The following is a 56,220-nucleotide window of genomic DNA, read 5'->3' as shown; positions in this document are numbered from 1 at the left end:
GCTGGAAACATGGGGCTGCCTCCCCTGAGGAAAATGGTCTTGATGCTTTACATGTTTGCAGCTTTATATAAGTCTTACTGCCGCAGAGCACTGAGGTGCCCTGCTCCTAGAGGGCAGAAACTGCTGGAGAAAGAGCCCTAGCAGGGAATAGGAGCCCACCTGTGGGTTGCCAGGGCAACTGGAGGGAGCAAATGACCCACACCTGCCAGCGGTCAGCTGCCTGGAGGAGGCAGAGCCTGGCTCTTATAAAGCCCAGGGCTGAGGCCAGGTTGGCACTTCCCTGCTAGCAGCCAGAGAGGCAAGAGCTTCCTCAGCCATGATGCGAGAAGCAGTGGGAACCGCAGGTGCTGCCTAAGCTAGATAACAGAAGGCAGCTCTAAGATGTCGGAGCAATGTGGTTACAGCCAGGCGGCTTATAGTTCTGTTGTAGCCTAGGGGCTTGTGTTTTGTTTTATCATGCCGGTGGTTTGGGTGAGGCTATGAGGGGTTGGAGGAGGCCTCATCGGGGACTCATAACGGAGTGTGAGGACCCTGGCGACAGTGGGGGCGTAGTGTCCTCGGGGAACCCACAGCAGCATGGGGACCCCAGCACCAGTGAGGGCGCAGCTTATGGGGTGCTTTGACCCCAGCCCCAGAGAGGGGGCATTTTGAGAAGCCCCAGTGCGGGCATAGCAAGCCCCAGAGAAGGGGGGCAGCACGCTTTAGAAGCCCAGGTGTAGGCACAGTGAGCCCCAGAGAGGGGCACGCACTTTTGAGAAGCCCTAGCGTGGGCATGGCAAGCCCCAGGGAGGGGAGCGCAACATTGAGAAGCCCTAGCGTGGGCGCAGAGAGCCCCCAGGAGAAGGGCAGCATTTTAAGAAGCCCAAGGTGGGCAGGGCAAGCCCCAAAGAGGGGAGCGTGTTATTGAGAAGCCCTAGTGTGGGCGTGGTAAGCCCCAGAGAGGGGGCACGATTGAGAAGGCCCAGCGTGGCCACAGAGAGCCCCAGAGGAGGGGCCATATTATTGAGAAGGCCCCAGAGAGAGGGCAACAGTACGGAGAAGGCCCGAGAATCGGGCATGAATGCAGACAGAGTGACAGACCAATGTCCATTACATCTGCGAGGCTTGGGGCATGGTATCAGGGGTGGCTGGAGCCACGCATAGCCCATAAGGCTAGGGTGCCTGGGAAGCACCCATCATGCAGGGAGACCCCCGGTGAGTCTGGGAAAACACGGGGACGGAGGTCCCAACTAACCGTGCCCAAGGAGACATGAGGCAGCCTCCGAACTTTACCTAAACATCAAAGACGTGGCGGGCGAGAATCAGAGGGTGCCCTTGGGCCGACTTGGCACGGAAGAGGGGGCCTTAAGGAGATCACGGCCCTCCTGTACGACCCCACCGTGACACTTACATAAATATGTAAGGGTTGTGCAGCAGCCTTATATAAGTACGTAAGGCAGGGGCGGGCAATTATTTTGGGTGGAAGGCCACTTACTGAGTTGTGGCAAGCTATCGAGGGCCGCATGACAGGCAGCCCAGGGCAGATAAATATTAATTTTCTAAATTTTTTTAGGGGCCCCGCAGGCCAGAGAGAATGGCCTGGTGGGCCGCATCCGGCCCCCAAGCCACATTTTGCCCACCCCTGACATGAGGGTTGTGCATCAGGATCTGGGGGAAAGCCTGTTCACCAGAGCGCCCCAAGGTATAACAAGGACCAATTTATACCGTTTTAGGCCGGACATAAGGAAAAACTTATTTACTGTCCAGTCCCCCAAGGCCTGGAATAGGCTCCCTCCAGAGGTGGTGCAAGCACCTACTCTGGACTCTTTCAAGAAACGTTTGGACGCTGATCTTGCTGGGACCCTTTGACCCCCACTGACTCCCTGTCCCTGGGGCGGGGGGCTGGACTTGATGATCTTCTGAGGTCCCTTCCAGCCCTAACGTCAATGAAATCTACGTCTGTGCCCTGTCTTGCAAGGGGGTGCAGGTGTGTGGCAGCAGCAACTGTTTCCCCAAAAGTATCTCAGTTTAATGGGAGGGTAGGTACAAACAAGTGTGATATATTATTTACGCACAGAAGCATTCACACAGCAAAGCATGGAAACCTGATCACCAAAAGACCCCTCTCAAAAGAACAACTTAAAACACCAACACCAGTCTCACAAGGACCCTTCAGGAAGGACTCTTCACCCTGTGCACAGCCCCAGCTGTTCCTGATGGCATGAGGACTTTCACTGCTCGGCAATTACACTGACTGCATCACTTCTGCAGCCTTTTCAACGCAACTGGCTCAGGCCCTGCTGTGTTGCGGCAGCCAGCCCCTCTCTCTGCTGGGGTCTCTTCAGTGGGAAAGCCAATCCTTCTCCCAGCTGAACTCAGACCACGCTCCTCCACAATCTACTCGGGGCCTCTTTCAATGGTGCATGCAACATATCAAGGAGCAAGGCCTCCTCCCTTCTCTGGGCAAAATGGCTCACCCTTGCAGCTCCTCTTTCCCACATTCCTGCCTAGCAACCTTCAAAGCTCTCTGGGCATATCTACACATGTGCAATAGCTTACTTTAATGCACATTGAAGCAGCACTATAAAAATGTGCTCTTTAGTTAATGCACATTACAATAAGCTAATGTGCATTAAAGTGTCACTAAAAACCCTGCTCTTTAGTTAATGATCGTTATGATAAGCTAATGCACATTTTTCTAGAACTTCACAATGGAGGTACTAAATTTAATGCACACTAACTAAAGCACATAAATGCACGTAATCTGCCCCTACAACAGGGCCTGGGGGTTCGCAGGTGACTTGATTCTAGGGCAGATCCACTGAGCATGATCATAACCCAGAGGTGTTATAGCTCAGTCCCTGATCCTGTAGCAGACTGATTCAGAATCAAAAAAGGGTTCCCTCAGAGCCAGGCCTTGTGTTTAGCAAAAGGTTGTCAAGCTCCAGTTGTTTTGAAACAAACAGTTCCAGGATTTGTTTTTTAAGTAACTTAATAAAGGCAGAAGTTTTCTGACTAGCTCTAAGTGCTGCGGTTGCACAAGCAATGAATTTCATCCAGAGGCAGCTCCAGCTGTGTCTGGATAGTGAAGTACATTTGGATCTTTTGAAATGGAAGGCAGCACATACCATCACAAAACAAATTACTCTAACTAAATGGTATTTTAAAGGAATATTCCATATCATTTTGATCCATCCCTGAGAACCACAGTCAGCAGCAGCAACCAAGTCCACAAATAAACTAAACTGGTAAACATCAGATCCTTGCTGATGTGATTGCAGGGCCTCTAGCCATCATTTCTGAAAACTCATAGCAAGTGGGAGAGGTCCTGGACAATTGGAAAAGGACAAACATAGTGCCCATCTTTAAGGGAAGGAAGGGGATCCAGGGAACTGCAGACAGGTCAGCCTCACCTCAGTCCCTGGAAAAATCATGACGCAGGTCCTCAAGGAGTCTGTTCATAAGCACTTGAAGGAGAAGGTGATTAGAAACAGTCAGCATGGGTTCACCAAAGGCAGATTATGCCTGACCAATCTGATTACCTTCTACAATAAGAGGACTGGCTCTGGCTCTGCAGGAAGAGCTGTGAACATGATATAACTTGACTTCAGCAAGGCTTTTGATATGGTCTTCCACAACACTCTTGTAAGCAAGCTAAGGAAATAAGGGTTGGATAAATGGACTCTGAGGTGGATAGAAAACTGGCTGAATCGTCGGGCTCACAAGGTAGTAATCCATGGCTCAATGTCTAGCTGGCTGCCAGTATCAAGTGGAGTGCCCCAGGGGTCAGTCCTGGGGCTGGTTTTGTTCAATGTCTTCATCAACAACCTGGAAGATGGGATGTAGTGCATCCTCAGCAAGTTTGCAGATGACCCCAAGCTGGGGGGGTGGGGGAAAGAGAGTAGTGTATATGCTGGAGGGTAGGGCTAGGATTCAGAGAGACCTCAGCAAATTGGAGGATTGAACCAAAAGAAATCTCAATGAGGTTCAGTAAGGACAAATGCAAAATCCTGCACTTAGGATAGAACAATCCCATGCACCGGTACCAGCTTGGCACTGACTGACTGGCTGAGCAACAACTCCGCAGAAAAGGACCTGAGATTACAGTCAACAATAAGATGAATCTGAGCCAACAGCGTGGTCTTGTTGCAAAGAAGGCTAATGGTATCTTGGGTTGCATTAGGAACATTACCAGCAGATCAAGGGAAGTGATTATTCCCCTCTATTCCATTTGGCACTGGAGTCCTGTGTCCAGTTTTGGGTCCCCTACTACAGAAAGGATGTAGACAAATTGGAGAGAGTCCAGTGGAGAGCAACAAAAATGATTAGGGAACTGAGGCACATGACTTCTGAAGAGCGGCCAAGGGAACTGGGCTTATTTAGCCTGGAGAAGAGAAGATTGAGGGGGAATTAATAGCAAACTTCAGCTACTGGAAGGGGGTCCAAAGAGGATGGAGCTAAACACTTCACAGTGGTGGCAGATGACAGAACAAGGAGCTATGGTTTCTTGCATCCAACTTCAGGGGCACATATTCAGAGGGGAAAATCTCTTTATAACAAGCCAACACAAAATTGGGATGTAGAAAGAAAGAGGCCCTTTATCCATGTAGGTGTATAAATAGCAACATTTTGCTCTAGATATGTCCTGCTCTAGTCTCAGAGGATGTGACCTTGATAATTGACTTAGGTATTTTTGGCCAGAAAAACAACCCCTTTACACCTCAGAATCTAATGCTACAATGAGAAAGGCAAACCTGCAGAACTTAACCTTCTGAATATGGCGCACTTCCCATACCAGCACCACGTGAAAGGCCAAATATGTTAACAGCCTGCGTTCTTCATGGACTAATGAGATCTTTTAGACTACTTAGCTACCTTCGTGTGATCCACGCAGCAATTCCTAAATTACATCGGGTCACAGAATTTCAATGTCAATGTAGAATACAAAGGATATTTATTATATACTGGCCTAGACTCAAAAGGATTCAAGGCTAAGGAACTAGAGCCTACAATTCCCTATTTTATTAAATATTCAAATTCACATATCACTGTGTCATTCCCGGGAAGATTAGGGCATGCTTCATCATTCCCTAGAAATACCAGTGTATCACATATCAGACAATTTAACTTAGCCCTGTGAAATGGCTCCTTAGTGCAGTGCTGCTGCTTGTTTTAAACTAATGCTATTCCAGTACATTCGTTATTCTTAACTGCACCAAGAATGTGAAAAGATACGTACTGGAGAGACAATAAAATGGCATCTGTAAATACAAAGTATTTAACACAGTGTGTACGCTATACCAACCAAGTCATCCATATAGCTCATCCCCTTGCTGCAAATTCTCACAATCCCATCAGCAAATTCACAAGAGCAGCAGGAGGCTAGAAAAGTGGCACCTCCCCATCCAAAAAAAACACAGTAGCTATGGGGGTGGGGAAGGGGTGAGGCCATTTTTGTGGTATGTCCACAAAACAACAAATGCCAGCAGGACCTAGACCAACCCCTTGAGAAAAGTGTTGAATGGATCATACTTTTCAGGACAGGCATTATCACTTGACCTTTTCTGGCTGAAAAATCATGTTGCTAAGTCATCCAGTGAGAGGTGGAGCTGAGAACTCATCCAGCTGCCTCACAGGTCCAGATCGCCAACCCGCCTCTCGGGACCTTGAACAGGAGGAAAACTGAGATCCAAACATCGAAGTGCAACGCCAGCTCTAGTAAATGCCAGGCTGGACTACTCAACTCAGGCAAGAAATCAAGTTCTGTTTTCAGCTCATTGGCAACCGAGGAAATGAGGATCTTACTTCTGGCCAACGCCCTAGTCTGGCACAAGAGAGCAGTATATTGCCAAGTTCCACGAAGCAGAGGAAACCCCATGTAGGTCCTGATGATGGTAGGTCCTGACATTGTGTAACTCAGCAATTCCCATACAAGACCAATAATCTGAATGCAATGCTCCTTACCTTTGTCCATACTTCCTTGGAAGTCCCTAAGGGCCGTCTGTGTCCAAGAAAGCAGTTTCCTCTACCTCAGACTCCTGGTACAGGCAGCTTCCCCTTCCACTTCAGCTGCTGAGAAGAACTTAAAAAATTAATGCCTTTGGTTCCTGCCCTTTTATAAATGTATCAGTCCCCTCTGCAATGCAAGTCCCTGATCAGCCTCATCAGACCCTTCCCAAGCAATTGCACCACTGACAACCCACTCCTTTGTTGGAACTAGCTCATTGAAGATATCTATATTTGAATAGAGAACCATAAATCCATATAGCAGCCATCTATCGTTAGGTCTCTGATCCGCTACCACTCCTTGGAACTTCAGCACGTGGAAATGAAGGGAGAGAAGGTAAAGTACTATACAAGCAACAGGGAGTTGGCAGCTTGGTAAGGACTTGGACAATTCAAAAGACAACACAGAATTCACACATTTTACGAATTCCTCAAATCATCATAGGAACACACTATTGCCGGTGAAATATTACGGTTTACACTGTGGCTTACTTTGTTCTTTACCATTCCAGTCTTAATGCATCCTAGAATTTCTCTGAAGAACAGGCAGATGTTTGCAAGTTGCCTGTATCATCCCCGAAACCACCCCCCGCAAGCAATCATAACATGGAAGTCAGCAATCTTCATGTCTACTCCCATTTACACCTTCCTGTGTGCTTTCCCATTTTCATAGATGCTAGGGTCAGAAGGGACCTCAACAGATTTCATAAGCATTTAGACAATAGGGCTGGAAGGGACCTTGAAGATCATCAAGTCCAGCCCCCAGCCCCAGGGGCAGGAAGTCAGATTTCATAGATTTCATAGACATTAGGGCTGGAAGGGACCTCGGAAGATCATTGAGTCCAGCCCCCCGCCCAAAGGGCAGGAAGTCAGCTGGGTTCATAGGATCCCAGCAAGATAAGCATCCAGTTTCATCTTGAAGGTGTTCAATGAAGGCGCTTGAACAACCTCCGGCGGCAGGCTGTTCCAGACCTTGGGGGCTCGGACAGTAAAGAAATTCTTCCTTATGTCCAGCCTGAAACGATCTTGTAGTAGTTTGTGACCATTCGACCTCGTCATCCCTTGGGGTGCTCTGGTGAACAAACGTTCCCCCAGATACTGGTGGTCACCCTGGATAAACTTGTAGGTGGCCACCAGATCACCCCTGAGCCTGCGCTTTTCCAGGCTAAAGAGCCCCAGGGCTCTCAGCCTGTCATCGTAGGGTCTGCTTCCCTGACCTCTGATCATGCGCGTGGCTCTTCTCTGGACTCTCTCAAGCTTCTCCACATCCTTTTTGAATTGTGGAGCCCAAAACTGGAAGCAGTACTCCAGCTGCGGCCTCACTAAGGCCGAGTACAAGGGGAGAATGACGTCCCGGGATTTGCTTGAGAAGCATCTATGGATGCAAGCCAGCGTTTTGGTCACTTTACTAGCCGCAGCATCGCATTGCAGGCTCATGTTCATCTTGTGGTCAATGATGACCCCCAAGTCTCTTTCTTCCATAGTGCTAGCCAACATAGCAGTGCCGAGCCTATAAGGATGCTGCAGGTTTTTTTTCCCCAAGGTGGAGAACCTTGCATTTATCGGCGTTGAACACCATCAGATTCTCGTCCACCCACTTGCTGAGCCTGTCCAGGTCAGCCTGGATCACCCGCCTGTCTTCTGGTGTGGATGCTTTGCCCCAAAGTTTGGTGTCATCTGCGAACTTGGCCAGTCCGCTTCTGACTCCAGTGTCCACATCATTAATGAAGATGTTGAACAGTATGGATCCAAGGACAGAGCCCTGGGGGACCCCACTGGTCACAGGACACCACGATGAGTGACTTCCATCAATTACTACCCTCTGGGTCCGACCCCGGAGCCAGTTTTCCAACCAGTGGATTGTGGAGGACCCAAGGCGACAATTGGCCAGTTTCTCCAAGAGGCGATCATGGGACACCAGATCGAAGGCTTTTTTGAAGTCAAGATATATGACATCAATCTCATCTCCCTTGTCCAGGTGATGTCACCTGGTCGTAGAAGGAAATGAGACTGGTCAAGCAAGACCTACCCGCAACAAACCCGTGCTGGCTATCCCTTAAGATGTTGGCGTCGGCCAGTCCATTAAGGATGGCCTCCTTAATAAACTTTTCTAAGATCTTCCCCGGGATAGAAGTCAGGCTGATGGGCCTATAGTTAGCCGGATCCACTTTCCTCCTTTTCTTGAAGATAGGCACCACATTGGCCTTCTTCCAGTCTTTGGGCACTACACCAGAGCGCCAAGAGTTTTCAAAAATCCACGCTAGAGGCTGGGCTATGATGCTCGCCAGCTCCTTGAGTACCCTGGGGTGAAGATTGTCAGGGCCGGCTGACTTGAAGGTATCCAGCTTCTCAAGATGTTCCTTCACAAAGTCAGCTTTAATGGAGGGCAGGGGATCACCCTCACCCGGACTTCCCGGCCCTGTAGCGGGCACGGGCGTCCCATGGGGCTGATGAAAGACCGACGCAAAGTACCTATTTAATAGGTTGGCTTTTTCCTGGGCGTCAGTTGTCAGTTGCCCCATCTGGTTCAGCAGGGGTCCAAGGTTGCCCCTGCTTTTCCTCCGGCTCCCCACGTATTTGAAAAAGGACTTTTTATTGTCCTTGATGCTCAAAGCTAGCTGGAGTTCAGTTGCAGCGGGTCTGACCCGCTGCCTAGGCAGGAACAAGTGCTGGGGTCAGATGAACCCAGCCAGATGCTTTTCCAGATTTCTCTTAAAGACCCCCAAGGTAGGGGAGAGCACCACCTCCCTTGGAAGCCCATTCCAAATTTTGGACACCCTTACCATGAAGAAGTTTTTCCTGATATCTAGCCTAAATCTGCTCTCTGTCAGTTTGTGACCATCGTTCCTTGTTACCCCAAGAAACGCCCTGGCAAACAGAGCATCTCCGATCCTTTGCTGCGTTCCCCTAATTAATTTGTAGGCTGCCACAAGATCGCCTCTCATCTCATAGGGCTTGTGCTGTAAGCCCCTAACCATACAAGTGGCCCTCCTCTGGACCCTCTTAAGTCTATCAGCATCCTTCTTGAAGTACAGCACCCAAAACTGAACACAATACTCCAACTGCAGTCTGACCAGTGCCGCATAGCATCACCTCCTTGGATCTATTTCTCATGCATCTGCTGGTGCATGATAAAGTGCGGTTAGCTTTGCATTTCGTCACACTGACGACTCATGTTCATCTTGGAGTCCACTATGACTCCAAGATCCCTTTCCGCTTCTGTGATGCTGAGAGGGTCGTTCCCCAATCAGGAGGTGTGCTAGATAGTTTTGTGCCCTAGGTGCAGCACTCTGCACTTGCCCTTGTTGTACTGCACCCTATTGTGTACTGCCCACTTTTCTAACCTATCCAGGTCTGCCTGCAATTGTTCCCTACCCTCCGGAGTGTGTACTTCACCCCACAATTTAGTATCATCTGCAAATTTGGACAGAATATACTTCACACCCACATCCAAGTCACCGATGAAGATATTGAAGAGTACAGGTCCAAGGACCGAACCCTGTGGGACCCTACTGCCCACATCCTTCCAGGTTGATACCGACCCATCTACTACCACTCTCTGAGTGAGACCTCCAAGCCAATTTGCCACCCACTGGACTGTGTAAACATCTGTCACAGCCTCTTAATTTATGAGAATGGGATGAGATACCATATTGAAGGCCTTGCTAAAGTCCAAGAAAACAACATCCACCTCTACTCCTGCATCTAAGCATTTTGTGACCTTGTCATAAAATGAAGCCAGATTGGTCAGGCATGATCTACCTACTACAAATCCATGCTGGCTTCCCTGCTGGACTCCCACAAATATGATCCTTTCTAATCTTTTCAAAGACCTTTCCAAGGATAGAGGTGAGACTGACTGGCCTACAATACTCAGATCCTCCTTCCTCCTCTTCTTGAAAATAGGGACCATATTGGCCCTTTTCCAGTCCTCTGGGACCTAACCCGAGTGCTCAAACAGCTATGCCAGTGGTTTGTCAGCCACTATGCTGTGCAGTGAAGATGGACCTGTATTATCAAGAATGTCAAGCTGCCAATTCCAGGGGGGGTTTCCCCACCCTGGATTTTTCCTTTTAAAGAAAAGTTTTGTTTTGTTTTTTTTCCCTCTTATAAGTACTCTGCAGCAATGTGCTGGGCTACAACAGTGTAAAGAGTGCAGCCCCTGGATGCATGGAGGTGATCCCTCTTGGGAAAACCCAGGTATGTATGGAGTATTACAAATTTTTAAAAGTGTCTTGAACCAAAAGTATCGAGAAGGAAAATCAGCCACATACTAAGGCAAACCAAACTCACTTAACCTGTTTAAGCAAGTTTGTCCAAGAAAAGAAAGCTATTTTGAATCCAAGCAGTCCAAGCGTGTTAGCCTGGGAAGGCAAGCAAGCATGGAAGCAACCACAATACCAATTCCCAACAGTCTAGGATATACTATTCTCACGACTTGGAGAAAAGATTAGTCAAACAAGTCCATGCTGGATTTAAAATGGTAGAGCAAGTCAGACCTTTATGTTGATGCCAACCAGGCCTACAAAGTGGCCTTCAGTTACAGGTTATTACAACATGTTGCAAGCTTGAACTTTATTATTCTTATTCCAGGTCAAAATGGGCTAATAAAGTAGTAAAAGAGGTTAACCAGTTTCCCCCACTGCCACACAGGAGAAACAACTGTTGGAATACCTTGTTATTCTAGGCATTCAAGTGGACAAGTGAAGCACAGTGATGGGGTTGCTCAATCAGTGTAAAAGGGAACAGTGAAACAGCTTGAAGCCAGCATCTGAACAAATTGTTATAGTAAGGTTTACTACCACCTACTATAAATTGCAAACCACTCTGCTGTTATGCACCAACAGAAGCTGCAGAAGGACAGCTTTCATCTACAGTTCAATAGCTGGCAATATTCAGTATAATGGCATACAATATGAAAGAAAAGATTGGAAATGAATGAACAGGATAGGACCGCACAACTCCACAACAGCAAGCGATAATGAGAAAAGTAAAGGTAAAGGGGTTACCTGTGGGTAGCACAAGCTCATTATTGGTGACACTTGGTTCCCTACTGCTCAAGGTTACAAAGTATTCAACCAGATGGTCCAACAGGGTAGAAACAGATATTGCCAAACCAAAGTGGATCAGCTGTGGCCTCCATGCTAGGACCCATGCTTCACATGGAGTCACAAGTCAGGAGTGCTGCGGAGGCCAGGGACCCACATGACCCTGTGCCTCTATGACGGGACCTGCTCTGATAAATGCTGCACATGGAGGGAGAGGTCAGCGTGGATCCTAGCACAGAGTGCCAAGAACTTCCTGTCTCCCACAGCTCCCAGGAGTGCATCTCCATAAACAGAAAACCTTGTGCTTTCCCTGATTAGGGGGACATCCCTGGAAGATCCCAGAGGTGGATCTCCATAAGCATGGAAACCCCAGCTTTTCCTGTTTACTGAGATACATCCTAAGATTCCTTGAGGAGCATCTCTAAGCAGGGAAAGCTGGGCAGATGCTCCAGGGGGCTGGATCCTGCCAGGGAATTCCAGGGGCGGAGAGGATAGGGCCCTTCAAGCCTCTGGTGCTCTTGCACAGGGGTAATGGACAACATAGGCAACTTCAGCTACCCATGCTCTCCTGCCACAAGGCAGCACAATCTATTACCATTTTTGGGGTACCTACAAATTTTGGGCCTTTGTGGCACACCAATGGATATCGATGTCTGTTTGCTTGGCCTTTGTGCCACTATAGCTTTTATGGCGGCACAAAGGCAAGGAAAGACAATACATTTCCACCCACAAAGACTAAACATATCACTAGCAGAAGACATGGACAATCACCGTTGAATGTTAGTTTAGGGAATTTCCAAGGTTGGCAGTGAATACAAATTACTTATGGGGAAGAACATGAAATTAGTCAAGATGGGTACCCTGAGCCAGATTGATTTTGGTAAGTTAACAGGATAGCTCTGTGAAAGTAGCATTCAGAGTAACACATGAAGGCCATCTCTAGGTATTCATTTGTGATGAAGAAATCATAATGGATGGGAAATAAGGAGTGACAGGCAACACGTAAGGGAAGAAAGTTCAAACTGGATAAGCAATCAAATATATCTATAGAAAGGTTTGGCCAAACCCAACTCCTTTTAACCTGAAATACTGCATAGAAGCTGATATTTTATGGACTCAAGCATTGTGTTAGTTTGGATGTTTATCAAGCCAGGTTATACTAACAGTTTATTCTAAGCACCAGAAAAAATAAAAGATTACCATGGTAATTAAGAGATGACCAACACCCCCCAACACCCAAAACCCCCTAGAAGAAACTCATGTGAAAAACTAATCAAGATCAGCCTGGCCTGTAGGGTCTACCGCAACTACATGGCAGGACATTCTACTCTGACACAATTAGGCTAAACTCAATGGAAGAAACATGCCCTGGACAGGAGTGATTGACAGTGCTCTGCTGTTCCCCACCTATGCAAACATGCACTGGGATTAAAAAAAAAACAACACCTTAACCAAGAAACATTTCACTTGCTACTAACTAGAAATGCATTGTCTCCCCGAGTGTGAAGTGCCCCATAATTCTTTACTCTTAGCTATATATTATTAATGGTGAATGAGGTACAGCTGATAAGAATCAGCTTGCAGTGGGTCAAATGTAACATCTTACTTCCATTTATAAAAAGGACTGAGGAACTTATGTGAGTTCTTTCAATTGATTTTATTGAGTAGCCAAATCTGATAAATTAGCACAGATAAAATAAGCATTTGCATGTGTTACAAATGACTTTTTACAGGAATAAAACAGTGAAAATTACAAACTGTAAAAAGGAGGACAAGTAAATCCTGTCTCAGATTCATAAGGGGCAAGATTTGTAACTTCACGCAAGATCAATGTCTGAGTTGCAGAAAACAAAGGTTTAATATTACAATATTATACACTACTTACAAAATTAAATTTACTAAGTATTACATCCGTAATAGTAAACAGAATATTAGAATCACATTAAATGGTCCCTTATGTCACAGCTGTTCTGCATCTTTGATTAGATTCTGTTAAGAAATTAACTCTAAATAAAAGATGTAAATCTTATTCTAGTTATTGCAAAACAGTCTATTTTGACTCAGACTCCAATATATTAAATTAAAAAGGTAACATATGCAAATTATAATGGATGGTACTGATGTGGACTGAATTTAACATTATGTCAAATACAGAAATAGTTAAAAAAATCTGAGAAACTAGAAAAATAGAGTACATTTGCCATAGTAGGATTGTAATGCTAAGTATCAGGGCCACCTTTGCCTGTTTAAAGCAGTGGAAAGTCTTATATTATCCTTGTCATTTGGAACTAGTGACAATATTTTACACACTGGTCTGCTTTGTGATGCTGTAAAAATGTAATCGACAGACCAGGTTGTTGCCCACTGCAAGAGATACAACTAACAATGTTCAATAGTGCAGAATCTCCCAGGTTGAACGAAAGCACTCTACTCCAAAAGGGTTCATTGGCTTAGTGTTCATAAATTATACAGGGAAAAAAACCCAAACATTAGGGAACCCAGTTCAAAATTGTTAGTATGCCACTAATTGATTTATTTATTCAGCCATTATCCTTGTGTACATAAAGCAAGTGAAACCTTCTCAGAAGCAGGCACCATACTTAAAACTCAAACGATGGGATATAACAATAAACCACATGGTGACAAAGATGCACGGGCTTTTGGCGTGTTCAGCACAAGGATAATTTCCAGCATCCAAGCGCATACAACTCATGATCATACGCCTTGAAGCAGTTTGCCATTTTAAATAAAGATATAGCTGCATAAATGAATTTCTCATTTAAGAAAAGCTAAAATATTAGACACGACTGGACCAGAACTAACCAAAATCATTTAACTGAATGCTAACTATGTCCTTCCACTCATTTCCCCTCCCCCCAACATACTCATGACATTTTCACTTGGACTGGAAATAGCTTACATACCTATAAGCAAGGGTGGGCAGGAGTGGGGGACAAGACACTTCCACTAGCTATGCAGACAGCAGGCAGGATGTTCCTGACAGTTTTGGGAGAAGGAGTTCTATTCAGAAATGCTGTCTGAGAAAATTGTACAGAACTTGGAATTTGTTTGTGCTCAAACAGCAGGAGCAGTTTCTCTTTCAAGAACCACCTGCTTCTCCCCTGCATTAAGGCAACTCCTGTCAGTCAAGTATAGCTGGAGCCTGAAAATGGCTGCAAAAACTGATTCTACCAAGTACTGTAAAATCAGCTTTGCAAAATCCATATGAATTGACTAGCCTAGGCACAATATCTACTTGCCCACCTTTAAGACAAATAATATTTTACTCAATGAAGTTACTTGCCCCAGCAAGTAGATTTTGCAAGACTGAATGAAGTATATCAGCATTTACATGAACTAAAAGCAAAATAAGATGGAAGTCTACTACATCACAGGCCTTTCATGGATATAGAAGGGACAGTAAATGTGCTAGCAACACAAGTAGTCATCTGTTTATGACAATATTCCCCAGATCAAAGTTTTGTATCAATGCACTGTACTCCCCAAGCTTTATGCATGTAAATCAACTTCTCCTAACTCCTGTTTTCCATGTTTCATTTGTTGTACATGGAGAGGTCTGTTAATGAAATTAATATAGGTATTCTGTCTGCACAATAGCTTTGGGACTAGGCTTTTCCATAGGTTCAGAATTGTAAAATGTGTTCAAAAACCATAAAAATCTTCCTAACAATACGGTTTGTATTTCTTTCAGAGGTAAAATTGTTACTTGTTTGGAATCTTTTTTAAAATGTGAAAGTCTTCAGTGTCCTCTCCAAGAACAGATAAAGCCAAGTACTGCCAGACAGCCTCATTTCACAAAACAGTTCCATTTTATGGACTTTACATGGAAGTTAACCTAAATTAGGTTAAAATTTATGATAACGTAATTCACAGGAAAATCCAGGGTAGCTTTAGTCCTTCGTTTCTGTTGCCCCCATTACTGCCATTTATCAAGGTAAGACCTAAACTCACTTTAAATAGAAAGAAAAGCTTACTGTCAGTCTCAGCCCATTTTTGCTGCTGAATCAAACCACTTGATTAGTCTTCATTGTACTCAGTACATTAGGCCTGCTTTCAACTACAATACTGATGCATTTAAAAGCTTTTAAAATTAACTACTTCATAGTCTCTCCATCCAATATGGCAGTTTAAGCTTACTTTTAGTCTTAAACAACCCATTTCTAAACACTGAATTCTAAATTTCATAAACATTTTTTATATTTGTTCACTTCACAATGAATTCATTGCTACTTTCAGTATACCAGGTTGCTTTTAAAAAGTAATGCTCAATTGTTAAATCAGTGGCTATACTGTATAAGAATTTCCCTGCAAATCAAATCAGTATTGTGAGGTTTTATATCTAGCAGCAAAAAACAAACAGAAAAGCAAAACAACTTACAGAAATATACATTCTGAACAACAAAGAACTCTTTATTTTACAAAATGTATTTCACCTCTTCAATATTGCCTCTGTAAATGTATTCATGCTGCAACTACTTACAGTAAAAACATAATTTGCAGCAAATTAAAGGTGCCCAACCAGTTCACATATTTCAATTTTAAGAAGTACTATTTCATGTAGTTGCACATTTGATTCTTAGTTGTGGTCCTTTATTTGCTTTACTTGGTTGAAATCACAGTGAGAGCTTCTCATCGACTGCATCAGGCCACAAATTTAATAGAAGATATTAAAAGCGCAAGTGTTCTTTACTGCAGGAAACTTTCCTCAAGCAAGTGAGCCATACAACCCAGTGGTTCATTTATTCACTTGCTGCTGAATGTGCAGAAGGAACTCGTAGTATGATAAGGCAGATTCTGTTCTGTCTTCTATCATATTCTGTAGGAAACTTGGTTTCAGTGGACTTTCATCCCTTTAAAACAGAAATGAAACATGAGTAAGATAAGGTAAGTATGGTTTATAGTACCAGTTGTTTAAAATGCTAAGATAAACTGCAACATTTTGAAAGCTTTATTTACTAAGCACACAGACCAGTAAAAAGTAAATAAAAAGCAGCAGCTAAAGACCTTGCAATCAATCATTTGCAACTCAATATACTGGAAAACAACCAATTAATTCAATTTACTATCAATCAATTTACTAAATTTAACCTTGGCTACTTCTCATTCTCCACAACTATAGAAGTGATTAAGGAACAAGAGACTATGGGCAGTCACACTAGTGTCTCAAACATTTAGCCACCATATGCTGCACGTTTTGAAGCCAAATAGGTCACTAAAGCAGCCAACATGTGACCATTCATACTTCAATAAAGGACTTAACAGAAAACTTCTTACTCACCTTATTATATACAATATAGGAAAAAATGGCCTCTGCTCTCTCAGCCAGGAGATGAAAGCTAGGATTCTGGTAGATTCAGCTGTATCAAGTTCTGGAAGATGCGTCTATTAGACAAAGATTATTATTAAGCTACAACAGAATGTGTTTTAAGGAGAAGTAAATTTAGCATTAATAAAATAAATCAACCACGGTCTTAAATCAGGAAAAGTAGGCAAGTTAACATGAAGCTGTTCTATACATCATGGTGATTGTAGTCACAGGCCATCCTTGAGCAATCTATCAAATTGTGCCAAACTGATGCTGGCTCTCAGCTGTCATAACTGGGAGGACAGTCTCACCTTCACTTGAGGTACAGGAGAATGATATTAAAAACTCCCACCAAAAACTAAAGGGCTTAGTCTGCACCCACAAACTTTGCCTGCATTAGTCAAGGAATAGCAGCTTCACTTATTTGCAACTTCATGATGAGAACCCCAGGTTAACATTTTAAAACATGGAACTCCTAAGGAAGGAGAGAAGCAGAATGGAAGAAATGAATTTCTTCCAAAACCTGAACTGAATTAGGCTTGACCATGCAAAGCACTGCAATGAGCATGATGACATTTTACTTATATTTGTTTAAGATGTTATTTTGATGTTTGAGTCAAATGTTACACCAAAGTACTCACCATATTCTGTGGTATAGATGCATAATTTGGAACCCCAAAGACTTGGTTAATAAAATTCTGTCCACAGTTCTTTCCAATCCACATAAACATCACCTGAAAGAGATGGCCCAAAAATCACAGCATTAAGAACTGTGCAACATGCATATCTTCACAGGTTTCCTCAATATTTCAAATGCTCAGGAGTCTTCAAAAAGAACTTATTAAACACTTTCGGATAAAAGTTGTTAAAATTCCCAAAGCAAACAACTTACAGAGCCAGCATCCATAAGGTAAGCACCATCCCTACTCAACTTTTCCACAGACAATTGAAGGATGGGTGGCTGAGGTATGGTTCTATCATTGATGTTGAGGGCTCCCTAAAGAGAAAAATGTATCACATCAGCGTGCATCTACATACATAGATGAGAAACAAGGACAGAGAAACAAAAGAAATATACAAGTGATATACACTTTCATTAGCTAGAAAAGATAACTATCAGAGCCATGTTTTACCCCAACAAATGCATAATACGTCTATCACAAACATTCAAATTTAGCCATACATTAAAAAAAAAAGCATCCATTTTGTCCAGACAGATTGATTTCCCTTCTGAAAGTTTCAAATGTTTTATTTTCAAAAGTCAACAGTCTTTGAAGTAGGGGTCTAGAGAACAGGTCTGTCTCCTGCAATAAGTATACATATTTATGTTTGTTCACAGAACTACTGTCAAGACTTCTTAAAAAGCAGCTGTTCAAGAACTGCATAGAAAGTATTGCTGCTGTAACGTCTCCTTTTACAAGATGCAGCATGTAGTTTGAAAGATTTCTAAATAAGAACCCAATTACATTTTCAAAGTGCTAGTCTCCAATATCTTTCATCTGAGCTCTCCATATACAGGAATTCCCACCCTGCCAACTGGATCACACATCCTGTCCAGAGCTCATCAATATAACTGTAAGCAACAGTTGGGGAAAGACAAGAAGAGGGAACTGCTCAAAAGCCATATGACTGCCTCCATCACAGGGCCAGGCAAACCACCAGCCAGTCTCAAGAAGGCTGTACTGTATTCATAATACGTTTATGAACTTCCAGTTAGCCTGATTTGCTCTCCAATGCTCTCCTGCCACTTTCCCACTTATCTAACGACAGGCTACACCTTTGATATTTGGAACAAGACTCGGATGCTATTGAACACAGCTTTAATGCTGCTGTCTTTATGCACAATTCATATCTTAAGCCTTCAACTTAAATGCCAAAGAATCAGAACATCACATTTCTTTTGACAGATTGCCTCAATGGATCTTTGGAACAAAATCCAACTCTAGAATATCCTGAGAGCTAACTGCATACCTAGAAAATACTTATAATTATTTGTTTCTAATAAATGATCTAAGAAACCAAGCAACAAGCATACTGTGGGGAAAAAAAATAAACACAAGAACATACCTCATCTGTGAGATTGTCAATTCTGTACAGACTGGGATGGGTCATGAGCATGAGGTAAATTAGGGGCTGGTTCTTCACTTGACACATAGTAAAAATGCGTTCGTCTAAACGGGCTGTCGTTCCAGTTTGGAATGCTTTCTGTGAACAGAACCAATATTTTAAGCATTTAACCTGCCATTAATTTGCAGCCAACAGGAGGCACTAGGTACAGTACCACATTTAAATATGAAATTTATACATAATTGCATCTGATTTTGATTTGGTACATTTAAAGTATTTTAAGAGTCCCATATAAAATTCTACCTTGAGAATTCACCTAACTATATCATTATAAAAACTTTGTGAGCTCTCCCACCTAACTTATCTATGTGCAAATCATGTTTCTTAAATTATACCTGTGAAATTCATAACTAATTGCTTAGTGAACTTCTGGTGCCAACAACTAGTAGGGGAATGCTTTCTAAAGAGCTAGAGAGTAGAGTCAGAGGGAGCTATAAATTCATTAAACGTCTGCTAACCAATTAGTTTAAAAATGTATAATTTTTTTTAAGAGCAACCATATTTAACTCTACTATACAACTTCTCAGGGGGGTGTTCAGACTCAAAAGGCAATGGCACTATGCAGGTTCACAGAAGCCCTTGCACAGAAAATATCAATATTCGTCTCGCAAGGACACTTCTAATTTGGGTGGATGCACAGCAACTGACTCAGCCTTTGGAAAGTTTATTTTCTTCTTACCTGTTTTAAGAGAGCCAGCACATAAAGTGGAAAGAGTCGTAGGGAAAAGGGAGCCATGAGACCAGGCTGCTGAACACTTAGGACTGAAGACCGATAAGCAGATAGGGAATCAATCACAGCATTCACCAAGGCATCCCGAGCATCACTCAAACTAGCAGAAACTGACCGGTCCACAGCTAAAAATAAAGAGCAGATATAGAAGATTAATGGCAAGTTCCCTCATTTCTCTACCAAGAACTATTAACTTAAAATGTTTGCACTTCCTTAGCTCTTCATCTTAGGATCTTAATGTTCTCACAAGCATGGGGCTTCACCCAACTAACAAGAGGGATAGTGACATCAAGGAAGCTTAGAAGAAAGGCCAAGAGTCTGATTTGCTGCTCCAATCGCCGTAAGGCACTTGGCCAATCAGTAGGTTCTGCTGATACATAACATTTTAAATCTAAGCATTCAAACAGCACATTCACCACTTACCCATATTAGCCAACAGTCCTGTAATAGCTTGCACATCAGCCCCCAGGTAGATATCATTCAGTGTTGTTACAACTGGTAAACACATAGTGTGGACACGAATCCTTCTTTCGCCTATGAAGAGAAAAGAAATTGTATAGTCTTCAAATAGCATCTCCCCCCACCACCACACCATTTAAAAAAAAAAACAAACAAAAAACTGGTGCATACAGGGCAACAATGAAGTCTGGATACTAGTATTTCCAGCAGTTTTCATTTTTAAATTATTCTTTTATGTCCAAGTTACCAAAAGCAACTAGTTTGTGTCCCAGAAAAATACCTGCTACAACTGAAGTATCTGAAGCTTTACAGATCTTAAGTGGCAAATTGAGAACTCGGGCCAAATCTCTTGGCTCAAAACAGCACATTTTTAGATAAGAGCAAGTTTTCTAGCACGCAGCTTAACCCATAAAGTGAAAATGTAATAATGCCACCACACAGCAGCTCGTACAGCTAGTTTGTCAGTATTCTAACTTTTAAATCCTTGCCAGCTTATTGGACACCATGAAAATTCACCTGCAGCTACCAAAAGAGTAAACTAAGTTACAACTCAAGATCTTGTCCACATGGCATCTAGCATATTACACCACAGACCTAGCTGATGCTGTTGATGTTTCTTACCTTTGCTGGAGGTGTACAGAAGCGCTGACTGAAAAGAAACAACCTGCATATCAGTAAGACTCTCCTCCACTGACATCTGTACAGCATACCCTGCATCGGGGTTCACGTTGGGTAAGGACAACAAGTCTGTGGATCGTACAAAGAAGTTCCCGTGGAAGGTGTGGATGGAAAGACCTAGGAAAGAAAAAAAAACCAAAAAAAAAAACCAAACCCATTTAGTTAGTGGTAGTTTTAGAATCAAATATAAACAATTAACTGATTACATATCTGCATTCCTTTCTAGCTTGCTGACATACCACCTTTTCCAAATTTGGCATCATTTACCAAATGAAAATACTACAGGCTGAACATTAATTTGCAGAAAAGGTGGTGGTTACTGAAAATTCACAATACAAACCAGCATGAAGATTAACAGTGCTCCCAATTTCTCTAGCCCCACAGCAGTGCAAGTCAGAATTTCCAGATATTTCTAATGTAGAATGCGTTGTATAACAAATCATTTAAGAGAACGTACTGTGTAAAAATTCCCTTTCTATATAAGCACTACTTCTTCGAACCAGGAGTTTAAGTCTGAAAAGTTTACAGATGTAAGTGATGAGACTAAATATAAAAGTACAATAACCTTGTCACAGGCAGTACTAGAAAGCTGTACCTCTATCAGAATTACAAACTGAACAAGACAGTAGGAAATTCCCCCGTCATCTCATGAAGTTGTCAGTATACAAACGTCTAGCTTAACTACAGGGCAGAATGCAGTTGTAGAAAAATGTTCTATGTAGCAGATATATTAAGTTACAGTCCTTTGTAAGAACCACATGGAAGTTCATGGCAACTAAGTGCTGATTTCTAGTTCTGACAAGGCAAAAACTATTTGGTTGTTAGCACCAGTTTTTACTGATAGGGAAGCAGTCTGTATATTTAAAAAATAATCTGCAATCAGGTTAACTGACGCGTGCGTGCACATCATTTGCCATTTGTTTATTCATGCCTGTGGGGAAAAGTGCCAATACAGTATTTTAACTAAAAAAATTCAGACCTTTGGTGCACCGTATCCTCATGACAGCCTCAAAGCCAATCTTTCTAGTTAAGTATCTTTTCAACTCCTTCTGTAACTTCTCCACCTGAACAGGGTTGTGTTTATGATGATAAGATTGGTAGTAATAGATGCTACCAGCAGAATACCGTGATATGCAGCCTAGAAGAGAAACAATGTACATTAGAGTGCAAACTGGTTGTTGACTCTGGTCTTTAAGTTACAGTGCAGTTTACCAATTTTTTTAATTGTCATTTGCCTACATTAAATATTAAATAACTCTCTCATATTACATATCTGTAGGCTTACACCCAAGCACCCATGTTCAATTAATCATGAAGCTTATAAGGTATGAAATGGATTTATAACTAGTATGTAGGAAATATGATAACACGCCACTCAGACTATTTTATGGGCAAGGAAGTAATTAAAATGCTAATAAAGTTTGTTCCAAAGATGTTTATTCAGTCATCTAATGAGAGGTGGGAAGGAAAATAATTTATTTCTACTGACTTTCACCTTATCCCAAGACCACAAGCATCCTTTGAAAATAGTGCTAGTGTTTCAACACTATGTCTTGCAAACAACGTAGTTACACAAAGATACAGCTAACTTTCAATACACTAATAAAATTTAGTCCAATTCAATTCCTACATTTGCCACCCCAGTATTTAACACACGTCTATAGTTAACACAAAGGTAAAACCTCAAAAACTTAGGACACCAATTCTAGAGGAAAATGGACAAGTTTTGAGGACTTAAAGACAAAAGTTCTACTATCAATGAAAAAAAAAAATCACATGTACAGCTGTGAATTTTCTGACTAGTGAAGACGTTACTACCAATTATAATTTTTTTTAAAGCAAGGAACCTCATTACTAGTGAGATTCCTTATAAACCTAGGACTAAATGACATTAAAAACATGGAGTTTTGTTTGGTTTTTTTGTTCTGTTCTAGTTTAAATTTAGTTTCCTTTTTTTAGGCAAGATCTTATTTCAGTCAAATCTCAGATTCATTTTGTCTACTAATTTACACAAAGTACCAGCTGTTTCATGAGATGAGAAAGAACTGGTGAACTGTTAGCTTGGCCACAAGGCCTTGAACTCCTGAGGAATGTTACTTATAATACTTCATTAGAAAGACCCTTCTCTGCCATTTGTGGTACCTGTTCACTTGAAGAGAGTTACTAGTCAATGCTTTGAATGTTAGAATATACAACATTGAAAGAAAAAAAAATCTAGTTTCACATGCTTGAATTGCAGTGGACCTTCAAACATTTTTAACTGCAGTGTAGAAATACATATTACAATTACTTTTTAGAAGCAGCCTGTAAGGTCTTACCTAATGAAGCCAGATCAGAATATTGCCCACTAAGAAGAAACAAGTCAACTGCAACTTGCTGCCCCGAGCAGTCCAAAGCTAACTTCTTATAGAAGTCAGTGGATGGTGTAAGATGTATGTCCTGTTAATATAAAAAACCAGAAAAAGGAATTCCCAACAGTACACATTTGTGCCCCAGTTTCAAGGACAGTAAGCACTGCCTCCTCTCACCAACTTCACCAGCAATCCTGGGTGTTCCAGATCTTTGAAAATCAAATGGTTTCCTTAGTAGTTCCATTACACTCCCAGAACTACAAAGATCTATGGGTCACCTAGAACATCCCACTCAAGAGAATTACATAAAACCACACCATGGGGTAGCATTTCCTCACTTCTTGTGCTCTTCTAACTGTAGCAGTGCACTGGGTGTGCCTGCTCCTTTATGGGAGCTAGCAGCTTGTGAGGCTGCTTGCAGGTAGGGAAAGGAGCTAATGAGGCATATGACCAGAAAAGGGCTCAAGCTGGAGCTATATAAACCCAGAGCCTGAGCGGTCCAGGGTTCCCCTCCTGGCAGCTGCAAGGGAAGGAGTTCCTGCCCAGGAGAGCCACCCAGGGGCGCTTAACTGCCTGCTCTGTGCTTACAGGAATAGTGACCCCCTAGGAGCTGTACTAGAAGTAAAAGTTTGCCCTCTTAAAGGGCCAGAGGGTTGTTTCCATTCTTATTGCTATGTTATAGCCCAGGGGCTTATGTTTATGTCACTGTTTAGACCAGCAGTTTGGGTTGGGACTATAAGGGGTGGTTACGGAGGTCCCATTAGTGCCCATGGGGGACACAATAGCCTTGAACCCTGCCAGGGCAGGCTCAAGGCCTGAGCAGCTGTTGAGCCCACAGTAGACCAAGTGTAAGGCCCCAGGGGCAGACAGGGGGGGTCAGGGGCCCAGTGCCCAAAAGGGCCAATCAAACAGTAACACCTGCGAGGCTTGGGGAGTGGTATAGAGGAGGCTAAGGAGCCCAGCGAGGAGCCCCTAAGGCGAGCAGTGCCCAGAAGAGGCACAGGCAGGCTGAGGGCCTGCTGGTCTGGGGTGCAGGACTGTTATTAAGGGGACTCTGGGAGAGCCCAGTGAGGATCAACACAGGCTCAGGCTTACATAGAACACACAGGCAGCCTCCCTTTTATAATCTTTATTAAAGATCAAGGCGTGGCAGGTAAGAACCAAGGGAAGGGCTGCAGCTCAGCCTGAGCCAAGCAGGGGCTGCACGGACACTAAGGGGAATCAGAACCGCCCCATGGCCATGGATTTGCTACACTAACCTTTGCAGATGCTCTTTGGTTTGGCTCTTCTCGGGATTTCAGTGCTCCCACTCCTACAGATGGAAGCTGTGTCTGGAAGACAGAGATTCTACCACCAGTAGGGGACATCAGTTTAAAGGCAGCCTGTAACGCAGGTCCCAGAGCACTCTGAGTTTCCAGAGACTTGGTAAACATCTGTGGCAAGGTCCTCAGTAGGTCTTGAATTAGCTAAAACAGAGTAAAGTTACTTACAATTATAATCTTAAGAGATGTCTCCTGCTCATCCAAATTGTCAGTGTGGGGTACTGTTAATACTAAGGTGGAAAATCAAAATGCCCACTCCAAAAAGCAATACTAAATGTCAAGAAACAAAGATAGCTGTTTGCTGTTTTGTAGCTACCACCGAGACACTATTTCTACCAGAAATTTGGTACTTGCAAAATAGTGGTAAATTTAAGAGCATTAACATTTTTAACAAAAAGTAGTAAAGCATTTTTTCAGATTAAAATAATACACCTTTAATTGTCCTCATCTACTATTAAGGAAGAAGGCAGAGATTAAGACAGGCCCCTACTTAAAGAACAGCAGGTGCATTTCACTTTTTCAGTTAGTGATAAAGAGCCAAAGCTGGGTCATGGCTACAATAACAAAAAGCCCAAATGAATGTTCTTATGTTTCACCTAACACAACATTCACAACAATCTTTCTTTTCTGAAGAAAACATCTGTAGCATATCAAACAGAAGATGGCAAAGCTTAACAATATTTTAAGTAATTCTGCTTCAGGAAGCAATGAAGCCCCATTTAAAAGACACCCGCAATTTGAAATTCATCCCCTGAAAAGATTCAGACGCATTTGACTTCAGGTGACGGTATTCTGGCGAGTACTACATAGCTGTGCTATGGACTCCATACTGCATGTGATCTCAACTACTTAAGGCTTACCTCTTTGTTTTCATTGAGGTTTACTAATAAGTTCTCTGGCATTGGTATAAACACATCTGGAAGAACAGAAATGAGGCTAGTTATTAAACCATGCTTATATATTCTCCCCGGTTTTCCGATTTAACAATTTGCAAATAATACCATGCCAGTAGATAACAGGCATCTTTATTTAACAGATGTGGAAACAAAGGCTCAGTGAAGTTAAGCAATTAATTCAGCATCATAGAGGCAGCATATTTGCCTGGTTCAGTTGGGAATCCCTGGTTCTTGTCCAGTATTCACTATATCCCTACTATACCTGTGATCAAGTCTGAGTCTCTGCTGGAAAATACATAATACACACTTTTATTTTTCAAGTAACTTTGTCCTTTAAACAGTACAGCTCACTCATTAAAACTCAGCTTGTTTTGTTTAACAATTGTTAACAATCCAGCCATCTTTTTTTCTAACCATTTAGAAAGTTGGCTTCTTATTCTGACCTCAGTAACAGCTACACAACCAAAACCTCTTAATTTGAGATGTGAAACATAACTGTCATAATTATATTAGCTTGCTTCAATTCTTTAGGCCACATACAAGGAAGAAACACTAGTTTAATAATCTAAAACTAAGAGTAGATGACAAAAACAGTTTCCTCTACTAAGGTTAGCTTAATATAAATAAATACATAAATAAAAATCCCACCACGTAAAGACACTATCCCTCTTAGATGTTGTGGGCTGCTGCAGGATCTAGGTCCCCATGAAACTATGTACTGCTTAAAAGTCCTGCAATGTCTAGTGCCCAAAAGGGCACTAGACATTGACTCTCAGCACTCAGCATTGACTCTTGAGCTCAGCTTGTCAGTGTAAGGCCACCACAATCAATAATTATATTTTAGTAGTATCTGAAGGTTTTGCCAGGTTTTTATAGCAATTTTTTTAAGCATCTGTGAACAGAATACAGTTATGAAGATGCGAATTATTTAGCTTGGAAAGTAGACGTGCTGGAGGATAACAAAGCCTGTAAAATAAGATCCTGTAAAACACCTTGGTGCTCCTTTTTTCCTGTTCTAGAACAGGCAAGGAAGGTTCTTTTGAAACTAAACACAAGTATGATCGTAAGGAACCCCCCCTCCCCCAAACTAATCTTCATTCAGTCACTGTGAACTTCACAGGATGCTCCCGAGCATCAGCAGCTGCAATGCCTTAGTGATAAAGGGTTTGATAATTTCATGGGTTAAACTAGAATGTAAAGGAATCTGATCTCATGTTTCAGGCCATGAACTGTTCACTTGTGAGGGCCACAAAGGAACCCTTCTGCAGGCCAAAGCATTGTTCAACTGACTTAAATGGGCCTTGGATAAGATAGCAGATTTCAGTGCCCCTGAGTATCAATGATTAATGATCTGAGCTGAGAACCCCCCCCCTCCCCCCAAATGCGTGCCCAAGAAGAATCTCAAAATTGTCAGGCATTTTCTAATATTCGGTCTAGAGTTACTTTTACATACCTTCAATATCTGAAACTATTAGCATCTGTGGTTGAGAGAGACCTTCCTGAAGACTGTAGAAATGGATTGTACTGTCAAATGTTATAAAGCCTATTTTTGTTCTAGTGTTCCCAGGAAGCCTAAAAACCAAAGACACAAAGGGTTCAGTAAGTCAACTGTAGTTAGCCTATCTCCTTTGAGTACTCATGCATTCATTCCTACAGTTTTTATAATGCGATTTTGATGCAATGAATATTGTAAAACATCCCCCCCCCTGCAGGAATAAAATGTCCATCTAGGGCTAATGTCTGAAAGAAACACAAACTGCTACTCTGATTTTTATTTTCCACTGGCTCAGCTTTCAGGCTTTCTACAGAAATAAGCTGATATAATTGTGTTGGCTAGCTGTCTAAGAAAAAAAAAATTAAGATCCATGTAACATTCCTTCTACTTTCAAAAAGCAAAAAAAATCCCTCCCTGAAGGGGAGTTCTGGGACAAGTGTGGAAGAACTTAGCAAAACTTTGGCTGGTGCTTTAAGCAAAATTACTGCATAAGTGTTTAGTATAAGTAAATACAAGCTTCTTTCAGGTGTACCAGGATTTTTTTAGAAGCCTTCATAGCAACCATCTGGTATGTAAGAGCAGCATTAGTATATGATATAGTTGAGGCTTCTGCATCAAGTTCTCCAAAGACTAGCCACAGAGGGTGCTCTGAAGCCTAAGCACTGAAATGAAACATGGGTTACACAAATAGGGGTGCACTGATAAAAAGAATTTGGGGCCAATACCAATGGCCAATTGCCATCCAGCTGCCAGGCTGCACATTGGCGATCAGATTGGTATTGGCTGATATAGCTAGTTAATAGCCTCTGGCTGGTAAGTTTGTTGGAAAAGATCGGGGGGCCAGATCGAGGCCCCCCCCCCACAGTGAGAGAGGGAGTGGGGCAGGAGCTGGGCAGGCACTGTACAGCCAGGGTGGGGCAGGGCATGGAACGGAGCTGCAGCTCATCCAGGGAGAGGGGCACAGGGTGGATCCCACTGCTGCACACCCCCCCAGGGGAGGCATAGGCAACATGCCCCCCCAAATCCATGCACAGGCTACCGCTGGGCACTCGGGACCAGAGGCTGCGCCGGGTTCTTCCCGGCAGGGGGAATAGGCCAGGGCAGTGCTCAGGCCAGGCTGGGGAGATGGCAGCAGTGCTGGCAGAGGTGCTCCAGCCACCCAAAATTTGCCATAGCCCCCTCCTTCAGTGTTGCTGCCATTCGCCCTGCCCCAAACAGAGTCCAGGTCCAGCCCCCACACTAGGCTGCACCGGGCTCTTCCCCAGCCCCGAACACGCAGAGGCAACCCGCAGCTCCATCCCAAGACCCGCCCCAGCCCCACTCCCTGTCACCGTGTGAGCCTCGATCTTCCCTTCTCCACCCCACACCCTTTCCCTTCCCCACAGACTTCCCGGCCAGATGCTGCTCTTCAAGCTGCTAGGCTGCATTCCTGGCCACGTGTGTGGTGCGGCTATGCACATGCATGCAGTACTTATTGGCAACATTATCAGCCACATCAGCCAAAAAAAAAAAAAAAGCCGATTTCCTTTTATCGGTGCTTATACAATATGGACCAATGTATCAGTGCACCTCTAGTTACAAATGGTCCTCTTGCAAGCTACAGAAGTTGACTAGTATCAGAAACTTAACTTGAGAGAGAGAGGAGGTTGTACAAAAGGGAAAAAACTCAGAGAGAGATTCTCATCACAAGTTCTTGGCCAAGTTGCATGAACTCTAGAAAGTGTGTCTTCTTTTGATATACATGCAAGAGTTAAGGTACTATAAAAAAAATTTACTGGGCGTGGCTACACGTAACTTTATGATGATGATGTTACTGCACCGTGCTTCAGTACTTCCTTTTGCAAGTACTAAAACATAGTGCAGTAACCACACCTGTATCACACCATACAGGTGGTGCATGTTTAAAATTTCCCTACTGTGTCACTGTACTGGTGTGCTATAAGCAAGGAGTGCGCTATTATGGCGTTGTAGCTAGCTATCATATGTAGACCTGCATAATCACTACATTGCTGTAGCACGCCATATGGCGACCTAGCACAAAAGGCAGCGTGTAGACACACCCACTGCGTACTGAACTTCTAAGTGGAGAACAGGGGTAGCTTCTTTGGACTACAGAGATTACACAGTTCTTTTAAAGAGGATGAACACGCTCAAGAGACTCAAGGTTACCATTTAAAATTAAACCACTTCCAATGTAAGTTGGTTCAAGAGTCAAGTAGCTATTCTAGCAGATTTAAGACTTACAAGAAAATATGAGAGCTCTAAGGATCAAGAGGGTGGCCATCCATTCCTAAAACTTGTATAAAATGGTGCAGCAAAAGTTGACCAAAGCTTAGGATCTCTTTAGGCAAATTATTATGGGTATCTAGACTTACTTAGTTCATTCAGAATTGATGCTTTTAGCTTTTTTGCAAAAACTACTGCAAGTTTCAGCACAGGCACTCCATAAATACACTTTTCGGCAGCACCTTTGTACCTACTTATATATAGTATGAACTATACAAGATATTAGTCCAAAACCAAAAGTCTCATAATTTATCATAGAGATCATTGGGTTTGGGCCCCAGCAGAATCAAGAGCATTTCAAGCCATGTTGACCCCCGGTAAGCACTGCTCCAGAGACCTCCCACAAAGAACTCACGTGCTAATTAGCACCCCCCACCCACAACTGGAACCAGGTGTTCTTGTCACGAGTTCTGGGATCCTACAAAAATTTATAGATAGATGAGGTACAGGGCTACCTGATCCAGCTCCATCTCAGAGTGCAGGGCCACACTAATCACATGTGATAGGCTGCTTTGATTTTTTAAAGGGCCACACACATAAAAGGTTTCCATCAGTATGTTGCCTAGGATGGGCCATGTGTTCTACAAGGATGCTCAGTGTTGGATGTACTTAAACAACATCATAGTTGGTTTCTATTACTGAGCACATGCTGCCTCTGACAACAGTTTAGTGATAGGTAATGTATTTAATGAGGTTTACTTATATTCAAGTGTAAGACAAGGACTCCCCCCCCTCCCACCTCCCCCCCCAACTAATTGGAGGGGGGAAACCCTGATCTAATATTTGAATAAATATGGTATTCCATCCCCTTAAATAAAAAAACCCTTATGAAAGAAAACCAAGTAGTGAAACAATGAGTTGGTAAAACATGCCTGTTAATCATTCAAGTTTTTAAATCAGTGAAACTACAATTGAAAAGGACTGCAGTTTAAGCCAATATTACCATAAAATACTCATAACTTTCTCTCTCAGATTGAATTGAAGTCTTACTTGCACATTAAATTAGTTTCACAAGTCACTACAAGCATTTTTCAGATAGAAAATACCAGAGTATGTAAATAAATCAGACAGAGAAAAGAATAACATTTACTTACAAGTCAAGATTATCTAACAAGGACTGGCAGACCGTGTCCAAATATCCCGTTTCTATTGCATTATGGGAAACATCAAACACGAAGAGGTACACAGGAGGCTGAGGTGGACGTAGCTAAAGAAACAAGAGACTTTATTTTCAGCATGACTGCCTGGATTATTATTTGTTACTCAGTACATCTATACTGCATCACTTAGAACTGCTTTCAGAGAACAGCTCACAAGATGACTCCTATTTGTGGAATAAGAGTCATTATAGTAGTGATGGTATAAAACAGTAAAGTAAGGAAATATTCATGGAAAAATAAACATGGCATCAATTCTCACAGCTGTCAAAGTGAAACTGTCAGATCAAATCTTCCCTGAAATCTGTATTTTAAAAACTTAAGTTTTACAATGTACAATATCAAACAATAAAAATATTGACATGTGATTTCAAGGACCCCAAGATATTTTTTTTTAAACAAGCTTTTCACTGCATGAAGTATTAAACAACTTTTTCAAAGATGTACTTGATCTTTTTTTTTTAATGTTTTTTGTCCAAATCTACTCCAAATTCATAGATTATAATTTGCCAAAGCATTTTTGTCAACTAAGATTTAAGAGAAAATGTAGATACAACAGACTGGCATTGTAAAAGTTTAACATACTGGCTAATACTTAAGGAACAGATCCTGCAACAACTACCACCCAGTCAAACAGGTTCACTCAAGTCCAAGGACTTCTCAGTTGAACAAGGGTAGAGTCAGGCTCTTTGTCTATTGAGTCCACTAATTATGAAGGAATGAAGCATCTTTGAGTTTATATGGTATTTAAGTTACACAGTGATACCTAAAACTTCTATTTACCAATCCAACAAGATAAAGTGTTAACATGAAGCAGAAAATAAATTTACCATTTGGAAAATGGATCCAGTGAATTTAAGATTTTTTGCTTTAAGAAACAGGCATGTGAACAGGAGGAAGTTGGGTCAAGGTCTCAAGTCATGGGTTTTCAGTCAAAGGAAGGTCGTTACAATCTCTCTTTAAAGGGATGAGGATCCCCAAACTTTCACATCACAAAGTCAACCTGGTTAAAATTCAGAACTGCAGCTCCAAGCAAAGCCCAAGAACCCACTGCTGCCTATAGCTATAGATGCAAAGGGCAAACAATTAACTGCAGCTGCACTGTTGGCAGGCATAGCAAGTAATTTCTAGTCCTCTACAAAATGTAAGTGCAGACACAATGAAACGTGCTGTTATGCTAAAGCAATGGCTCTCAAACTTCTCAGGTTCATGACACCCCACCTCTACTTTTTTGAATGTGGTGGCACCTCCAGCTGAGAACCACTGCTGGTGCTGCCTCAGCTTACCCAGCGCTTCTCAGCCGAGTTCTTTTGCCTTCAGATGAACCTGCCCCACATACCTACTGCACAGCCAGCCTGGGGAGGGCAGTGCCACGTGTGCACACTCCCCTTGCATTAGGGCTCTTTAATCAGCCTAAAGCAGGCAGGAGCTGCTTTGTGCTGCATAAGCCTTCCTGGTCCAGTTTCCCCCCTACACTCCTTCTAGAAACAGAAGTGGACACGACAGTTCCACCCGCACTCATTTCCAGTAGAAGCGTAGGGGACACCAAACCAGAAAGCATTGCATAGAACAAGGCTGCCTGCTTTAGGCTGATTAGAGAGCCCTAATGTGGGGGAAGCATGCAGAGCAGGTTTATCTGGCTGCTGCAACAGCCTGGTTGGGATCCACTGTTCTAAAGATTACGTCAAGAAAATGTTTTGTAGAAGTTGCTGTACATCAGTGTAAGGAAATACGGCTTCATGGACGCACAGGACAATGGTTAGAAATAAGTGAGCCTGGGATTTAAGTATGGAACATGGACCTCTATCACTAAAGACAGCTGAGACAGCAGGCTAAGACTCCCAACCAAAACAGCCACTGGGGAAAACAAGTAGACAGAACAGCTCAGCTGCATACACCGACTCCTCCTTAGGATCAGCAAGTGCCATAAGTGATATCTCCAACAACTGTAATGGTAAGATTGCAGACTGCCTGAAGAAGCCCATCTTAAGAATTCTCAGACGGACTCCAAGAGACAGGGACTGTCTAACAAACGACCAGCAGAGCACCCATCACAATGGGGCATTTTTCAGACTTAGGCAGCTGGAGAGTGAAACTGAATAACAATGAAAAACCTCACCATGTATTCAGAAGGAGCCATGAACTCAATAGTAGCATTCTGAACTTCAGGTCTTTTATGAGGTTCTCCATAGACCCTTGTCACAGGATTGTACATGAATTCTTCAGGAACTACATGAAATAGAAGTTTGTCATATTACAACTCTCATACTAACATACACTGACATTAACTGTACTGGGATTCAGAGCAGATCTGATATAATCACAATGAGTCCAAAATGGAATATAGCATAAGAATGAGTTCCATGGCTTCAACGTAGGGCAGTGCATTTCTACAGTAATACTCCACACTGGGAGTACTGCTTCCAACGTAACAGGTCTCTGTATGTATGACCAGTTCTTGATCTGGAAGACTGCCCATATTATGCAGCCCAACCACTTAGTATTATCCCAGGAGACCAGTATAGTAGCAGACGGCAAAAGGTCAGGATTAGTGTACCTCTGAGGCAATACATGTTCAAGCATGCAAGCTGTTTTAAAACCTACCATCATTCACTCTGTAACACAAGTTGCACTTCCATCTCCTTTGGTCTAGAAAGCTCACAAAGGGGTTAATGTATGTTCGGCAGGAACGGCATCTCACTATTGTACTTGAGGTGACCACAGGCAATTGCTGGAATAGAAAAACTCTGTTTAAAAACCAAGAAGATAGGTGCTTGCAACATTATCTGTGATAGCAATATTAGCTTTACTGGGCTTCTGGGCTAGCCGGTTTTGGTGCAAGCTCATTTAGGAACCAGAATATACTACTGATCAGCATGGCACCCTTAAAACTGATGCCTAGAAAGGCTGGCCTTATACAGGTACTAACCTGGTTGATTTTATGTCTCTTTGTCAAAACAACTACAAACCTTTTGCAGTGTCCAGCTTTGTGTTTTTAATTCATTTGAAAGACAAAATTCAGCGCTTCAGAAACAGATATTACACTCAAACTCAACTGTGAAAGTAACAGGCCCTGGCACTTGAGTCTTTCCTGCCCAAGTGCAGGGGGGCTGGACCCAATGATCTCATGAGGTCCCTTCCAGCCCCGAACTTCTCTGAATCTATAAAATACACCTTTAAGGGTATCAGAGGACATTCAAGCCCAGACTTTCAAACTTAGTTAAGTAGGGCTTAGATGGTCTGAATATAGGAAATCAGTGGCTATAGCTGTGATTGTGTGGTAAGACAGAGCTACTGAAGCCATACCAATAACAAAATACAATGCCTTTAATTACAGCTTGAGTACCGTGCTCCCTCTGGGATTCAAACAATTTATGGATGAGGATAGGTCACGTAACATTGGGATGCAGGTCCTCATTCTTTCTTTCTTTCACAACTAAAGAGCAACTCATGTGGAATAGAGACAACGTGACTGGCCAGTCAAACTGTTCATTTACCAAGGAGAATTGTATTTTCCCAGGCCACAGCTACCTGAAACACTGGCCATTTCTTACAGAGTTAGTCATCGAATTTTGCACTTTAGTATAGGTACAACTAACACAACAGTGTTTAAACTTTGAATGTTTCATCATACCGACAAGTCTTTGAAAGGATGAAGCAGGAGCCCCAAAGGAAGTTTGGCTTTATTCAATAAGGCCTGAGTTTGAGGAATGTTAGTCAGGGTACATCGGAACAACCTACAGGAAGGACAAAGGGTTATTTTCAGAGGCATTCAGCGAGAATGAAATGGTGATTTTAATTTTAGTACATTACATCTTTTATAGTTTCTTTTCAGACTAAAGACAGTGAATTGCTACTTCCAAATAAAATACTCCAAATAAAATACCCTTGCTCCAACACCATGCCACCTTCACTACACCTTCACTCTTTTCAGGTACCTAAATTTTCTTCAGTATTACAGTATAGTTTGTATATATCCACATCACTCAAGACTTAAATAGAATTTGCTCCAGAGCAAGTGAAAACTAGGCTTATTGTAACATTCTGAATCCCAACTGACCTGAAGAACAATCTTGTTTAAAAAAAAAACCAAATAGTTCAGTGGTTCTACCTGTTAGAAGAAAACTAGTGAAGTATTTTAAAAAGTTAACCTCAACCACCAGAAGGCAACCCAAAACTACACCTAGACGGCAAAGGCTGCATTTTCACAAGACTTCGACACCCTAGAACTTCTAAGGACTGTGGTGCTTTGGGGCATCGAGCTCTTTTGAAAATATGGCTCCAAGTTTGTATCTTATATCTTCTGAAAAGGATTTCAAGGTCAATTTTACAACAGCGATGACAAATCTTTACAGTTACTGAAGAACAATTGTACAGGCGCATCTGGCAATACCCATCATGGTTCTTGCAATTAGATTATTGTAGTAACAATCTCGCTGGCCATTTTTGTTTAACTTTCTATTTAAGGTCTTCTATCAGTAGACATCTTTTGGTGTACCTTATTTAAATGACTGAATTTCTATCTTTACACCTGACTGGGATCCATTCTACCAATTACTTTTTGTCTTTTAAAATAAACAATTAACTAACCAATTCTGTCTTTCTTTAGGTTTCTGTATCACATGTATCAGAGCTTTACAAATAACAGTCTTTTGCCCATGTTCCCCTGTGGTGAAACTCCACTTGCCACATACGAAAATACACATTTTCTACTGTTTACTGCTACAGCTGGTTTTTGGGAAATCACTTTAACAGCCATGTCTCTTGGCAGGTAAGCGTCTAGTCATTATCCTCAGAAAGGCAGGGACTACATACTTGAAAGAACTGATGGTTGTTTACAAGTTACGCTGGGATTAGTAAGTACTGAATTGGTCCATGTACCAAAGTTAGCCAAGGAAAATTTTCAGCTGTCTGTGCTAGAGAAAGGATTACAGTCAAGGGTACCTCTAGCTGTTTTACAAGTGGAGATGAGGTCACTAAAGTAGTGAAGTTACCCAATTAATCCCATAAAATCTATTTTTAGTTTTCTGACAAAGCTAGTACAAATGGAGAGAACTTTTAAACCCTGCGTTCCGAACCCTTCCTGAAGAAGAGGCCTGAGAAAACAGTGTTTTGTACAAACAATTATATTTTGAAAGTAATGTGTAAGACCTTCCAGCATCCCCAGCAGGTTCTTTTTTCTCTTTTTAAAGACAAGAAAGGGACCTTTCTTCCTCTTGATTTAGTCTGTCATCATTTTCTCTCTCTGACAACAGTAAAAGCTATGGAGTTTTCTATTTTACCCTCACAGCAACTCAACAGCAGAGCAGCTGTTTTAAAGTAGCTGTATTATGACAAAGGCAATAAAGGGATAGCTTTAGGACAAGAATGAGTCTAGAATACTGATAACTGGGAGGCAACTGGATCAGTTAAAGTTTTGTACCCTTGTCTGTTTTCTACACGCACACACATCTATCTAGCTTAAGCTACTGTCCACTTTCCTTATTTTAATAAAAAGATTACACTACTACTAAAATAGTTCCTGACAGCTACCAAAAAACCTAAAGTAAATTTTCTCATGAAGAGTTTTATGTTGATTTTATGCACTAAGGAGTTTTATAAAAAAGATGTTCACATTTCCATTCATTTTGAAAAATGACAGCTAATGAGAAACCTTACTCTGGATTACAGTTGAGTTTCTGGATGTCTTCATGCAAGTTTGGAATAGGAGCCTGCAAAGGGGCTGTGGGAAGAATATTCCTTTCCTGAAGAAGATTGACAAGTCTTACTCCTTCTGGTTGCAGACTTAAGCTACCCATAGATGCAGCCAGGTGATTTGTGCCCAAGGCAGGCTAAGTAAAAAAAAAAAAATAAAATAATTCAGAAGTTGATTAAGCTTGTCCGGATGATGCATCTAAATCAATCAGTTTGCAAAGCAAGCAAAATACTTCCCCTTCATTTTATGAAGACGACGTTACTTGGATCTAATACTGCAATGTTTTCGATATTTTGGCGCTTAAATTTGGTCTGGTCAATTATTAAACAGCAACCTAAATATTATAGCACAGAGAACAAATCTGGGGTGCTACCTAGGAGTCCTTGGAACATAAATACAGGGAAGTGGAACAAGAACGAAATAGCAGAGTTTATTTTTCTGACAGTAAGCAAGCCCCAGGGATGAAGTTACCAAGGCACAAACAATCATGAAGTTTACCCTCCATATTTAACTATCTGCTATATAAAACTACTAAACTGACCTCCTTCCTGCCACTCTATAGATATTCAGTTCATACACCCAGAAGTAGGAGGCGGCTCTATGGGCAGCTGAGGAAGAAGGTGGCATTTCCAGGTATCCTGTCTGGGCTGGAATACCATTCTTGCCACAGCAGGACTTCTATCCCTAGCAGGTATGAAGTATTGTTGGGTGGGTCCTTCCTAATCACTCAGCTCTTAAGACCCCATTCCTAGGAGTACATTTCCTACATTGCATTTCTGCGGCTGTAGGAATCCTAGCAGTCATGTTTCACTTTAGGCCTCACTCACATTGCTTCATACCCTTTCTACCACTGTAAGTTAGAAGCCACATAGCCTACCAAGTTACCGCGACTGACACTGTATAATGCAATATAACCCCACCACCTACACTGAGGGACCCTTGCTGTGTAGGTTGGGTCTAACACGTTGCAGAGTACAGGAGTTCCTAGCAGTGTGTCTTATTTAAACACATTACTATAAAAGCTGAGAAACAAGGATATATGTGAGCACAACATTTTAAAGAGAGGCAAAATGGCTCTAGCACAATTTCTAATCTAAATTACTTGTATTCTAATGCCTCCTGCACGTACATATATTGGACGAACAGGGCCAAGTGGTAATTAAAACTGGACCACTAACTCTATGCAGATTAGTGAAGTCCAAAACAAAGGAGATCTGGAAGACAAGCAGGCAGGAGAGAAACTCAGCTGCAGCAAGAGATGGAGTTCTGTTCCATTTCAAACATTTGGAGAAAAAAATTGAAATATGAAGAACAATGGATGGCAATAGCAGGTTGGGGAAAATCAGTGAATGGAAGAAATAAAACATGTTCCATGCAGCTGGGAAAAAAAATATTTTGGCAGTGGTTTCTTTCCTTTGATCAATCCAAGCGAGTCTAATTGAAAAGCTGTCAGCTTGCTTCCCCTGTTGCTGTTGCACATCAAGATATGAAACAGAATTTCTTCCCGTCCAGGCCTGAGATCTCAACATGCACACGTTCAGGCCTCAAACCTGCAAACTGAACTGCAGTCAGACCCTGGTACACACACGGATCCTAATTAGGTCTACAAAGCAGCAGTCTACCCGCACAGATCAGTTGAGATGACAGGGTCTATAGCAAGAGGCAAGAATGGCAGAAATGACTTACCTGATGGAATGACTGCGGCCCATCTGGATATTGCATGGGTGGGGGCTGCATTCCTGGCACTCCAGGTGAAGTATTTTGGTAGCCTGGTGGCAAGCTGGGATAAGAATACCCGACACTCCTACCCATTTTAAGATTCTGGGAAGCAGGAGAAGGATGCGTGCTTGCTAGAGGTGAAGAAAATTGTAATATTTAAATTAATTTGTCCAAGATATCCAATTAGATCAATACATTAAAAAAAACAAACAAAAAACCACAAGACACCAGCTGACGTGCTATTATGTCAATGTTGGGTGCCTGTAGACATGACCGGAAGCTGCTCTGAAGTGCTGCAATTACAGCACATTGGAGCAAACTTGATTTATTGAGTCTGCTGGAGCATGCCAGCTAGCACACTCCAGCCAGCCTCCACGTCTCATGTACCAGAGCAGCTGATGAGTTTTAGTTAAAGTGCCCCCCACTGCCGTTTTGAAGCATGAGGACACTGATACACGAGACGCTGCATGCACTTTAATTAGAGCGGCTCCGATTAAAGCCCCCTCCCCCCTGCATGGAACACATGTAAAAATGCCCATTCTGATCAGATAGCTATTGAAAAATACTGGTAAGATTGCTCTACTTTTCCATCCAAGTTTTTCATGTGCTACACTATTTAAAGAATAAAAAGAATCATGCTTCAAATATTATATTGCTTTCTTCAAAATACTTTGAGTAAGGCTTACATTTCTCAAGGGAAGACACAGCCACCTCCCTTTGAAAGTGCTTTTCAAAATTTAAATTCCTCAAGATTAAAAATATCTAATTAGAATATCTTACCCATGAAGCCTCCCCCTTCTATTGCATCATAACTATTTTGGACCAAAGATCCATCACCGGTAGCTGATGTGGCATCACCTACAAAAACCATTGAAAAATGAGGGCTTAAGTTCAGAAACAGAGCTGCTGTTACTTATTGGAAGTTTAACATCACACACTGATTTTAATACAACTGTGACCAGTTGGAGAACATTTCTCTCTGGAAAAAAAATTCTAATGCTTAATTCCCACCCCTGCCACACACATATATACACACACGTACACAGAGTGAAAGCAGATCACCTAACGAAATAGAAAAAATCCTTATGAATCACCTTGGAAGTCATGCACAGTAGAAAGAAAGTGGTAATCTCAGTTCTGGCACTGGAGTCATTTCTCTGTTCGAACCACTGAATCCCTTAAGTCAGCAACCCTGCTGGGAATCCCTCAGAAAGTAAACCCCAGAACTCACATAAGGAATGAGAGAAACAAGTCCTGGGACAGCCATAACGAGATAAACACAAAACAAGAAAGTTGTTTCTATATTTATGAAGAAGAGGTAAACTAATTTTAATATTGGAAGGATTTAAGAAAATAAAACAAATTCCACCCAACATTGCTTTTAATGGGGAAAGAGAAAAAGTTTGAGAACGTTAAACCTTCAGGCCTGAAGTCCAGAACCAATACAAAACTTCAGCTGGCAAAACTGCCTTGATCGATAAATAGCAAACATGAGAAATCAAGTGTACAATTTTTCACTTCATACAGTGCTCCTGTTAGGTTCAGTCAGATGCCAAGGGGTAGCTGCTTGAGGAACAAAGCTACTTAGTGTTAAAGCTTCTGCTAAAACTTCATGACTCTAACCTACTTTAAGGCAAAAATGCTTTCCAGTTCTAGATTCCCTGCACCCATTACATAAACATGTGTCAAACACACTGAACTGAGAGGTCTATCTTTACCTTAAGATGCCATATTTACTTGAATCCAAGATGAAGTTTTCAATCCCATTTAACTTGGGGGGAAAGGAAAAAATCCCACATCTTGGATTTGAGTATAAAGTGGTTGAGTGGATGGTTGGGGGGGGCAGGCAGGCAGGGGGAATAGGCAGCTGCTGCAGCTCTTGCTCCAGCCCCAACCTCTGGTCAGAGGCACAGCTGTTGTCTGCCCCACTGCCACTTTCCCCCACCTTGGTAATAGCTGATGCACTGTTACTGGGCCAGGCTGGGGCTGAAACAAAAATGTGCTTCGTGCCCTGGGCTGGCTGGAGGCTGCCAAAGCAAAGGTAAGAAGGTGAGTGAGCAGGAGCCCAAAGGCAGCCGGACAGGTGTGAGGGTGGAGGGCAGGCTACTTGAATCCCAATCCCTACTGCCTAACTCCCAGCTGCATGGGGGGGGACAAGGGGAGGGGGGGACAGAGGGGGAGGGAACAACATATTCAAGGTGACCCTCCAATATTTAGATTCTATACATGGAAAATTATAACAAATGTATCAAATGTTCCATATATAGAGTTTAATTATTTGGAGGTTGTTTTAGATTCAGAGTCATCTCGGATTTGGGTAAACATAATACTAAGGAATCAGATGTTAAGAAACAAATTTAATCTGTTTAAAGGAATACTATATCTTTGAGAAGTTATTTTGGGAAATTGCATCATAATAAGTAATGTCTGTTAGAAGCTATAAAAGTCCCTCCCCTCCCCCCAAAAATAATTAACCTCTTTTCACTAAACTGAATATTTTGGTTGAAACTTGCAGTTAACATGGCTTTGCATTTACATCTTCACTTGTGCACAAGTTGAGCATTGGATTATTTAAATGCACAGTTGGAAGTTCAGTTTACCCCCTGCAGACCTTGATGGAACTGAGCATATCTGATCAATGCGCTCTGGGTGGTGGTGATTATCTGAACAGATTTTGGATATTAGGTTAGCTCTGCAAAGATGCCACCTTGCTATGCAGTGCAGCAAGATGTCAGATTGCTCCTCTATGCCAGAGAGAGGTTTTGCATGTTTGGTGTTATTTTTGGAAAGCCCACTGAGGCTTAGACACTCAACTTGGAAATACTTAAGAAAAAGCTCTCACTCAATAGTAACGATTTACTTCTGCTAGAAGAAAACCTCTCCCTCCATCCCGCTCTATAGACTGAGTGTTACTGACATCAGCTCAGCATCTCCAACATCCATGAACTGCTCAAGAATAAGTGATGGTCAAGACTATGGAAAAGAGTGGAAAAGGAAGGGAGCATCTGAAGACCTCATTACTCCAAGCTAATATAGAGAATAAGTCAGTGCTTCATGCCACCAAAACGTTGGTGATCAGACATCTGAGCACCACATCCTAAGAAGAAAGCATTCTGGGGCTAATTTTGAGATGGCAGAATACCCCGGACTTTAGTGTGATACTAAGTACCAAGAGTCCTCTTTTCAAATGCTTTTTATTAGGGAATAAATTAGCTTTACTGTGTGCTGAGTTTGGAATATCATGGTAAAAGCAACTTTGTCAAGGCAAAGAAACTGCTGCCACTACTCCGCTGGTTGGAAACAAGGATATCAACACAGGTGCTTTGGAATATCCTTTTTAGATATTCAAAATTAGAAGTTCTCAGCTGGCATCAGGATTCCCTGGAAAAAGCTACCTTTATAGTACAGTGCCATCCAGCTAGCATAAATGAAGACAATCAATTTTGCGGATTTTGGTTTCACACCAAGTAAACTACTGGATTCAAAAACAATAATCAGTGCCATTACCACATGGCCATCTCTAAAATGAACATGAACACAGTAAGTCTGTCCATATAGAGCCATGATGAGTGCTTAGACACAATGGCATACTTGTGTGTTAGCCATGGGGGTAAGAGCTAGTAAGGGTCAGTACTGCCATGTTCCTTGGATATGCCCAGGCCTTGACAGGTGGCACATATTTATCAATAGCATGTCACTTAACCACCTTCAGGTACTGGAAGGAAGTGAAGTACATGTTTCAAGCTTCATAGAAAAGTGAAACAAAACATAGAGCTATTAAATTTGGTATGGTGTTAATGTAACTCAGGTTCCCCCATGAAAGAGTCCTGTACATGGCAGTTTCTATCGAATGCTGAAAGAAACAACATCAGGATGTATATAAAAAGCTCTTATTCTAATCGCACTAGCAAAACCAAACAATTATTGATAGTGATAAAAGCAATATACTATTTTCATTGGGAGAACTGCAAGAGTGAATAATAACAATCAAGGACTCAGTCATGTCTAAATCATTTACAAAGGGTTATTTTGACCACTCAGTTAATAACTTCTATTTGCCGTTGCAGGCAAAAAGGTATATCATCTCCTCTCTCACAATTTCCTTACTCTTTCTAGGGAAATATGTAACACATTAATGTCATTTCATTTTGTTATTTAAATTGCAGGACAGTATACTAATAGGCAAGTTGCAACACCTGATAAATACAACATCTGGAATAAGCTTGTTCTTCTAATGGGAAATTAGTATCTGGAAGATATTTTATTGACTTCTTTCAACTAGAAACATAAATTAAATGAAAACTGAGGAAGGTGAAACTGCTTTCACCACCTTTGTTCGGAAAGTATTGGTGATGAACACATTCACAGGATTTTAGTGTCTTTTGTAATGTGAAGAGCGATGACTATTTTTAGTAAAATCATGGGGAGGAAGCCTTGTCCAGCACCTCAAAGTTTCTGTTTACAAAGTTCTTTCTAGAATTTCGCTTTACAGGTCCAATTATTTATTTAAAAAAATACACAACAGACAGTTGACAGATCCTTACCTTCCTGGTTTGTAGCTGAATTTAGCAGAGCCTGGGACACAGAGCTGTTAGGTGGGCTTGTCATGGCTGCAGTAGGTCTTCCTAAGGGTGGCCCTCCAGACGGAGGGGGTCCTAGGGGAGGTCTAGCAGGAGGGTATGTCGAAGGTAAAGGCTGGTTCACTGGTGGAGGAGCAGATCCTGGAGAAAGATGCATTTTCATGAGTTGTGGAATAACTGAAGTTATGGAAATGTACTGTGTTACAAAGCCGCAAAGGCCAAACTGTAAACATTATTCAATGAAAAGTCTCGCACCAATTGCAAAAACTCCAAAATAAATATATAGTTTCATAGTTGTTGGCCTATTCTTCTCCTGTTCCCTAAATAGTGGGCCTTTAGGGCTCCATGATTTATTTCCATTGAGGATCTTAATCTTGATGATTGTGAGCAAAAGATAAGCATCACTCAAACTCGACTTCAGCAATAAGACAGTTCTATCAAGTCTCCATCAAGTAGTCAGAACTTCACACACTTCTGATGTAGGAAGATGCCACACCATTTTGCTGTGGTTAAGAAAGGGAAAGCCAATGACAGACTTTCTATTTCATGGTTATTTGGTGGAAAGTTAAAAAAAAACAAATCACGTATTCAGTTGCCTTCCCCACCCCAATGTTTTACTCTAGCCTTAGAGTTATTCTAAGAGCATTTTCTCTCCCAACGCCCCCAATTTCAGAGGGAGACCACTGAGCACATACAAACTAGTTAAATTTGAAAATGAACACCGTTTCCAGAAATCTCGTGCCAATGTCACCATATCGGGTCTCCACCCTGGCCTGGCAGCACGCTGCCTTCTACTAAAAGTAACAGCATTCTGTTGTTCACTAATTATTTTAGCTACATGACATTAGGTGGAGTGTGATCAAATAACTTTAAAAAATTGTGTCAAGTTATCTATACTTGCTTACTTAATCTACAGTCTTGCAATTACACCCGCTGTGGTATCAGCAGCAAACAATCAATCCATACAATTGACCTATCAACTGTATTGTTGTTATCCATAGTAAAGATTACTATTTTGTTTCTTTATCTACGCCATGACCTGAGATTGCTAATGTTAAATTTTCCCCACCCAAATCTGGCATTTGCTTCAGTTCACCTCCCCCCACCCACCTAGGCAATAAGCTCAATTATACAAAGTTAATACTCAATACACTACTATTTTTTAAAAATAAATACAAGAAAATTCAGGAAAAATTATTGTATTATAGCTCTGACTCTTTCAGTCATTCATTTGTATTCTGCAACTGCACATAGATTCTCTCACAATTTACTAGCATTTCTAAACAGACGTCTTAATTTTTGCTCCCCACCAAGAACCACAAAAAAATATATTCATGGACTCTTATAACCTAAAGGTCACATTCTGAAAACAGCTAAGCAATTAGCTGTGAACTTTTAGGAGGAGTTAACACTCCAATACATCAGCCAAGCCAAGTTTAAATGTCATTCACAAGGAAGTATCTGCTTTAACATTCCAGTTGTTTCAGGTCACAATAATTTTTCAAGTAGCAAAACGTGCAGCTTCTATTAACAGGGACATATGCTCGACAGGAGAGCGCTTGATAATCAAAAAAAGGAGAGATTTATTTGAATTGGGTACAGGAAACCTGACAAAGACAGTGAACAAACTGTGAAAGAAGCCTCTGTAATGTGCTCACAAACTAGTTAAAAGGCAGCTGCTTTATACTACAAAACTTGGTCACTTCTGTATGAGATAGCACAAAGGATCTGTACTAGAGCAACATGTTACTGAAAAAATGTATCACTTTTACAGCAAATTTTGTGCCTCTTATGACACTAGGTACGATCTATCTAGATAAGATTTATAAGAGCACAAGTTTTTGTGAATGCAAATTCACTTCAGACAGCATCTGATGAAACAAACATTAGAGGTGCACCGATACACTGGTCCGTATCGTATCAGCACCGATGAAAAGAAAATTGACATTATCGGCAATCAGCTTTTATTGGCCGATATGGACGATAAAGTTGTTGATAAATGCTGTGTGCATGCACACAGCCACAGCCTGCATGGGGCCAGCCCAGCGGCTTGGAAACCACAGCCTGGCTAGTAAGTCTGTTGTAAGGGGAGAGGAACGACACACAGATCGAGGCCCCCCATGGTGAGGCAGGGAGTGGGGCTGAGGTAGGCACAGGCACTGCCCAGCTGGGGCAAGGCATGGGACAGAGCCCTGTGGCTCGTCTGGGAGGCACAGATCCTGCCACTACTCATATCTCTGAGGAAGCCTTATGCCCCCCAATCTGTGCAAGGAGTGAAGGCAGGCTGCCACTGGGGCTGGGTTCTTCCCAGAGTGGGGGGATTAGGCCAGGGCTGGCCCATCTCTCTTCCCCCTCCCCTCACCAACAGACTTACCAGCTAGACGCTGCTCTCCAAGCTGCCTGGCTCCGTATCGGCAATCAGATCGGTATCAATCGATATGGATCATTAATCATCAGCCATTGTTAATTGGCCCAAAAAATCTTTATCGGTGCACTCCTAGTGAACATGGGTTCACAAAAGCTTGTGCTCTCTCATGAACACACACGTATATAAATATATATTTACAGACTAATTAAATGAGACCCATGAAGTACATACATCTATCAGACTAAACTAATACGGCTAACTACCTGTCACTTTTCTAGATATTAGTGAGTAGCTTGACCTGGAGCAAAAACTCTAAAATTTTATGGTAAATAAACTTTCCATTCAACAACATGAAGGCCACTTCATGTTGGATGGGAAGTTAGAAATTGGGAATGGAGTCTTATTATTCCAGATACAGTACTTAACTTGCTTTATCAAAACAGCTGAAGACTGAATTTGTGGCATGCTATAAAACTGATAGTGCCCTCAACGAATCAGTAAAGGAAATATTGCCGAAGAAGTATTAAATGTTTACCGCTCACTGGAGAACACAAGGAATTAGGTTGAAAACTGCCTGATGCACAGTCTTATAAAAACTGTATGTGCTAATACGTGTTTTGACATCCATGCTGTGCTCAATGGTATCTCCCCGAGATGCACTGTTCCTGCCTGAACAGATCATTTATGTTTAGCTAGGCACGTATCTGATTTGTAGCATCAACAATGCCAACGCAAGCTTTTACATGTAACACCCACACACCAGGTTTCTGTATATCAGTGACACAGAAAACTGTGCGGCTTTTTCTTCATAGTAAGCGCAGAGAGTTCAGTCTGCAACTTCCCACTGAGGGCCTTGTTTAGAATGGGCTGTATTAAACGATTAACTGGAATTCTAAGTACACTTTTCAGCTTTATAAACACACCACCGTTGTCATGGGATTACAGTCTCAGACCAACTTTTTGAGCTCCATAATGTAAGTGTGAATGTTCAAAGAGCTATTCAGAACAAAAATAAAAGTTTACAAACAGCCATGCGCCTACATGCTTTAGCAAAGCATTGACAGCAAGGCCAACAGACAGTAAATACTTCAGCAGTTCAAAAAAAAACCCCAACAAAATTAAATGTGTGCTCCATACATGGAACTTTCACTGGCATCCATGCAAGTTTTCCCAGGGATTGATGAGCATGGTTCTCCAGAATACCTGGTCCAGCACCACAATCCCACAACCAGAACGGAATTATAAACAGGAACAGTGAATAATAAATAACCTCTTTAAAAGCAGACATAGAAACTCAGTACCAACACATTATTGTTTAAGAGTCATTACAGTTATATATTAATCTCACCTGGTTTCATGTAGCTGTTTGGAAGTGGGGGAACTCCAGGAGAAGCTGCATACTGATAGCTTGTTGGAGGATTTGTATTTCCCAAAGATGATGGTGATGACGCTGATGGCTGGGTTGGTGCTGCTCCTGTTACGTGAGCAAAATGGCTTGTTTGAGACCCAGCTGGCTGACTCACAGTAGTCTGCCCATACTGCCAGTTTGAAAGTGCTGGGGGGTTAGTTCCAGGAAGGAAGCTACCAGCAGATGATATGGCAGCTGACTTTTGTGATGGAGGTGGCATTTGGGGAGAAGAACCTGTATGTTGCAAAGGTGCCGCAGAAATAGGTCCTACAGGTGCTCTGTTAAGAGTCTGGCCAGGTCCCTGATAATTACTTAATTGAGAAACATTCTGGGAACCACCATAATTATACTGTCCAGGAGAAGGATGCAGGGGAGGCTTTGTTGGTATCGGATGCGAGTACAATCCTGGAGAGTTATATCTCTGGCCATCTGACACGTGTGATGAATGCATCAATGGGTTTTGAACAGGACCTAAAAGACAAAACTACAAAGAGTCAGTCTCTTCAGATGCCTGAAGAGAAATTCCCAGTACCAGTAATACAACATACTTCTCCCTCAGAAGTTTGCTGCTACAGGCCATTGTATAGATCACTAGCAACGTAGGATTTCAACAGATGCTTACTTGATAATCAGTTGCTCCTAATACGCTAGGCCAGGAGTGCTCAACTTCTGAGCCACAGGCCAAATTCAGCCCATGGAGCTATGGCATTCAGCCCACGGGACTCCCTATGGATTGGGAAATTTGGTGGTGGCGAAGCAGTGACAAATAATACTGCTACCCTTTCTCGCTGCCAAATTCCCTTCCCCATCACAGCTGGATCAGAGCTGAGCTGCTCCCCACCCCCACACCACCTGATCGGGCTCCTCCTTGCATCCCCATGTGCCAAACAGGCCCCACCAGCTGGACCAAGTGCTGTCCATCCAACCCAAAGAGCAAAAAAGGTTGGGCACCCTGATTCTCAGCTGGGGTGCACAGCACCCTGGGGTGCCTTGAGACCTTTGCAAGGGTGCCACACAACATTAGCACTGTCTGGTATACAAGCAAGAGTTACAAAATAAACCCATATATTTCAAATAGAAAGCCATAGTGTTAAAAACATTCTGACCTGTCGTGGTCTTTGTGAGCTCTAAAAGAATTTCTCTGTGATGTTTCTGTGGTCAAAAACTGAGTGAAACATAAGAGCTGGCAGTTTCCAAGGGGTGCCTCAAGTCTAAAAAGGTTGAGAACCGCTGCACTAGACTTTTGAATGAGTATTTTTATGACAGCCTTGCAGATCCCTTGAACCTTTTTTAAAAGGTATCACACTCCAGATTGAAGCTCACCAATAAGCTTTTCTCTAGCACCTGGGGCGCACCCACATCAGAGATCCAAAGACAAGAGCAGATTGAATGAAAGACCCACATTCTCCCACACAACTGGCCAATGAACAAGAATGAAGAAACCAACAGTAGATGGCAGATAAGAAAAGCCTGTTTCTGCTTGTCAGTTTATTTTCACTTGGGCTGCTTGCACACATTAAAAAAAAAACAGAAACAAAACCAGAATGCTTTACCAGAGGAAGCAATGCACTACTTCAACCCAGCTCTGCAGCATTTGCATAAGTTGGGTGCTTCAGCAGGGCTTTTTGGAGCTTTAAACTAATAGCTGATTCAATCAGCTATTAGATAAAAGCACCAAAAAAAGCCCCCCTAAAGTGCCCAGTCTATATAGATATTGGACATGCTGGATCCAACTGACACAATGCCTCTTCTGGGCATGTGCTGGACTCAGGAGCACGCCAAGTTTAAAGTGCAGCTTTTTCTTTTCCCCCCCTTAACATGTGCAAGCAGCTTTGGTGATTAACTTCTTCCCTCCACTTTAGTTAAAGGGAGAATCAACATAACTCTTAAGATCACATGCAATATGAAACTTTGAATAGACCATTTCAGCAAAAGAAACAAACCTCACCGTAGTGCTAGCGTGCCATTTACTGAGGAAAATTACTTAGGATCATGGGAAAATATGGCTAGAAGGTGCATCCAGTCCAACCCCCTGCGCAAGAGAGAGTCATCCCTGTCGGGATTATCCCAGACACATGCTGTCTAACCTGCGCCGTAGAATTTCATGACTAAGGTTACACAACCGCTCTAGATAATCTGTTTCAGAACTTAACTCATCATAGTTAGGAACTTTGTGCATCTAACCTCAATCTCCCCAGCTGCAATTTAAACCCTTTACTTCTTGTCCTGTCTCTTGTGGATCCAGAGAACAATTCATCAACACTGTCCTTATGAAAACCATTATTTTATCTGAAAACTCCTCACATACCCATCAATCTTCTCTGCTAAATAATCCCAGTTCTTTCATCTTGTTACTTTCCTCTGGACTCTCTCCACTTTGCCAACATGCTCCTTGAAGGTATTTTAAAAGAACTGGAGGCCTAGTCTACAAAACAAAGCTCGGCTAGCAAGACGGCAGCTCGCACTCAAAAGTTCCTCTGTTGCAAAACCTCATTTCTGCCGGCAGAATTACTTCATCTCTGCCAAGTGGAGCAAGGCTTCTATACCAATACCTGGCCGAAGCAGGAGCAGACCCACCTACATCTTTCCCTGGCTGCCATAGTGCCTTCAGCAGTTGGTGCCTTCCTGCTCTGGCAGCACAGTTCCTGAGCACGGCACGCATGCTATGGCACTTTAACACTGGGAGATACTGCCTCCCACCAGATGTTTAATATAGGCAAGGCCTGCTGATACAGCCAAGCTGATCTGGATTCACTGGAACAGAAAGATCATTTAACTCCTTTGAGAATTTATATCCCCAGAGCATTATCAGTTTCCTGTATTTTAAGCAGAATAAATAATTACACAATTTTTAGAGCTTTGAAAAAACATCACTGAAAAGCTAGGTTAGGCACAATAGGTGTCACAGACACTAATTATCATCACCCTGAAGTCAGACAGGATGCTTCTCCAAATGAGATCTTTTTCACTGATCCAAATACGCTGAAGATTACATCTCAAAAGTCTTTGTGACTATTTGTCCAGAAACAATTAACACTTCCTCAGAAGTTCTACTGGCAGCTCTTGATCACATTGTGCCATTCTAAACACACACAAAACCATAATATTTCATGTGTCCATTTAAAGCAGTAACTATACAGCATTTTTAAAGCAAGCACTGCTTTTATAAAACATAATAAAACTGTCAATCCTCCAAGTCTTGTAAAAAATGTTTCAAGTAAATAAGTTCAGAAGGCACTGAACTGGAATCTCACTGTTGCAGTTAAAAAGGAAAATCATGAACAATTCAATGTTTCCTAATTCCTCTGAAGTACCCTTAGCGACAGGATGCACAGAAATGGCCAAATATCCTCAATTCTTCCATGACTTATACTGATACCCTACCTTTAAGTACTGAGTCAGTCCCTGGGTCAACAAAGATCTTCTTTTCAAAACATAAAAACCACAACATTCAAATGCTTGAAAATCTGATAAATGTCCCCACATTGTAGTATCTGCAGATATTACAGTAGCCACAAACATGAGGAAAATGCAGGAAACGCATAGGATAATATAACAAAACAGTTATAACTAAGGTAACAAATCTTTAAAAAATTTGAGGTGACAAATTCGTCAATGACTGCAGCAGGAGGTGAAAAAATTGAATAAAAAGAGGAAGCGAAAACCTGAAAAGTCTCTCTCTGATGTTGTTAAACTTAAGTTGTAAAACTGTGATTTTAATGCAAAAAAAATTAGGAAGGTTTTAGCATCAGTAATTCCTCCACAAACCGAATTCCCCCTGGCCAGCACAGTGTTTGCAGTTAACCCAGGCCTTCTCAAACTGTGGGTTGCAACCACCCAGGCAACTTAAAAGGGGGCCACAAACTTCCCAGGGGGTACGTGCAGCAGCACAGGGAAGCAGCACGCGGTGACAACACAGAGTGGTGGATGGTGGTGGCAGCTGCCGCATGCGAGCTCTCCGCCCCCGCCACTGCCATCGAGCATTCAGCCGCAGTATCAGTTTGAGAACCCCTGTGTTAACCAAACAATTTCTTAACAAGGGGCAAAGATTAACCATAAATAACTTACGATGTGCTTCACATTTGTTTCTCTCTGACCCAAGTGACTCCCCAAATCTGTATTTTAGAGCTAAACAAATATATGGTTATGAACAGCAATTAAAAGATTTTCAAAGTAACTGTTTTGTATTGTTTTTTTAAAAACAATGAACTCCCAAGATTACTGTAACACACAGTGTTCTCCTCTGGGTTTATTTGCTACATTAACTGACATTTGAAATCCATTTGTTTTAAAATTAATTGTATCTTTATAAAAGAAAACTACACAACTCCATAAATTGCTGTAGGAAATCTCTTTCTGCAGCTGTATCTTATGAGCAACATTCACTAAGAATACTGTAAATAAAATAAAAATAAAATGGCTGTACGTGTTTTGCAGCATTGATCAGGGAGAGGTTTATGTACCTAACAATACATTTTCCTCAGCTTCAAGTATTCTCGAGCTTTACACCATCACACAATAGAGGCAAGATTTCTAGAGGAAGGAATTCAGTTTTCACAAAGACACTGTACCACGTCATTTCTGACTGATGAAAGCAGCTGTTGAAATGTTTCATGGTTTCAAGAGAAAGAAAAAACAAACCCACAAAACTAGTTCAGATGCTCAAACAAAATCGGTCAAAGATCACCCACCACATCAAACCACAAATGATTTCTGAGAAGAAAGACATAATCAAAGCACCCTCATTGTATCTGTAGTGAGGACTGTAACTAGATGTGTGTAAGCAGCCCAGTGTTGACTATCCCCAGGAGCACCAAATCCAGGTGGCAGATTATTTCAACAGTTCAGAAGGCATTTGAAACACAGCAGCTGGAAAGAGCTGCACTTACAAATTAAATTGTTCATTTTGACCATTTTGTCAACCATGAAAAACAATTTAGCCTATCAACTCCCGATTTATTCTGTGGTCCTTGGTGATGAACCCTACCTCTGGCTGCTTGTGAATGGGTTTGAAAAAGAACATCACTGGACAGTCGTTCTTTTCAACCCTATGAGAACAAGGAATTTTTGAACCTTGGAATTTACAATAAGTAGAGCCTAGAGGTCCACAGCCACTCGTAAGAAGATTTTATCCAAACCAGAGATTCTGAACAACTTGCAGCTATCCATACTCTTAAATGCTCTCCTGAGAAAGAAGTTACAAAATAAAATATTGTTAAAGATTATACTGAATTTGTTAATCACTTGAAACAGAAACGGGTAAAACATTACAAAGCATTGAAGAACCTAGTTATGGTAGCCCATCTACCCTAACACTTCCCCTATCAAGACAGTATTCAACTTCAGGCCACAGATTACTAGGATACCTGCATCTTAACTAAATATACCAGCAAAGTTTTTTTGTTCTGGTAACCTCACTCTCCCCTGTCTGCATAATATGGACCAGATGCCAGTTTTCTTATCCTCCACGTATGATTTTACCCAGTTCTCCATCCCCAAGTTTGCTAATGGTTAACTACAGTTGCACCCCATTTGCCTTCCCAGGGTTGGCTGTACACTTCCTCACAGCAGACACAAGCCAGTAGCCTATTTCAGTATCCACCTTTAACACAGTCCCCCAATATCTAGAACTACAATATCTAAATAATTAACTTGCAAACTTCTTTGAAAACTTGTGGTTTTAAATCTATGAATATAGTGTGTTGCAGAAGTTAAATGGCCTTGTACAGACAGAAGCAGAACCAGTGCCAAAAAAACCCCAAAAAACAAGAAACCCATAAAGCGTACATTTAAAATGACGCAGTTCATTTACTGCACTTGTAGGTGGCACTCCGACTTTAGCCCAACTGCAGCATTGTGCATGCTAGAGTTATATAAATTATTTTCAGCTGAAACATTAAGAGACCATTTTGGCCGAAAAATAAAACATATATACTTTGTTGTATGTATTCTGGCTGTACCCAGGTGCCCAAGCAGAATCAGAGGACTAGTTCACTGGATGCTGTAAATTCCACACTGTTAACTTCATTTAGGAGAAAGACATTTAGGGGATATATAACATTACATACATACATACATACATATACACACACATACATACATGGTCAGTTCTGGTTGCAAAAATAACCTTGAAAAATGTGAATCAAACATAAGCCAGACCAGTGAAGTCCACTGACAACTTAAAATGACAGAGCCTTGTGGACTCAGCTTATACAACTGAAATATGGCATTTTCCCCAAATCCCTCCAAATTTGCCATTCTGCTGTGGCAAAGGACTAATTTTTAGATATCCTTGCCTTGCTGTGACTACCTGCATGCCTTCTGTACTCAGATGGAGAAACACTGCTTTTTCCCCTGCCAGGAAGGAAAGAAGGAAGGAAAAGAGTGAGCCACATACACCAGTGATTCTCAGCCAGGGTCCCAAGGTACCCTGGGTTTCCATGAGATCCTTTTAGAGGCATTATGCAACTGTTAGTTATGCAAACGCCTACAAATAATGCAGAGACTTTAAAAGAGCATCCATACTATCAAACACATTCAGACCTGTTGTGGTCTTTATGAGTTTTTTGCAACAGAAATACTGCTCTATTATTTTTCCACAGTCAAGAAATGAGTCAAAACTAAAAGCTGGTATTGTTCGAGGGGCTCCTTGAGTTCATAAAAGTTGAGAACCATTGATGTATAGAGTAAAAAAACAAAAAAACCAACAGTAAACGCACTCACGACTGAGAGTCTCTTACAAACTACAGTACTGCATAACAATATGGAGTACTGGGATAGAAACAAAGGGCATTTCCTGGCAAGAAAATAAAGGACAAGAGTCCAAGGATTAGGGTGCTAGCATAGCTCTTCCAGCACCCAAGCTCTACTCCCTGCTCCACCAGGCTTCCTGTCTGACCTTGGGCAAGTGACTTGTACAGCACTGAAACCGAAGCAGTGCAGTACAGCAGGGATAACACAGAAGTGCTGTGACGAAGAGCACACACCAACTGCCGAAACTTCCTTAGCCTCATGAAGGGTTTCTGAACTCGAAAGCTTGCTTAATGACTATTCTCCAACTATTTGGGTTGGTCTAATAAAAGATATCAAATTCACACAAGGAACCTTGTCTGCCTGTGAGGATACATGCATTCGAAAGCTGACCCCCCTCAGATCACTAACATGAGAAACGCTTAAGTACCTAAAGATAGAATTTGTGCAGCTAGATCTGGTGCCAGACAGCACCTGGTGGACTGAACAGAAAACACAAATACTTCTGAAACTTCTCATGATTTTGGGTTGCTGTGATCACAGCAGGACACTTACAGGCAAAGCTAATGAATGTATTAACATTTCCTTACAAATATTCATCTCTATATTCCCCATACAACCACACAAGCAAATCAATGTCAGTCTTATCTGCCTACCTGACTTTACTCTGAGAAAAGCCCTGTCCAATTGTCTGAAGTATCAAGAGTTACTAACCCAACCCAACATAGTTTAGAAAAGTAGTTTAGAAAAGAGCAATGCAGTGCTGCTGTAACCATTTATGGCGTAAAGTCCAGTAAGCTACCTGCTGAAGCACCGGGGTGCAAGAAGTTGTCAGGAAGCAGAAATAGTGAACATGAATACTATGAACATGAACAGAGTTACTTGCCAGCTTCCTTCATGAACTACTCAAACCATTATGCACACTGGAGCATAGTAACAGAAGCAGAAAAAAAAGAAAATTTGTAAGGCTTCTTTTTCCATGCATGTTTTAAAAACAGTGAGAACGCTGCCAGTGCTTAAATAGTAATTGTTCCTACCAATGCTACATTTCCTACATCTAAGTAACAGTGACCAAAGTGCTATCTTCAGTACCTACCTCAGTAAAACTAAAGCAATTCAAGTATTTGCATAGCTGCCTTTATTTCCTTTTAATTGCCTAACACACAAATAGCCAACTGCTTTCTTCAAATATTTCCTTAGGACAGGTACCCTGTGCCCTCTAAGCACATTCCTATTCCAAGCAATGTCAGTACAAAAGCCACACCACACTCTCTGCTAGCTGGCACTCCTCTACTCTTCGTCTACTGATCCTCTATTTAAATGGCAAGCTCTTCAGAACAGAGACCCTATTAGGCACTTAAATACACGCTTAGCACTAGAGAAATGTTCAACAGTTGTTTGTCAAGCGTCAACTCTGACAGTGATATTAAAAAAGTAACAAAACAGATCTGGTTCATGAAGAGGTAGGAAGAAGGTGCAACTCGAACAGCCAAGATCCAAGTCTATAAGAAAGGAAAAACTTAAGAGACATCAGCTTTCATGTGTAACTATGAAACACTTGCACCAAATGCATCCCCTTTTTATTTACATGAGAATTAAAGAGAAAGAGCAAAGGCTTTTCTTGCTTGATTTTTCTCTTCCGGTTTAAGATAAGGACGGTTTTAACTTGGCCTGTACCACCAGTTGCAACATCTCTCTTGTCTTAAGATGTGGTAGCGCAAGAGTGATTTTGTAGCCACAATGGTCCAGAAATTACGCAAGGGGCAAAGATTTCTCAGGGTGAGATCTTTTATCGGACCAACTACATAGGCAGGATAAAGTTTGACAACTACATAGCTGGTCCAATAAAAGATCTCACCCTGAGAAGTCCTCACCTCTCATCTTAAGATACGTGACGCCCATCTCTCCAAACAGACCAGGCTCTCCCAGGTTACTCTGCTCCTTGTGGGGAAGAACGCTACTTTTGCATAAACCCAAGATCACGCTACACTTGAGCAGACTTTGCTTTCCAGATCCTCCCCCTGCAAGCAATCATCACAGTGCCACATGTACACTCGATTCCAAAGGGCCAGCGCCTCCGTGTATGACCGACTGCTGAGATTTTAACCAACGAAAAGCCGCCGACCAGCACCCAGCTGCTCTTAATCAAACCCATGACTCACTCTGCATCGGCGTTTCCCCTAAGTCGGTCGCGTGAAAGCAGCTTCCAGAGAAGAAAACGCTAGAGGCCAAGTAGAGGCCAAAGACCAGAAACAGAGACTGTTAAAAAAAATACACCAGAAAAGCAGCTTCCTATTTTAGGGCCTTTCAGAAAGTAACATTAAAACATGAAACTACGCTTTTTGTTAGAAGCGTGGCTATACGACCCTAGCGACAAATCGTATTCAAGTAAACGCCACCGGTGGCTGATGACATTGGACGGGTTGCCCGAAGCAAACCGAAACGATGAGCGCTGGGGGAATATCCGTCAAATAAAGTCGGTGATCATCAGCAGCTTGCAAATGAGAGGGTCCCATCTTGACTACTGACTGGTGCAGTACTTTGGACCCGCCTGGGCGGGGGGGACCGCGGGCCTGAGCCACTCAGGCACTGTCTAAGCCCTCCTCGGCGCGGGGGCCGCTAGGGACGTGATGTCTCGGGACACAAAACATGAGAGGTTTCGTGGGGGGGGGCGCGGAGCAGGGCTTGGGGAGGCTCCCGTGAATTTGGGAGCTGCCTTTTAGACAGGAAGTGGGGAGCCATGAACCCCCCCCTCCCCGGGGCACTGCTGCCCTTCCCCCCCCACCCCTTGAAGCGCTGCCCCCCCTCAGGCAAGCCCAGCCCGGGGGTCTCCCAACGCCTGGCACCGCCCCCAGGCCACGCGGCCTCCCCCGAGCTCAGCCCAGCGCCTGCCCCGCCAGGGGAACCAACCCCAGCCCCGCGGGCCCGAGCGCCGCCGCCTCACCGTTGCTGTAGGCCTGCTGCCCGGCGCCGTGGGCTCGGCCGGGCTGGGCCATGGCTCCCGCTGCTCCCGGCCCCAGCGCCGAGTGCCGGAGGGCGGGAGAGAAGAGAGGGAGGGGGGTACACCGGAAGGAACCCTGGCGCCGCGCAGGCGCACTCCGTACACGTGGCACTTCCGGGCCCAGGCACTCTGCGGCAGTGGGCGGGGCCGGAGCGGCCCCGGGGCTTGGCTCTTAAAGGGGACGCGGCCCAGCAGCCCCAGGGTCCTGCGTGCTAGGGAGAGGGGAGGAAGGAGACTGCCTGCCTGCAGCTGGGACTGGAACCACTGGGCAGGGGCAAAGCAGGGACTCCAGCTAAGACCCAGGCCTCTGACGCCTGGTCACGCTTATGGCCAAGTCAATGGCCTACATCACAGCCAGAGCCACAGGAGAAATGTTTTCCTTTGTTGATGAGTGATGCCAGGGCGCGAAACCTCTCTTTTCACCTGCCACGGTTCCCACGGCAAAAACGACAAGGCTTGATGCGGCCTCCATCCCAGAGGGACGCGTGCCGACAACGTGGCCGGCCCTGGAAGGAGAAAGCGGAAGGAAAGAGGAATCGAGCACCAAAAAGAGCTGAACTTGACCCAAATTTTAATCAACAAACTATTCCTTCATGTTGTGTTTCACGTGGGCTGCTTCTGGTCCAACCACTTATTTTCTACAACGGTGATCTTCTACGTTCGTGAAAACGGCCCCGTTCCAGCTCATATGTTGTTGCCTATGCCCATGATTTTTGGCATTGTTCTTAAAGTCTACACTTCGGGAATGTGAAAAGCTTAGCTTTTCTTTTTTATACACACACACACACGAAAAGATAGATATAGAGATACAGTATATAGATATATATATAAAAGAAAAG

At 42.5% G+C, this 56,220-nt stretch overlaps 1 protein-coding gene across 1 annotated transcript; it reads right to left on the bottom strand.

The window, feature by feature from the left end:
* Positions 1-12,674: 12,674 nt before the first annotated feature.
* Positions 12,675-55,457, bottom strand: SEC24A (SEC24 homolog A, COPII coat complex component). Its single transcript, XM_006262167.4, has 23 exons — positions 55,325-55,457; positions 45,571-46,101; positions 41,819-41,995; positions 38,055-38,132; positions 37,242-37,405; positions 35,519-35,691; positions 33,495-33,597; positions 32,465-32,591; positions 31,980-32,089; positions 29,798-29,910; positions 26,376-26,494; positions 24,887-24,942; positions 23,964-24,170; positions 22,672-22,792; positions 21,333-21,491; positions 20,297-20,470; positions 19,640-19,750; positions 19,166-19,341; positions 18,427-18,564; positions 17,252-17,356; positions 17,001-17,093; positions 16,333-16,436; positions 12,675-15,904 (listed from the first exon to the last, which is right to left on the bottom strand). The coding sequence occupies exons 1-23, from the start codon at positions 55,374-55,376 to the stop codon at positions 15,790-15,792; spliced, it is 3,306 nt and encodes a 1,101-aa protein (XP_006262229.1). The 5' UTR covers positions 55,377-55,457; the 3' UTR covers positions 12,675-15,789.
* Positions 55,458-56,220: the final 763 nt, after the last annotated feature.

The sequence above is a fragment of the Alligator mississippiensis genome, chromosome 9 (assembly GCF_030867095.1).
Source record: "Alligator mississippiensis isolate rAllMis1 chromosome 9, rAllMis1, whole genome shotgun sequence".
Taxonomy (NCBI): Eukaryota; Metazoa; Chordata; order Crocodylia; family Alligatoridae; genus Alligator; species Alligator mississippiensis.
This window is presented reverse-complemented; position numbering and strand designations above follow the sequence as displayed.

What these genes read in the sequence shown, in the direction of transcription:
- SEC24A (XM_006262167.4), bottom strand. Translation starts at nt 55,376, where the DNA reads ATGGCCCAGCCCGGCCGAGCCCACGGCGCCGGGCAGCAGGCCTACAGC. An exon ending in AAACTCAACTGTAATCCAGA is followed by an intron (nt 33,598 to 35,518) that starts GTAAGGTTTCTC and finishes TCCTTCCTGTAG; the next exon opens with GTTGTTCCGATGTACCCTGA. An exon ending in TTGACAATCTCACAGATGAG is followed by an intron (nt 17,357 to 18,426) that starts GTATGTTCTTGT and finishes TTTTCTCTTTAG; the next exon opens with GGAGCCCTCAACATCAATGA.